At 44.4% G+C, this 72,089-nt stretch overlaps 1 non-coding gene across 1 annotated transcript; it reads left to right on the top strand.

The window, feature by feature from the left end:
• The first annotated feature begins 38,553 nt into the window (after nt 1-38,553).
• On the top strand, nt 38,554-38,639 carry LOC121000213. Its single transcript, XR_005778837.1, has one exon. It is a non-coding gene; the product is annotated as a small nucleolar RNA SNORD71 (small nucleolar RNA).
• The last annotated feature ends 33,450 nt before the right edge of the window (nt 38,640-72,089 follow it).

The following is a 72,089-nucleotide window of genomic DNA, read 5'->3' on the forward strand; positions in this document are numbered from 1 at the left end:
AGTATGCATCGGATGGTGACTCTTGGCATTTAGTATGGAATTACCTGCCACCTCTTTCCTAAAAGTGATGGTCTGCACTATCTCACCAGGGACCCCGCGGAGTGTCAAGTCTAGGAAGTTAATGTGGGATTCATGTGCCATACATGTAAACCTCAAATTGTAGTCATTTTGGTTTAAATATGCCTGGAGGTCTGGGACGGCAGATACACCGGCTGCCCACACCATGAGCACGTCATCGATGTACCTGCCGTACCAGACCAAACCAGGCATAAATGGATTATCCAGGTTGTAAATATATTTTTCCTCCCAAAATGACATGGTCAAATTTGCCAAGGATGGAGAGAATTTGGCTCCCATTGACACTCCGCGGGTCTGAAGATAATGCACACCATCAAATGCAAAATAATTGTGGGTCAATAAATATGCTGTAATTTCACACACAAAATCGATATAACCGGTACTTAGTCCGGTATAACGATGGAGGTGATATTCCATTGCCATCAGAGCAACCCCATGGGGAATAAACGGATAGAGGGAAACCACATCAGCTGTAATCCAAATAAAATTCTGCTCCCACTTGAAATCATACATGGCTCGCAGTACATCACCTGTGTCTTTTAAAAACCCAGGTATACGTCTAACCAGGGGCTGGAGAAGGTGATCCAGCCAACTACCCAAACGCTCTGTGAGTGAGCCTATGCCAGCAACTATAGGACGAAGGGGGGGGGGGGGGGGGGTGGACGCCTTTATGGACTTTAGGCAATGCATGAATGATGGGTGTGACAGGGACATCCACGCACAGATATTTGTGTTCACCGTCACTGAAAATACCCCTATCCCTTCCTTTCATAATCAATGACAGGTAACTATCCATGTATTCTCGTAATGGGTCCTTTGGTAATTTGCTGTACGTGGATGTGTCTGCCAACATATCCCGTAATTGCTTGCCATATGTCTCCTTGTCCATCACGACCACCGCCCCCCCCTTGTCTGCCATTTTGATGACTAGGGAGTCACACTCCTGTAATTCCTGGAGTGCTCGAGCCTGGGATGCACTGAGATTCATAGAATTATTTTGTTTTTTACTATCTAACTCTATGCTCCTAAGCTCCTTCTCCAAGACCTCCTGGAAGACATCCATACTACCCGTACGAGATATAACAGGGTAAAACTTGGTATTTTTTGTATGGAATCTTCCAGGAGGCCTGGGAAGCTCCCTAATTCCATGTTCCTCTTGAAGACCCACAAGAGAGCAAAGAGACACCTGTTCCTTAAATAGTAGATTTTTAAAAGAATTCTCTTCATAATCCGGTGTCTCATTTAGTGGGATTTCAAGGGAAGATGGAATGTCATGAAAATGTCGTCTGACCGTGATATTACGTACAAATTTGTTAATGTCTAGTAGGGTAGAAAACATATCAAAATGATTGGTGGGTGCAAAATTCAACCCCAAGGAAAGCACACATCTCTGTTCATCACTTAAAACAACACTGGACAGATTAACAACACTTAACTGGTCTAGTTTTACTTTTGTTTCATCTGCAGTCGAGTTGCTCTTGGATGCCGCTGACTGGTGTCTCCGTCCGCCCCTTGTTCTACGTTTTTTGAGACAATAGTGGTGTCTCTTTTATCTTTCTCTATTTTAGATTTTTTATAATAAGAGGCAATATTGCCCATCTCATCCTGTGAAAAGGGCTGGGCGGAGACCTCAGACCGGGACTCCAACTCGCCTGCAGCATATGAAAAATCAGATCCCTCAATTCTGAAAAACCGCAGGAAAAAACAAATATCTAAACGTGTGTCCAGAGTTAGTTTCTCTTCAGACACAGAGGGATCTGATTTTTCATATGCTGCAGGCGAGTTGGAGTCCCGGTCTGAGGTCTCCGCCCAGCCCTTTTCACAGGATGAGATGGGCAATATTGCCTCTTATTATAAAAAATAAAAAATAGAGAAAGATAAAAGAGACACCACTATTGTCTCAAAAAACGTAGAACAAGGGGCGGACGGAGACACCAGTCAGCGGCATCCAAGAGCAACTCGACTGCAGATGAAACAAAAGTAAAACTAGACCAGTTAAGTGTTGTTAATCTGTCCAGTGTTGTTTTAAGTGATGAACAGAGATGCGTGCTTTCCTTGGGGTTGAATTTTGCACCCACCAATCATTTTGATATGTTTTCTACCCTACTAGACATTAACAAATTTGTACGTAATATCACGGTCAGACGACATTTTCATGACATTCCATCTTCCCTTGAAATCCCACTAAATGAGACACCGGATTATGAAGAGAATTCTTTTAAAAATCTACTATTTAAGGAACAGGTGTCTCTTTGCTCTCTTGTGGGTCTTCAAGAGGAACATGGAATTAGGGAGCTTCCCAGGCCTCCTGGAAGATTCCATACAAAAAATACCAAGTTTTACCCTGTTATATCTCATACGGGTAGTATGGATGTCTTCCAGGAGGTCTTGGAGAAGGAGCTTAGGAGCATAGAGTTAGATAGTAAAAAACAAAATAATTCTATGAATCTCAGTGCATCCCAGGCTCGAGCACTCCAGGAATTACAGGAGTGTGACTCCCTAGTCATCAAAATGGCGGACGAGGGGGGGGCGGTGGTCGTGATGGACAAGGAGACATATGGCAAGCAATTACGGGATATGTTGGCAGACACATCCACGTACAGCAAATTACCAAAGGACCCATTACGAGAATACATGGATAGTTACCTGTCATTGATTATGAAAGGAAGGGATAGGGGTATTTTCAGTGACGGTGAATACAAATATCTGTGCGTGGATGTCCCTGTCACACCCATCATTCATGCATTGCCTAAAGTCCATAAAGGCGTCCACCCCCCCCCCCCCCCCCCCTTCGTCCTATAGTTGCTGGCATAGGCTCACTCACAGAGCGTTTGGGTAGTTGGCTGGATCACCTTCTCCAGCCCCTGGTTAGACGTATACCTGGGTTTTTAAAAGACACAGGTGATGTACTGCGAGCCATGTATGATTTCAAGTGGGAGCAGAATTTTATTTGGATTACAGCTGATGTGGTTTCCCTCTATCCGTCTATTCCCCATGGGGTTGCTCTGATGGCAATGGAATATCACCTCCATCGTTATACCGGACTAAGTACCGGTTATATCGATTTTGTGTGTGAAATTACAGCATATTTATTGACCCACAATTATTTTGCATTTGATGGTGTGCATTATCTTCAGACCCGCGGAGTGTCAATGGGAGCCAAATTCTCTCCATCCTTGGCAAATTTGACCATGTCATTTTGGGAGGAAAAATATATTTACAACCTGGATAATCCATTTATGCCTGGTTTGGTCTGGTACGGCAGGTACATCGATGACGTGCTCATGGTGTGGGCAGCCGGTGTATCTGCCGTCCCAGACCTCCAGGCATATTTAAACCAAAATGACTACAATTTGAGGTTTACATGTATGGCACATGAATCCCACATTAACTTCCTAGACTTGACACTCCGCGGGGTCCCTGGTGAGATAGTGCAAACCATCACTTTTAGGAAAGAGGTGGCAGGTAATTCCATACTGAATGCCAAGAGTCACCATCCGATGCATACTGTCAGAGCAATCCCCGTGGGTGAATTTATCCGTACTGTCAGAAATTGCAGTGGAGTAGAGAGACTAAAGGAAGAATGTGATAAAGTGGAAAGAAGATTGAGGGACAGAAATTATCCGGATTGGATGATTAACAGAGGAAGAGAGATAGCCTTGCAAAAAGAAAGAAAGGACATACTGTTTGGGAAACCAAAATATAAGTCAAATATGAAAACCCCTGCTGGCAGTGTGGAGACACGGGCAGACGGTGATCGGGACAGTGTTCCTACTCTTTCTTTGACATACAGCAGTGAATTTAGTACAATTAGTTCTGCAATAAAGAAGTGCTTACCTATTCTGTTTGATGACGATATTTTATATCAAGCACTCAAATCAGGTTGCAGAATTGTTTCTAGAAGGGCTCCTACCCTGTCCAGTTCACTGTCCCCGTCTCTCTACACTGCCAGCAGTAGTGGAACACACCCTAAGCCAAGTTGGCTTATCTATAAAGGATTCACGAGATGTGGAAACACTCGCTGTAAGACCTGCAACTATGTGCTCCTTACGAAATCATTTGACAATGCAGATCATTCATGCAATTTTCCAATCCGCACGTACATCAATTGTGACACGGAAGGTGTCATTTACGTCATCCGATGCACCCATTGTGACTTGATGTATGTGGGAAGTACAGCTCGCAGGTTCAAAAGCCGAGTACTAGAACATCTTAACTATATCAGTAACCCTAATATTCTAAATATTTCGAACATAGCTAGGCACTTCATACATGTACATGCCCGCCAGGTTTCATTTTTTCAGGTTTACGCTATTGAGCGAGTACTAGCTCCAAAAAGGGGCGGCGATCACCGGAAGAAAATTCTTCTTCGTGAGGCCTACTGGATCTTTAGACTGGGTACTAGGGTTCCAAGGGGTCTCAACCTCAAAAAAGAACTCATATACATCTATCAGTGATCCATTAGGTGCACATAGTAGGGCGTTATTATTGTACATCAACATTAATATATTATGTCCACTATATCTACATTTGGGTGGGCATGTTTTTCCGATGTATATCTCATTGATATTAAATGTGATAGGACAGTTTAGTATGATTTTGGTAATGGTATACAACATGTAGGAGTCCTTATTATTTGGATGTGTGCGCATCTCTGTTCATCTAACTTTTTATAACGCTGGTCAGAAAGGGTGGTTTCTTTCATTCACCCTGGTGGTGCAGGATATATATTTTTTAATAGAATGCAACCAGGATCACTGCAACTACTTGTTATTTCCATTTGATACTTTACTTAATCTGCAATATTTTGTAAGCGGTTTAAACTCTCAGCCTGTTATTAGGATGGTGGGGTCTTTGCATTTCTATCTTACCATTCATTATTATATGTCTAGACAGGTCCGTTCTGTGGTTGTTGGTACCAGATAATGGATCAGTTTATTCCGAAAGGCAAGAGGCCATAGTATTTGCTATTGTACAAATTTTGTAATAGGTTTTTATATATATTATATGTTTTCTTTTATGAATGAACAAATGGAGTATTCACACTGTGCGGCTTCTACTGAACGAAGACACGGGGCAACCCGGGGTTAACAAGTCAAATGAAGGTTTGCACAGTGTTTCATCAATTACTAATTGATTGATGTAAGCTGCGAAAAAAGGTGTGCCTGGGTGTGTTGCAACGGATGTTGCTTGAAACCAGTCCCTCCCTATCGGAGGAGGGGTGCTTTCAACACCTTTATATTGAGGGGCCACACTCAGCAATTTGTTACGACTAAGGGTACTTACCCGAAACGCGTCAATCTTGCCGTGTATCTGATGGTTATGTCTGTCTACTGCTTATAATTAATAAAGAAGAGCTGAAAGAGGACTTTATCTGTCTCCGGGATCCTTCCTTAACTTTTCATTGCCTGCCACGGGAACACTTCCCCAGGGCCTCTGGAGCCGGGACCATACAACAGACCAGATAGGTTAGCTGGAATATTTCTTTTCATATACAGGGATAGCACTTGGAAGAACCTCTATGTTTTTTTTTAAAAAACTGAAAAGGAAAGGATAGGGAGGAATCATTTCACAGCATCTTAGTGCAGGGAGAGACGTCAGAAGGCGCTAGGGACATTGATAGGAAAGTAATTTACAAGTGCAGGGAACGATTATTTGGGGATCCAAATAGTCATTAGACAGCTCTGTCATTCCAGCCTTTTGTTATTGGGCTGCTAGAGTTATATTGAAAAGCCTTTATTGGCTTATATCTTAGTATCTTATTCAGTATGACAAGAAAAATATATATGCACTGCACTGTTGCAGTTATTTCTGTTGGAAGCGTATAGGGGCGTATTTCAGTACAACAAGAAAAATATATATGCACTGCACTGTTGCAGTTATTTCTGGTGAAAGCGTTTAGGGTTGTATTTCAGATCTACAAGAAAATGATATACGCACTTCACTCATTAATTGTTTTCTGGTGAAAGCTTATAGGGACGTATTTCAGTACAACAACAAAAAAAGAAATATATATACGCACTGCACTGTTGCAGTTATTTCTGGTGAAAGCGTATAGGGTTGTATTTCAGAACTACAAGAAAATTATATACGCACTTCACTCATTAATTGTTTTCTGGTCAAAGCGTATAGTGGCCTATTTCAGTCCAACAAGAAAAATATATACGCACTGCACTGTTGCAGTTATTTCTGTTTAAAGCATATAGTGGTGTAATACAGTAAAAAAAGAAAACTATATACACACTGCACTGTTGCAGTTATTTCTGGTGAAAGCCTATAGGGGCGTATTTCAGTACAACAAGAAAAACATATACGCACTGCGCTGTTGCAGTTATTTCTGGTGAAATCGTATAGGGGCGTATTTCAGTCCAACAAGAAAAATATATACGCTTTTCACTTCTGCAGTTATTTCTGTTGAAAGCGTATAGGGGCGTATTACAGTAAAAAAAAAAAAATTACATAAGCACTGCACTGTTGCAGTTATTTCTGGTGAAAGGGTATAGAGGTAGATTTCAGAACCACAAGAAAAATATATGCGCACTTCACTCTTTGATTGTTTTCTGTTTAAAGCGTATAGTGGCCTTTTTCAGTCCAACAAGATAAATATATATGCACTGCACTGTTGCAGTTATTTCTGTTAAAAGCATATAGGGGCGTATTACAGTAAAAAAAGAAATATATACGCATTGCACTGTTGCAGCTATTTCTGGTGAAAGCGTATAGGGGCGTATTTCAATACAACAAGAAAAATATATGCGCACTGCACTGTTGCAGTTATTTCTGGGGAAAGCGTTTAGTTGCGTGTTATAGTAAAAAATGAAAAATATATACGCACTGCACTGTTGCAGTTATTTCTGTTTAAAGCGTATAGGGGCGTATTACATTAAAAAAAGAAAAATATATATATGCACTGCACTGTTGCAGTTATTTCTGGTGAAAGCATATAGAGGCGTATTTCAGTACAACAAGAAAAACATATACGCACTGCACTGTTGCAGTTATTTCTGGTGAAAGCGTATAGGAGCGTATTTCAGTCCAACAAGAAAAATATATACGCATTTCACTTCTGCAGTTATTTCTGTTGAAAGCGTATAGGGTCGTATTACAGTATAAAAAGAAAATTATATAAGCACTGCACTGTTTGTCACGGAACCATGAACCAGACGTACAACAAGAGATAAGAGAAAATAAGAAGGCTTTATTGAAAATAAAGCTGTAAAGCAAAAGTCCAAACGGATGGTGAAACCGAGCAGAGTCTTTGCGAAGCCAGAGGTCAGGAACCAGAAGGGTAGTCAGACGAAGCCAGGATCAGGAACCAGCAGGGTAGTCAGACGAAGCCAGGATCAGGAACCAGCAGGGTAGTCAGACGAAGCCAGGATCAGGAACCAGCAGGGTAGTCAGACGAAGCCAGGATCAGGAACCAGAAGCAGCAGCAGTCTTAGAAGCATGTGTACACAAGAGGACCAAGCAAGGAACTGAAGCCACAGACCTCCTATATATATGAGCTAGGCATCCAGCTCCTCCCAGTGGGAAGGAGGAGCCGCAGGGTGGAAGGCTACAAGAAACCCAGAAACCAAGATGGCCGCCAGCACATGTCAAACGAAGGAGAACAGCAAGAAGGTAAGACCATGACAGTACCTCCCCCTCAAGGGCCCCTCCTCCGCGGAGCACAAAACGGTTTCTGAGGGAAGCGTGCGTGGAAGGCTCGGAGCAAGGCAGGAGCATGGACATCTGCGGAGGGAACCCAGGAACGCTCCTCTGGACCATAACCACGCCAATGGACCAAAAACTGCAACCGACCGCGGACCAGGCGTGAGTCCAGGATATTGCTCACCTCATATTCCTCACGATTGCCCACTTGGACCGGACGAGGCCGAGGAACCGAGGAAGTGAAACGATTACACACCAGTGGCTTCAACAGGGAGACATGAAACAAGTTGGAGATCCGCATGCCAGGAGGAAGCGCAAGGGCATAGGCTACCGGGTTTACCCTGCGAAGCACTCGGAAGGGACCAACAAAGCGAGGCGCCAGCTTGGGAGTGGGCACTCGAAGGTTGAGGTTGCGAGTGGACAACCATACACGGTCTCCGACCTGGTAGGAAGGAGCAGGCGCTCGTCTGCGATCAGCCTGGAGTCTCTGGCGCTGCGCAGAGACCTCAAGGGACTTCTGGATCTGTACCCAAGAAGCACGTAGGACGGAAAGGTGATCCTCCACAGCCGGAATATCCTGGGGAGAGAATACCTCCGGTAACACGGCAGGTTGGAACCCATAATTGGCCATGAAGGGAGACGTCCCAGAGGAAGAGTTCACCGCCGTGTTCCTGGCAAACTCAGCCCAAGGCAGGAGGTCAACCCAATTGTCTTGGTGGTCGGAGACATAGCAACGAAGGAATTGCTCCAAGGCCTGATTGGATCGTTCTGCGGCCCCATTGGACTGAGGGTGGTAGGCCGAGGAGAAGGAGAGATGAATCCCCAACTGGGAGCAAAAGGCGCGCCAGAACCTGGACACAAACTGACTCCCCCGATCCGACACAATCTCCTTGGGCAAACCGTGCAACCGGAAGACCTCCCTGGCAAAAATCGTGGCCAACTCTTGTGCAGAGGGTAACTTCTTGAGAGGAACACAGTGGCACATTTTGGAAAACCGATCCACAATCATGAGAATGACCGTATGGCCTCGGGATGCAGGGAGGTCCACAATGAAATCCATCCCCAGGTGTGACCATGGGCGCTCCCCGGTGGCTATGGGTTGCAGAAGGCCCAACGGAAGGTGCCGAGGGGACTTACTCTGGGCACAAACGGAGCATGCCGCTACATATGCGGCGATGTCGGAACGTAGGGAAGGCCACCAGAACAGACGTGAAACAGCCCAGGACAGCTGATTCTTTCCAGGATGCCCCGCGGTCTTGGAGTTATGGTAGGTACGCAACAACCGAGTGCGCAACTCCTCAGGCACAAAACATCTGCCGTTGGGTCTCCCAGAGGGAGCACCAGATTGAGCCGCCAAAATCTGATCACCCAGGGGAGAGGTCAGGCTGGTGCGAATGGCGGCCAGGATCTGATTCGGAGGTATGACCGAAGTCGGAATCGACTCCTCCCTGGACAGCTCGGAGTACTGCCGTGATAAGGCATCCACCCTGATGTTCTTGGAACCGGGTAGGTAGGAGACCACGTAATTAAAACGTGACAAGAACAGAGCCCATCTGGCCTGACGTGGTGTCAATCTCTTGGCCTCAGAAAGGTAGGTCAGATTCTTGTGGTCCGTCAGGATGAGAACCGGAACCACCGAACCCTCGAGCAAGTGCCTCCATTCTTTAAGGGCCTGCACGATGGCCAATAACTCCCTGTCACCAATCTGATAGTTGCACTCCGCGGAAGACAGTTTCCGGGAGTAAAACCCACAAGGAAGCAGAGGACCCTCTGGTGTTCTACGCTGAGACAGAAGGGCGCCTACTCCCGTCTCAGACGCGTCCACCTCGAGGACAAAGGGCAACCCAGGGTTGGGATGCGACAGAATCGGAGCCGACACAAAGGCGGACTTTAGGGCCTCAAAAGCTCGGATGGCCTCGAGCGGCCAGACCTGGGAATTACTGCCCCTCCTGGTCAGATCCGTGAGAGGCTTGGCCAGCATGGAAAAGTCCCTGATGAACTTCCGATAATAATTGGCGAAGCCCAAAAAGCGCTGCAGGGAACGAAGACCACTGGGCTGGGGCCACTGTAAGACAGCCGAAACCTTCTCAGGATCCATGGAGAACCCCTCAGCGGAAATGATGTAACCTAAGAAGGTTACCTGGGATCGGTGAAATTCGCATTTCTCAAGCTTACCGAACAGCTTGTTCTCTCGTAACCGTTGCAACACTCGTCTGACATCCAGAATGTGGACCTCCATGGATTCAGAATATACCAAGATGTCATCCAAATAGACCACCACACACTGCTGCAACAGGTCACGGAAAACATCGTTGATGAATTCCTGAAAGACTGCGGGCGCATTGCACAACCCAAAGGGCATAACCAAGGATTCATAATGACCGGTCCTGGTGTTAAACGCGGTCTTCCACTCATCGCCCGCCTTGATCCTTACCAGGTTATATGCCGCCCTCAGGTCGAGTTTGGTAAAGACCGTGGCCCCTTTAAGGCGATCGAACAGCTCGGAAATCAAGGGTATCGGGTAAGCGTTCTTGATCGTGATGCGATTGAGACCCCTGTAATCGATGCAAGGCCTCAACTCACCGCCCTTCTTTTTCACAAAGAAAAATCCAGCCCCTGCCGGGGACGAAGATTTGCGAATGTGTCCGCGTGAAAGCGCCTCCCTCACGTACTCCTCCATGGCCTCATTCTCCGCTACCGACAGTGGATAGACTTTGCCACGAGGAGGAACGGCACCAGATTGTAACTCTATGGCACAATCGTATGGGCGGTGCGGAGGTAGGGCAACCGCGCGCACCTTATCGAATACATCCCGGTACTCCTCGTATTCAGGAGGCAACAGAGAGTCCGAGGAAGTACACAGCAACTTGACAGGCCCATGGATGCAACTAGCCCCACACTGCGGTGACCACGAGAGGATCTCGACCGATCTCCAATCGAAAGTCGGATTATGCTTCTGGAGCCAGGGGTACCCCAAGACCACCGAGTAGTGTGGAGACGAAATAACCTGGAGACAGACCGACTCTCTGTGAACGGCACCAATGGCTATCCCCACTGGAAGGGTCTCATGAGTCACGTGTGGCGGCAGAAGGGGTCTGCCGTCTATCGCCTCAAGAGCCAGTGGGGAACCTAGAGCCTGCAGAGGAATGGAATTGGCGGCAGCGAACACACTATCAATGAACAAACCACCAGCACCAGAGTCCACCAACGCCTGGGTCGTCACCGAGCCCCCGACCCAGGAGAGGACAACAGTGATCAGTGGTTTGTCAACACGGGAAACCGGGGACGAGGAGACTCCACCCAAGATCTGCCCCCGACAGGATCTCAGGTACGAGCGTTTTCCCGGACGGTTCGGACATGCCAACCGAAAATGCCCACCGAGACCACAGTACATGCATCGGCCCTCGCGTCTCCGGAGTGCCCTCTCCCCCTCGGACAGGCGAGCAAACCCCAGCTGCATGGGTTCACCCCCAGACAAGTCATCCCCAGGAGGCGTGGGAGGAGAGGGAGGCACGGGTGGGACAGCAAACGTAGGCACCAATCTGTTAGAAGACCTCCGCAGGTTCTCCTTAAAGGAAGGTCTCTCCCTGAGTCTGGTGTCAATCAAAATCAGGAATGAAATAAGAGACTCGAGCTCAACTGGTAGGTCCTTAGCTGCAACCTCATCCTTCAAGGCATCCGAGAGACCATGAGAGAAAGCAGCGACCAGAGCCTCATTATTCCAGCCCACCTCTGCTGCCAGGGTACGAAACTCAATGGCGTATTCAGCTATGGATCGTGAACCCTGTCTGATGGACATAAGGAGCTTCGCAGCAGAGGCAGCACGAGCCGGCACATCGAATACCTTCCGAAGAGAAGCAACAAAACCGGAAAACTCGGCAACCACCGGATTGTTGTTCTCCCATAAAGGGCTGGCCCAGGCCAAGGCCTTGTCCGAGAGCAGCGAGATCAAGAAGCCCACCTTTGATCTCTCAGTAGGAAAGGCATGTGGCAGCAACTCGAAATAAATGCCCACCTGGTTAAGGAAACCTCGGCACTGAGTTGGCTCTCCCCCAAAGCGCTGTGGAAGAGGGGCAGAACCGGTCATACCCCGAAACACCGCAGGCGCAACAACAGGTGTCGGGGTAGACTCTGGCGCAACAACCGGAGCGGCAGTAGGAGCGAGCCCAGGAGCGACAACCGACCCATCGGCAACGGGAGCGAAATGAGCCGTGCGTTCAAGCAGGGTTTGCAACGCCACAGCGAACCGACCCAACAGGTGATCCTGCTGATCAAGTCTGGCAACCAGCGTGGGTAGCGAGGATGGCCCTGTACCGTCAGAATTCATGGCTTGGTCCTAATGTCACGGAACCATGAACCAGACGTACAACAAGAGATAAGAGAAAATAAGAAGGCTTTATTGAAAATAAAGCTGTAAAGCAAAAGTCCAAACGGATGGTGAAACCGAGCAGAGTCTTTGCGAAGCCAGAGGTCAGGAACCAGAAGGGTAGTCAGACGAAGCCAGGATCAGGAACCAGCAGGGTAGTCAGACGAAGCCAGGATCAGGAACCAGCAGGGTAGTCAGACGAAGCCAGGATCAGGAACCAGCAGGGTAGTCAGACGAAGCCAGGATCAGGAACCAGAAGCAGCAGCAGTCTTAGAAGCATGTGTACACAAGAGGACCAAGCAAGGAACTGAAGCCACAGACCTCCTATATATATGAGCTAGGCATCCAGCTCCTCCCAGTGGGAAGGAGGAGCCGCAGGGTGGAAAGCTACAAGAAACCCAGAAACCAAGATGGCCGCCAGCACATGTCAAACGAAGGAGAACAGCAAGAAGGTAAGACCATGACACTGTTGCAGTTATTTCGGGTGAAAGCGTATAGCGGTAGATTTCAGAGCTACAAGAAAAATATATGCGCACTTCACTCTTTGATTGTTTTCTGTTTAAAGCGTATAGTGGCCTATTTCAGTCCAAGAAGATAAAATATATGCACTGCACTGTTGCAGTTATTTCTGTTAAAAGCGTATAGGGGCATATTACAGTAAAAAAAAGAAAAATATTTTCCCACTGCACTGTTGCAATTATTTCTGGTGAAAGCGTATAGAGGCGTATTTCAATATAACAAGAAAAATATATACGCACTACACTGTTGCAGTTATTTCTGGTGAAAGTGTTTAGTTGCGTATTATAGCAAAAAAATAAAAATATATAAGCACTGCACTGTTGCAGTTATTTCTGGTGAAAGCGTATAGGGGCGTATTTCAGTCCAACAAGAAAAATATATACGCACTGCACTGTTGCAGTTATTTCTTCTTAAAGCGTATAGGGGCGTATTATAGTAAAAAAGAAAAATATATGCACTACACTGTTGCAGTTAATTCTGGTGAAAATGTATAGGGGCGTATTTCAGTCCAACAAGAAAAATATATACCCATTTCACTTCTGCAGTTACTTGTTTTGAAAGCATATAGGGGTGCATTACAGTAAAAAAAGGAAAATATATACTGCACTGTTGTAGTTATTTCTGGTGAAAGCTTATAGGGGCGTAGTTCAGTACAACAAGAAAAATATATACGCACTGCACTGTTGCAGTTATTTCTGTTGAAAGCATATAGGGGTGTATTATAGTAAAAAAGAAAAACATATACGCACTGCACTGTTGCAGTTATTTCGGGTGAAAGCGTATAGGGGTGTATTTCAGTCCAACAAGAAAAATATATACGCAATTCACTTCCGCAGTTATTTCTGTCGAAAGCGTATAGGGGCATATTTCAGAACTGCAAGAAAAATATATGCGCACTTCATTGATTGTTTTCTAGTCAAAGCGTATAATGGCCTATTTCAGTTTAACAAGAAAAATATATACGCACTGCACTGTTGCAGTTGTTTCTGGTGAAAGCATATAGGGGCGTATTTCAGTCCAACAAGAAAAATATATACGCATTTCACTTCTGCAGTTATTTCTGTTGAAAGCGTATAGGGTCGTATTACAGTATAAAAAGAAAATTATATAAGCACTGCACTGTTGCAGTTATTTCTGGTGAAAGGGTATAGGGGTAGATTTCAGAACTACAAGAAAAATATATGCGCACTTCACTCTTTGATTGTTTTCTGTTTAAAGCGCATAGTGGCCTATTTCAGTCAAACAAAAAAAATATATATGCACTGCACAGTTATTTCTGTTAAAAGCGTATAGAAGCAGTAAAAAAAGAAAAATATTTTCGCACTGCACTGTTGCAATTATTTCTGGTGAAAGCATATAGGGGCTTATTTCAGTCCGACAAGAAAAATATATACGCATTTCACTTCTGCAGTTATTTCTGTTGAAAGCGTATAGGGGCGTATTACAGTAAAAAAAAGAAAAATATATACGCTTTGCACTGTTGAAGTTATTTCTGGTGAAAGCGTATAGAGGCGTATTTCAATATAACAAGAAAAATATATACGCACTGCACTGTTGCAGTTACTTCTTGTGAAAGCGTATAGGGGTACACTTCTTTAAGAAGTGAAAAATATATACGCACTGTACTGTTGCAGTTATTTCTGTTTAAAGCGTATAGGGACGTATTTCAGAACTACAAGAAAATGTATACGCACTTCACTCTTTGATTGTTTTCTAGTCTAGTGGACTATTTCAGTCCAACAAGAAAAATATATACGCACTGCACTGTTGCAGTTATTTCTGGTGAAAACATATAGGGACGTATTGCAGTAATAAAATAAAAATATATACGCACTGCACTGTTGCAGTTATTTCTGTTTAAAGCATATAGGGGCGTATTACAGTAAAAAAAAGAAAAATATATACACACTGCACTGTTGCAGTTATTTCTGGTGAAAACATATAGGGTCATATTTCAGTAAAAAAATTAAAAAATATACGCACTGCACTGTTGCAGTTATTTCTGTTTAAAGCGTATAGTGGCGTATTACAGTAAAAAAAGAAATATATATATGCACTGCACTGTTGCAGTTATTTCTGTTGAAAGTGTATAGGGGCGTACTTCATTAAAAAAAGAAAAATAGGAGGCGCATGCGCGTAGCCTGAAGAGGAGGACATGCCTCTCTGAGCTCCGTGCCACAAGCCGTTACAATCCCTTTACTAGCGCCGACACACCGGCTCCACAAGCCTCCACACTTGGTGTCCAGCTATCTAAGAATGTCCCGAAACAGAGGGAAGGCGAGAACGTCGAGTACGCCGGCGCCTTCACAGACTTTTCCTGATCTCTTTAGAAGTTCTGGGCGTGCAGCAATGGCGGACCCTTCTCCTGCTCCAACTATCCCCGCCTCCTCCTCTGCCAGCGGCTGTATGCCGGAGCCACGAGACCAACAACCAGGTCAGACAGAGCTCTTTACAAATATCGCAGCGCTGTTCCGTACGGAACTTTCTCAAGCAGTGGCGGAGTTTTCTCGTCAGATCCAAGATTTAGGGCAACGGGTCTCAGAGCTGGAATCCCGCACTGACGATATTGCGGACGTGCTGGGCTCCGACAGAGCAGACATTGACTCGCACACTGCGCAATTGGAGGCGCTCCAGTCCAAGATAGAGGTCCTTGGAAACCGGTCCCGCAGAGGAAACCTCCGGGTAAGGGGTCTGCCCGAATTGTATTTGGACTTACCATCCACAATGACAGCGCTGTTCACCGCCCTCCTACCACAGGAGGAACAAAGCCGCCTGAAAATGGACAGAGTCCACAGGGCCTTGGGTAAACCCCGCTCAAATGATCTACCCCGGGATGTTATCTTAAAATTTCACCACCCTGAGGTCAGGGACCTGATCTTGGCGGCAGCCAGAAACATCTCAGAGCTGCCGGGCCTACCATCGTCTGTGCACTTATATGCGGATCTTGCGCCATCGACCCTTCGTCGTCGCCGAGATATGAGGCCGGTTACCCAAGCATTACAGAAGGCGCAAGTGAAATACAGATGGGGCTTCCCCTTTGCACTCTCCTTCCAGCTTAACTCTCGGACCCATGTAGTCCGTTCACTATCAGAAGGTTTGGAGACCTTACAACGTGCAGGAATACCGCATGATCATCGAGACGGGCAAGAGGCTGCCCCCAAACCTCAAAGACCAGCTAGGGTCTGGACCACAGTGGCACCCACATCGGGCCCTGCGAGCCATTCACCCAGAAACTGAATTGCCGTGATCAGGGTGACCTGACTTCTTGAAGGACCAAGCCTAAAATTTCATCACCATAGTGAGACGCAAGTGTTTTTCATTCTTCCCATAACCTTGTTTTTTACCAACAGTTTTCTTTTTTTGTCTCTGTAATGGCCTATCCACAATGTGACTCTCCCTTTTGTTTTATTTTTTTCTTCTTCCTCTGGAGTCCTATACCAGGGATTTGGCTTAGTGGACTTCCATGCTACCTCAACTAAGAGGGTTGATGGAGACGGAGGTTCGAGCCACTTTCGGGCGAGACCTCCTCTCACCCAACCTGTCATTGTTTGCTGACCAGAGTCAGTCATTGTTATACTATGCAATTTATGCACTAGTTCTATTGTTAACTGTTTTGTTCTTTGACTTATGTTTTAGAGATCAACCATTTCACAGTAAAGATATAGTACTGCATGTAAGCGCAGGGGGAACGGTGGGGGCTCCTGGGACAGAGGACGTCCCTTCCGGTTGCGCACTTCTGAATCTCTCAAGTTATATAGATTATGTATGAAGTTCTCTCTCATAATGTGCGGGGCTTGAACTCGCCTAGAAAACGGAAGACAGCATTCGCTGTATATTTAAAACATAAACCTGACGTCCTCTGTCTACAGGAGTCACACTATACACCCGGGTCTCATCCGAAGTTTTTCCACTCACAGTACTCTAGGTTTTTTTCATCCACCTTTCAATCGAAAAGCAGGGGTGTAATAACGTTACTTAAGAATTCTTTCCCGATATCAGTAACACAGTCGATCCTAGATCCAAATGGGAGATTTGTTATATTGCTGGGAACATATCGGGAGGAAACCTTATGTCTTGTTAATGTGTATGCACCTAATGAGGATCCAGTTTCATTCCTTAGTGAAATGGGATCCATTATTGAATCCCTCACATATCATAAGATTATCTGGTGTGGGGACTTTAATCTTACTATTAACTCTTTTCTGGACCGCTCATCCCCCCCCCCTGTTCAACCACGTCCTCGCTCACACGATATCAGAATCCAAAAGGTTTTAGAGTCACTAAGCTTAGCAGACACGTGGAGGGAACATAATGGGCCACAAAGGAGTTATACTTATTACTCACCCATACATCAGTTATATACGCGCATTGACGACATGATCTTCACCTCCACGACTCTTCTCCCTTTTGTCTCATACTCCAGACATGTTCCCTCTTCCTGGTCTGATCATGATATAGTGTTGACCGAGATTGCTATTGCTGAACGTACTTCTTTGGCTTACACATGGAGACTAAATGAGTCCTTACTGACGCGCCCTGGACTAGTTGACCAGCTACAATCGGACATCCGAGATTTTTTTAGGGATAATGTTACAGCCGATTCCGATCCAATTATAGTGTGGTTATCCCACAAAGATTTTATGAGGGGGAAATTTATTAGTATGGCCTCATGTATGAAACGAGAATGCACTGAAGCCCAGAGAGCTTTAGAAGCTAAACTTGAGAGACTTGTAAGAGCCCACCAAAGGTCACCCTCTTTATACCTGCTGAAAGCTATAAAAGACACTAAGCTGCAACTAAACGCCATCCTTTCTAACAATACAGAGAAGGCCCTACGTTGGACAGCTTCATATTATTACAGATATGCAAACAAGCCTGATAAAATGCTAGCATCCCATCTCCACTGACTCCGATTTTTGGTAACCCACTGTTTCGCCCAGGTTTGCATTACCCAGCTTTCCAGTGGTGGATTAATAAGAACCTATGCTCCCTGCATAAATTCCTACTGAGGGGAAAATTGGAATCTATGGGCGACTTTGTAGAAAAACATTCCCCACCTGCAGGAGAACACTTTAATGTTAACAGGATTTTCTCCTTCCTACGCTCATTGATTGGAACTACCCAGAAATTGGATTTTACCCCTTTTGAAAGAACAATGACTTACTCCCTATATAAGCAGGGGCTATTGTCCAGAATATATGTTTAATCATATTTTATAAAAAATTTTAAAGAATAAAATGTACAAAACATCAAGGAGACACCTACACACTAGGCGCTCCTTATCAAGTTATAATATTTCTGAATCGTGAAAGAACGACAAGAGTTCACAGAAAAAATATATGATAAATCAGTTTTCATATATCAAGGATTAATCCATAAACCATCTGACATTAGGTTCACGGCTTATAAAGAAAAATAAAGGAGAACGAAAGAGAAGAAGAGGAAAGGAAAAAACAGAAGGAAATAAAAGGGGGGGGGGAGGAAAGGAGGGAAGGAGAGAGGTAAAGGAAGGTGAAACGAGCACATTGTGAGTCACTAACATATGGAAAGAGTCTCGCTGTGATGGTTTCCGCGGACTTAGTAATGTTTTATACAGCCATCAGAGAAAGGAAGTCAGGAGATTCTAATGCATTTATCCAACACGCCCAAACCTTGCAGTATTTAGTAGATAAATCAGTTGCGTCAGCTGAGATTTCCTCCATCCTAGCTATCTGTTGCATTTCTTGGAACTATTCCCTCATAGTGGGGACAGGTGTCGAACGCCAATATCTAGGAATCACTGTTCTAGCAGCGGTAATAAAAAATCTTAGGAGGGACCCTTTTTGGGATGATATGGAGCCAGGTAGGATGGAGAGGAGCGCTATTTGAGGAGACTTGTCCACCTGTCTTGGTGAGATTTTATTAAAAGCTTTAAAAACTGAGTCCCAGAAGGGTTGGATTAAGTCGCAGCCCCACCAAACATGAAGCATTGTGCCTCTTTCCTTACAACAGCGCCAGCAAAGCTCCGTCACTGACGGGAAAATTCTATGAAGTCTCACTGGGTATCTATACCATCGAGATAGAATCTTATAACTCTTTTCTTGAGCGGCACATGCCATGGAGAGCTTGTGAGAATACAAGAATGCTTTTTGACAGTCATCTTCTCCTCAGACAATACCTAAATCTGATTCCCAACCGCTAATGAAATTAGGGCGGTCCTTGTGCGAGCTTGTTAGAAGAATCTGATATATATGTGAAAGGAGATGTGTCGGTGGAGAAGACATTGTGAACAGTTTTTCAAACTCAGTTAGTGTAGCTCCAAAAGAACACTGAGCACCCCTGGACAAGACGAAGGATTTGATTTGTTCATATTCTAGCCAGGTGTATCCGGGAATTTAGAAGAAATGGAATAAAGAGATGGGAATGTATCCCCTGACATCAAGTGGTAAAAACAAGGATCATCTATGGCTTTCAAGCCTAAGAATGAGTCTTTTCCCAATCCGGCAAGAAATGCTGGATTACGGAAAATGGGGGTAAGCGGACTAAGTCTTCTGATATCCACCCCCCTGCGGGTTAAGGAAACCTAAATTTTGAGTGTATGTTGCAATAATAAGTGATGACTAAGCGTCCGAGGACGGTCTACAGGCGAGAGCCAAGGGATATGCTTAAGAGGGAGAGAGCACAAGGTCTGCTCCAAACCTACCCATTGTTTTGTGCCTTCGTTGTACTTCCAGTCTAGTACTCTGGTGAGTATTGCGGCCGTATGATATAGTTTTAGGTCAGGAAGGCCCACACCCCCAAGAAGTTTCGATCTAATCAGAATGGAATGACCTATTCGCGGACTACACCGTCCCCAAATGAAGCACGAAAATGCAGTTTTAGCTTTCCGAAAAAAGGAAGATGGTGGTGAGAGTGGGACCATCTGAAATATATATAATAATTTGGGAAGAGTGTCCATTTTTAATGCATTAATTCGCCCAAACCACGACAACTCCTTTTTATTGAAAGCTTCAAGGTCCTTCAACAACCTCTCTAGTAAAGGAAAATAGTTTTGTTTCAGTAACTGTTTATTATCAGCTGGTATATAGACACCTAGATATTTAATGGCAGATGGTTGATGCTTGAATTTGAAGGAGGACAATAGTCTAGCGAATTCTCTGTGGGGTACCGTTACATTGAGAATTTCAGATTTGGTGTAATTGACTTTAAAATTTACTTAAGTGACCGAACCGTTCAAATTCCTTTAGGACCGAAGGAATGGAAATATGGGGCTGAGTGATATACAGTAGAAGATCGTCGGCATATAAAGCCGTCTTGTACTGTTTACCATCAACTGCAAGACCATGGCAGGATGTGTTCTTACGAAGGGCTGTGGCCAAATGTTCCATTACTAACACATATAGCAGTGGGGAGAGAGGACAACCCTGCCTAGTTCCATTCCGAATTGGTATGGATGAAGACAAGAGTCCATTGATTCGTACCTTAGCAGTGGGGTCTGAATATAAAGCACGAATACCATTCAAGAATTTGGGGCCAATCCCAATTTGTTGTAAAGTGTGATCGAGAAAAGACCAATGGACCCTATCGAAGGCCTTCTCCGCATCAATTGAGAGCAGGCAGAGTGGGGAGGCACTATTTCTCGCTATGTCTGTGAGGAGTAAGGTTTTGATCGTGTTGTCTCGTGCCTCTCTCCCACGGACAAACCCAACCTGATCTGTATGCACAATGTTGGGAATTAAAGGGGCTAATCTATCCGCAAGTATTTTTTGTCCAGAATATATGGACTTCTTGATGTTCATCCTGAAGGGGTAAAACTACCATATATGTTAGCATGGGAAAGCGACCTGGGTACAGAATCTTCTATATCTATATGGCACCAACGCTCCCAAACGCTCACGAAGGGATCTTGGGAGGTCACATTGGCGGAGACCTCTATAAAAATATTGCATAGAACTTACATGGTACCTTCTAAGCTACATCATATGTACCCAGAAGTATCCCCGAAATGCTTCAGAGGGTGTGACGCGGAAGGTACGATGCTACACATATGGTGGAACTGTACAGTGGTGAGGCGTTTTTGGGATCAGAATTGTTCCTTAATTGCAACAACCCTAGGCTGTAATTACCCTGCTCAAATCCCACACTGTTTATTAGGCGACAAGCCTTCAGGGTTATCTACACCCAAATTTAAGCTGTCACAATTTATATTACTAGCAGCAAGAATTCATGTTGCCTTCAAATGGCGCACATCCTCACTTAGCCTTCAAGCTGTCATAGATAGAGTTAACAAATTGCTTCTATGTCAAAGATTGACGGCAATAAGATCTGACTCGATAGTCAATTTTGAAAATGTTTGGGAACCTTGGCTATCATCACCAAACTCGGTGGACCTTAGATACACCTTCACGCTTTAACCTGATAAATGTATACTGTGCAGTCCTACTTTAGGCTTATATTTATTTGTTGCTGGATTGATCTCAGTTGTACTTGTTATTTTGTTCCTTTTTTGCAAAAACAATTGATTTTGTCTATTTTTGCAATATTGACACATTTTGTAATAATCCATTGAACCATTTCTGAATACGACAATCTCAAATAAATGATTTTTGAAACTAAAAAAAGAAAAATATATACGCACTAAACTGTTGCAGTTATTGCTGGTGAAACCTTATTGGGGCGTTTACATTGAGAGAATACTATAAAACACAAAGGATTCCACGAGATATGAGGTCACACCTACGCCCTAATTTATTTCTGAAAAATGATGAATTTTGTAAGAAGTTTGAATTGGTGAATAATAAATACTCATTTGAACTGATGTTATTGAACATTGAGTATTTATACAAAGAAGTGGAAATAATAAAAAAAAATTGGTATCCTTAGACACTCGAATACAAGGTCTATTCGGGGCGCAGGATTTTGCTGCACATAAGGATAAGACGGCACTACATATACAATGTCATAGAGCGGAAGTGGAGAGAACCAAACGTGATAAATGGCGCAGAGATCTAGAATATTACCAATCCGGGAGTGTATACAGTTGACAAAACCAACAAACCCAAAATAGACTTAGAAGAAGAAAAGGCAGAAAATTTGAACAGGAACATTTTGGATTCAGCACTTGTGATTCTGAATCTACTGACGAGTCTGGAAAATCAGTTTTTTTAGGACAGTCAAAGCACACAAAAGAAGGAAGTGTCGATGGGGCGGAATGACGCACCACGGGTCCCAGAAGGAATGTACCTCTACCTGCATATCAGGGACGTAACAAGGAGACTCAGGGGCGATCAACAAGACGCAATCAGAAGAAATGAGTCAATTGGTTGTGAACATTTCTTCGATTGAATTGACCATTGATCAGATTAGGGTATTAAGTCGCAGACTAACCTTCTGCCCTACAGTTGATAATGATTGGTTTGAGACAGAATTAGATCTACAACGTTTCTTTAGGAGATTACGGTTAAGAAGTTTGTTTTGCCACAGATGGGGTAATTAATGCTATATCTAATAAAACTGCTGTTGAATTATCCTTGAAAGATTTATATTTAAAGAAAGAGTAATTTTGTACCTCCTCAGAATAACCACATCATAGAATCATACATAGAAATAGTGACCAAACAGATAAAAAATCTGAGAGAACATGATAGTGAGGTAGGTAGACATAATTTGTCAAGACAAGAAAGATACGCTTTAAGAGCATTGGAACAGAAGGAGAATTACAATTAAGCCCGCTGATAAGGGTGGAACAGTTGTCGTAATGGACACGGTGAAATACATTGGAGAAATACAGAGACAGTTGGGTGATGAGGAGGTGTATGTCATGTTGGGGGAGCGACCCAAAATGGGACATAATGAAGACCTTGAATGGGATCATTGACACAGCCCTAGATGATGGACTTATTGATAGTGATTTAAGTGAATATCTGAGTATACAACACCCCATCACCCCACTACTGTATATTCTCCCTAAAAACCATAAGAGGCTTGTAGACCCTCCTGGCAGACCGATTGTGTCTGGCAGGGGGTCTGTTTTTAGCACAATTGCCATTTTTCTTGATAGATTGCTCCGTGTCCATGCTGTAAATTTCCCCTCCTACATTAGGGACACTAATCATTTCCTTAAAGTAAAGGACATCAATTTACCTACCCATTTTCTCATTGTAAATTTTGATGTAGTATCATTATACACATCTATTCATCATGAGTATTGTTTGAGGGTCGTTGATGTGGTGCTTACCAGCACGGGACTCTCTCCGGGTGCTGTTCAGTTTGTTCTCCAACTTCTGGAAGTGGTCCTCCTCAGGAGGAATTATTTCCTATTTGGGGACACTTTTTACCAACAGAAGCGAGGTGTGCCAATGGGGTCGAATGGTGGCCACAACTTATGCCAACATCTTCTTGGCAGAGGTGGAGGACAGGCTTGTATATCTATCTGCATTTATGGAGAGAGTCCTGTGCTGGTGGTGCTACATTGATAACAATGATTTGGAGTGGGAATATGGAGGATTTGGACAATTTTAACCAGCCTTTGAATATGGGTGTCCCCGGGTTACAATTCACAATAACAACTTCTCAAAGTGAACTACAGTTCCTTGATGTATAGGTATATGTGGAAAATGGAGACATTAAAACTGATTTGTACCAAAAACCTACAGATAGAAACAACCCTTTGAGGTATGATAGCAATCACCCCCGAAGCATGATGGAGTCACTTCCATGGAGCCAACTCCTGAGGGTCAGGAGGGTGGTATCGGATGATGTGAAATTTCAAGATAGGGTGAATGAGATGTGCAATAAATTCTCTAAAAGAGGCTATCCCCATAGATTATTGCATAAGACTAGTAGGAGAATCTTTGCGGTTGATAGATATACCACATTGCACAGGACCCAGGTTGTGAAGGAAACCCACAGAATTCCATTTGTATCCACATATGGCAGACACATTGGAAAGATTGCTGATATTCTTAGGAAGGAGTGGCATATCCTCCATCAAGGGTTACCAACTGTATGAGAATTTGATAATCCCCCACTTATGGCATATAAGAAGAACGCCAATTTGCGAGATAGATTGGTAAAAATGATATATGGAGCACACAGAAAGATAAACAGAGGTATCTAGCTTCCCGCAAAATGGGCAATTTCCCCTGTTTTGGATGCTGTAACTGTGGGACTATGATCAAGGGACATACATTTGTACATCCATATACAGGACAAACATATAACATCAGAGAGTTCTACACATGTAGATCTAGAGATGTTATATACATGATACAATGCCCTTGTAGTTTAATTTATGTGGGTGAGACGACCATTGAAATTAGGGAAAGAATAAACAAGCATAAAAGTACAATCAGGAAAAAGATGTTGGACAAACCGGCGGCCAAACATTTTGTGCAGTTGTGCATTCTGTCAATCAGTTGAGATTCCGTGTTATTGATTCAGTTGGTATATTAAGAAGAGGTGGTGATAAAGAGAAAATTCTTAGGAAGAAGGAACTAAAATGGATCTTCACCTTAAGGGCATTACAACCGTATGGACTCAACATTGAGTTCAATGTGTGTGGCCTAGACTAGGTCCTATAGGTGAGTTGATGACGTTAGACCTTATATGTCCTCATTAGTAGTGAGCATTTGTTGATCATGTTTTTAATTATTCATTTTACCATGTCACTATTTTTCACAGATGGAAGGCGGAGCAGATTGGGGTAATCCAAGCACCTGGTTTCAGCTATCGATACATCATTGGGTATTATTATATATTTATTTATTTATTTCATTTTTGATCACTTGTCTGCAGAAGCATGATATTAATAAATTAAATAATAATTTGAAAATACATCTTTTTGATTGTGGAGGCCCCAAGATTATGGGTTGCTCTGTTTACTGGTTGAGCCACTCTGATTAATTTTATTTGCAATGACATGGATATATTACGCTCTGTATTTATAACAGAGCTGGTCTCCATAGCAATGGAGACGCTTATTCGATCTGATAGACACTGTGAGGTTGGACTTGGATGACGTGATGGTCAGGTGACCATCACGTGATTCAATAGTTAATGAGTCACGTGCTGATGCGCACTATGCGATACATGTGGCATCCCTTAATGATATTTTAAGCATGCGCAATTGTACTAGATGCACGCCAATGGTGAACTGAGGCACTTGGTGGATATGCTCCCTTGGCTCCTGCCCTCCGTGAGGTAATTCACATGCTTTTAATTGAACACAATTGTAAGTAATATATATTTGATTAAGATCACTATGGTATTGGAGGTTTTTAACTATGGGGCGTTGTGCAATTTATTTGATTGGCCTCTTCGAGGTATTGGGAGGTGTTACATGCACTATATATGTCTGTGATCTATCACTTGTTGTTATGCTTGACAAAGGCTACTTTGTAGATGAAACATAGCATTTTTGCTCTGTTTGTACACATTCCTGCAAGTACAAAGAATAAAGAGGAACATCTGGAGATGCTGTCATCATCTGTTGTTTGATTACTAATCTATGGACTGCTGTGGATCTGCGGTCGTGGTTTGGCTGTTGCCTGTCCACCTAGCCTGTCCTTATATTATTACTTATCTTAGGATAGGCATGTGTTATCCCAGACAGGTTTAGATTCACTTACTGTGGATTTCCCAACCACATCTGCTGGTAGTTTGTTCCAAGCTAGTCTTCTGGTGTAATAATATTCCCTGACATTGGTTCTGATTTTCTCCCTCAACTAAATTTAGATTGTGCCCCCTTATAGAAACACAAACCCTGTTTTCCCTTATAAGACCTTTATAACCATTGGACCAGATACCTATTGTGAGACTGTGCAACCCCCAATCTTGGTGTCCCACGTGAATTCTGTAAAAGCACTGTTTCCAATTTACAAATGTCTCCTGTTTTTTCCCACCATTCTTGAGTCGGGATACCACTCATGGGCTAAAACGTGCCTATGTAAAACCTGACCCCCTTACACACTGATGGCCTAATTTTACTGCCTGTTGCATGGTCCTGGAAGTCAGGGCCGTCTTTACTATTGATTGGACCCTGGGCAAAAATTTACTTGGGCCCCCTGGTTCCCGCCTTCCCACACCTTAGTAGGCAATCACGCCCTCCACCACAACACACACACAAAAAATCCACACATCTGGTAGAGTACAGTGAATGACTGTAAATACTTCCAGTTCTGAAAACTCCAGCAGCTCAGGATCAGTGCTCTGGGCAGCTGGGCTCAGGCTGGAAGTGGGCACCGCTCTGCAGAAAGGAGACCAGGGCTCGGCTCACCCTAGCGTTACAGTGCACCCCAGCACCCCACAGTATGCAGTATAGCACCCTATAGTATACAGCAACCCACAGTATGCAGTATAGCACCCTATAGTATACAGCACCACACAGTATGCAGTATAGCACCCCACACTATACAGTACCCCACAGTATATAGTAGAGCAGTATAGCACCTCACCGTATACAGCACCCCAAACTATACACGATACAGCACCCACACTATACAGCCCCCCACACTATACAGTACAGCAGTATAGCACTCCACAATATATAGCACCCACAGTATACAGTATACAGCCCCCCACAGTATACAGCCTCCCACAGTATACAGTACAGCAGTATAGCACTCCACACTATACAGCACCCACAGTATACAGTATACAGCCCCCCACACTATACAGTACAGTAGTATAGCACTCCACAAAATACAGCACCCACAGTATACAGTATACAGCCCCCACACTATACAGCCCCCCACAGTATACAGCCCCCCACAGTATATAGCCCCCCACAGTATACAGTAGAGCAGTATAGCATTTCACAATATACAGCACCCAGAGTATACAGTATACAGCCCCCCACACTATACAGTACAGCAGTACAGCAGTATAGTACTCCACAATATACAGCCCCCACAGTATACAGCCCCCCACAGTATACAGGCCCCCACACTAAACAGCACCCCACTATACAGTAGTTTACAGTATATTAGCATTACAGCCCCTGTCACCTTTTTCTGATGTAATCTTCACAAAAAAAGCTCCACAGTTAAGGCAAACTTCTCCTTCAAAACTCCTGGTAGAAAGGACCGTCATAGCCATGTGACCAGTAATATTGCTAGGTTACTGGTCACATGGTGATGATGTCATCTAAGGTCCTAGAGAATCACAGCTCTCACAGTACGCTGCCCTGAGTGCCGGCAGGCATGGCATGGCAGCACCCCCTGTGTAGCTGACAGCCTGACACCCGGGGCAGTGGCTAGCAGTGCTCAAGAGGCAGCTGCCTTGGGCCCCCCAGGAGCAACTGGGCCTGGAGCAGCTGCCCCTTTTGCCCCTTGTTAAAGATGGCCCTGCTGGAAGTGGAGCTTCTCCTGTGTAGGTTATGACATTCCAACACAGGCAGATGGCTTCCTCCCCTTACTGTGTGTTGGTGATGTGACGGTACTTTGACTTTATTTTTAGATAAACCATTCCACTTCTCGGTCTCAGCCTCAAGTGTCAACACATTATTGTTTATGCAGCAAAAGCTCCACTCCCAGGACCCTGTGATAGGCAGTGAAATCGTGCCATCGGTGCAATTAAGTGAGTTTATTTGATAAACATTTAAAAAAGCTCTTGTTTTCCTGGCATCAGACAGTCCCCTTAAATACATTAGCATACACTTAACCCCTTAAGGACTCGGCCCTATTTCACCTTAAGGACTTGGCCATTTTTTGCAAATCTGACCAGTGTCACTTTAAGTGCTGATAACTTTAAAACGCTTTGACTTATCCAGGCCATTCTGAGATAGTTTTTTCATCACATATTGTACTTTATGACACTGGTAAAATGAAGTAAAAAAATTTTTTTTTTATAAAAAATAATTTATTTTTACCAAAAATCTGTAAAAAATTGCAAATTTCCAAGTTTCAATTTCTCTACTTCTATACTACATAGTAATACCTCCAAAACTAGTTATTAATTTACATTCCCCATATGTCTACTTCATGTTTGGATCATTTTGGGAATGATATTTTATTTTTTGGGGATGTTACAAGGCTTAGAAGTTTAGAAGCAAATCTTGAAATTTTTCCGAAATTTTCAAAAACCCAATTTTTAGGGACCAGTTCAGGTCTGAAGTCACTTTGCGAGGCTTACATAATAGAAACCACCCAAAAATGACCCCATTCTATAAACTACACCCCTCAAGGTATTCAATTTCCAGTTACAAAGCAAGGGTTAACAGCCAAACCAAACTCAATATTTATGGCCCTGATTCTGTAGTTTACAGAAACACCCCATATGTGGTCGTAAACTACTGTACGGGCACACGGCAGGGCGCAGAAGGAAAGGAATGTTTTTGGAAGGCAGATTTTGCTGGACTGGTTTTTTTGACACCATGTCCCATTTGAAGCCCCCTGATGCATCCCTAGAGTAGAAACTGCAAAAAAGTGGCCCCATTTTAGAAACTACGGAATAGGGTGGCAGTATTGTTGGTACTAGTTTAGGGTACAAATGATTTTTGGTTGCTCTATATTACACTTTTTGTGAGGCAAGATAACAAGAAATAGCTGTTTTGGCATCGTTTTTATTTTTTGTTATTTACAACATTCATTTGACAGGTTAGATCATGTGATATTTTTATAGATCAGGTTGTCACGGATGCGGCGATACCTAATATGTATACTTATTATTTATTTATGTAAGTTTTACACAATGATTTCTTTTTTGAAGCAAAAAAAATCATGTTTTAGTGTTTCCATAGCCTGAGAGCCATATTTTTTTAAGTTTTTGGGCGATTACCTTGGATAGGGTAAGATTTTTGTGGGATGAGATGATGGTTTTATTGGCACTATTTTGGGGTGCGTGTGACTTTTTGTGATGTAAGGCGACAAAAAATAGTTTATTTAGCACAGTTTTTATTTACATTTTTTTACGGTGTTCATCTGAGGGGTTAGGTCATGTGATATTTTTATAGAGCCGGTAGATACGGACATGCCGATACCTAATATGTATACATTTTTTTTATTTATGTAAGTTTTACACAATGATTTCATTTTTGAAGCAAAAAAAATCATGTTTTAGTGTTTCCATACTCTGAGAGCCATAAATTTTTCTGTTTTTGGGCGATTACCTTGGGTAGGGTATGATTTTTGTGGGATGAGATGATGGTTTTATTGGCACTATTTTGGGGTGCGTGTGACTTTTTGATAGCTTGCTATTACACTTTTTGTGATGTAAGGTTTATTAAGCACAATTTTTATTTAAAATTTTTTACGGTGTTCATCTGAGGGGTTAGGTCATGTGATATTTTTATAGAGCCGGTCGATACGGACGCGGCAATACCAAATATGTATACTTTTTTATTTATTTATGTAGGTTTTACACAATAACAGCTTTTTTAAAACCCCAAAAAATTATGTTTTAGTGTCTCCATATTCTGAGCCATAGTTTTTTTTATTTTTTGGGCGATTGTCTCAGGTAGGGGCTTATTTTTTGAGGGATGAGGTGACGGTTAGATTGGTACTATTTTGGTGGGAAAAACGCCTTTTTGATTGCTTGCTGTTGTACTTTTTGTGATGTAAGGTGACAAAAAATGGTTTATTTAGCACAGTTTTTATTTTTTACGGTGTTCATCTGAGGGGTTAGGTCATGTGATATGTTTATAGAGCCGGTCGATACGGATGCCTAATGTGTATACTTTTTTTCCCCCCTATTTTTTATTAATTTTTTTTTACTTTATTTGAGGAAAATTAAACTTTTGTTTATTTTTACTTGAAACTTTAACTTTTTGGGGGGGAAAACTTTATTTTTTCCACTTTTTTTTTCACTTTATTTTTTGTCCCACTTTGGGACTTGAACTTTTGGGGGTCTAATCCTTTACAATGCATTCCAATACTTCTGTATTGGAATGCATTGGCTGTATGAGTAATACTGTGTGTATTACTCATACAGCTTCCGGCCTGTGAGAACCAGGGGGCTGGATCTCACAGGCTCGTCACCAAAAGGCAGCGCGATGCCTCAGGAAGGCATCGCGCTGCCTTCCATGCCATCGGGTCCCCCCCACAGCCCCATGGGGACCCGATGGCACCACTCCCGCCGCACAAGGTAAAAGCCGCAAACCGCAGACATGGGGGGTTCACTGGACACCCCTGCGCATTTAGCAGAGGTGCCTGCTCAATGATTTGAGCAGGCACCGGGTTCCCATCACCGCCCCCCCGGGCGGCGGTAATCGAACTATACATGACGTACCGGTACGTCATGGGTCCTTAAGGACTCGGGAACCATGCTGTACCGGTACGTCATGGGTCCTTTAGGGGTTAAAGGGGTTTTCTGAAATTCTGATATTGATGACCTCTGACACCTGGGACCCCCGCCAATCAGCTGTTTGAGGAAGCTGCGTTGCTCGGGTGCATCTGCATTTAGCTAATGTAGTACAGTCGTGGCCAAAAGTTTTGAGAATGACAAAATATTGGAAATTGGAAAAGTTGCTGCTTAAGTTTTTATAATAGCAATTTGCATATACTCCAGAATGTTATGAAGAGTGATCAGATGAATTGCATAGTCCTTTGCCATGAAAATTAACTTAATCCCCAAAAAACCTTTCCACTGCATTTCATTGCTGTCATTAAAGGACCTGCTGAGATCATTTCAGTAATCGTCTTTTTAACTCAGGTGAGAATGTTGACGAGCACAAGGCTGGAGATCATTACGTCAGGCTGATTGGGTTAAAATGGCAGACTTGACATGTTAAAAGGAGGGTGATGCTTGAAATCATTGTTCTTCCATTGTTAACCATGGTGACCTGCAAAGAGACGCGTGCAGCCATCATTGCGTTGCATTAAAATTGCTTCACAGGCAAGGATATTGTGGCTACTAAGATTGCACCTCAATCAACAATTTATAGGATCATCAAGAACTTCAAGGAAAGAGGTTCAATTCTTGTTAACCACCTCAGCTCCCCTAGCTTAAACACCCTTAATGACCAGGACACTTTTTACACTGCACTACACTACTTTCACCGTTTATTGCTCGGTCATGCAACTTACCGCCCAAATGAATTTTACCTCCTTTTCTTCTCACTAATAGAGATTTCATTTGGTGGTATTTCATTGCTGCTGACATTTTTACTTTTTTTGTTATTAATCAAAATTTATTGATTTTTTTGCAAAAAAATGACATTTTTCACTTTCAGTTGTAAAATGTTTTTTAAAAAACGACATCCATATATAATTTTTTCTCTAAATGTATTTTTTCTACATGTCTTTGATAAAAAATAAATGTTTGGGTAAAAAAATAAAATGGTTTGGGTAAAAGCTATAGCGTTTACAAACTATGGTACAAAAATTTGAATTTCCGCTTTTTGAAGCAGCTCTGACTTTCTGAGCACCTGTCATGTTTCCTGAGGTTCTACAATGCCCAGACAGTAGAAAAACCCCACAAATGACCCCATTTCGGAAAATAGACACCCTAAGGTATTCGCTGATGGGCATAGTGAGTTCATAGAACTTTTTATTTTTTGTCACAAGTTAGCGGAAAATGATGATTTTTTATTTTTTTTCCTTACAAAGTCTCATATTCCACTAACTTGTGACAAAAAATAAAAACTTCCATGAACTCACTATGCCCATCACGAAATACCTTGGGGTGTCTTCTTTCCAAAATGGGGTCACTTGTGGGGTAGTTATACTGCCCTGGAAATTTAGGGGCCCTAATGTGTGGGAAGTAGTTTGAAATCAAAATGTGTAAAAAATGACCTGTGAAATCCTATAGGTGCTCTTTGGAATGTGGGCCCCTTTGCCCACCTAGGCTGCAAAAAAGTGTCACACATCTGGTATCGCCGTACTCAGAAGAAGTTGGGCAATGTGTTTTGGGGTGTCATTTTACATATACCCATGCTGGGTGAGAGAAATATCTCGGTCAAATGCCAACTTTGTATAAAAAAATGGGAAAAGTTGTCTTTTGCCGAGATATTTATCTCACCCAGCATGGGTATATGTAAAATGACACCCCAAAACACATTGCCCAACTTCTCCTGAGTACCGCGATACCAGATGTGTGACACTTTTTTGCAGCCTAGGTAGGCAAATGGGCCCACATTCCAAAGAGCACCTTTAGGATTTCACAGGTCATTTTTTACACATTTTGATTTCAAACTACTTCCCACACATTAGGGCCCCTAAATTGCCAGGGCAGTATAACTACCCCACAAGTGACCCCATTTTGGAAAGAAGACACCCCAAGGTATTTCGTGATGGGCATAGTGAGTTCATGGAAGTTTTTATTTTTTGTCACAAGTTAGTGGAATATGAGACTTTGTAAGAAGAAAAAATAAAATCATCATTTTCCGCTAACATGTGACAAAAAAAAAAAATTCTAGGAACTCGCCATGCCCCTCACGGAATACCTTGGGGTGTCTTCTTTCCAAAATGGGGTCACTTGTGGGGTAGTTATACTGCCCTGGCAATTTAGGGGCCCTAATGTGTGGGAAGTAGTTTGAAATCAAAATGTGTAAAAAATGACCTGTGAAATCCTAAAGGTGCTCTTTGGAATGTGGGCCCCTTTGCCCACCTAGGCTGCAAAAAAGTGTCACACATCTGGTATCGCCGTACTCAGGAGAAGTTGGGCAATGTGTTTTGGGGTGTCATTTTACATATACCCATGCTGGGTGAGAGAAATATCTCGGCAAAAGACAACTTTTCCCATTTTTTTTTATACAAAGTTGGCATTTGACCAAGATATTTATCTCACCCAGCATGGGTATATGTAAAATGACACCCCAAAACACATTGCCCAACTTCTCCTGAGTACGGAGATACCACATGTGTGACAATTTTTTGCAGCCTAGATGCGCAAAGGGGCCCAAATTCCTTTTATGAGGGCATTTTTTGACATTTGGATCCCAGACTTCTTCTCACGCTTTAGGGCCCCTAAAATATATATGTATAAATACCCCACATGTGACCCCATTTTGGAAAGAAGACACCCCAAGGTATTCAATGAGGGGCATGGCGCGTTCATAGAAATTTTTTTTTTTTGGCTCTCTTTCCGCTAATTTGGGGCAAAAATTTCAATCTTTCATGGACTCAATATGCCCCTCACGGAATACCTTGGGGTGTCTTCTTTCCGAAATGGGGTCACATGTGGGGTATTTATACTGCCCTGGCATTTTAGGGGCCCTAAAGCGTGAGAAGAAGTCTGGAATATAAATGTCTACAAATTTTTACGCATTTGGATTCCGTGAGGGGTATCGTGAGTTCATGTGAGATTTTATTTTTTGACACAAGTTAGTGGAATATGAGACTTTGTAAGAAAAAAACAAAAAAAAAAAAAAACAATTTCCGCTAACTTGGGCCAAAAAAATGTCTGAATGGAGCCTTACAGGGGGGTGATCAATGACAGGGGGGTGATCAGGGAGTGTATATGGGGTGATCACCCCCCTGTAAGGCTCCATTCAGACGTCAGTATGTGTTTTGCGGATCCGATCCATGTATCCGTGGATCCGTAAAAAACATACGGACGTCTGAATGGAGCCTTACAGGGGGGTGATCAATGACAGGGGGGTGATCAGGGAGTCTATATGGGGTGATCAGGGGTTAATAAGGGGTTAATAAGTGACAGGAGGGGGTGTAGTGTAGTGGTGTTTGGTGCTACTTATTACTGAGCTGCCTGTGTCCTCTGGTGGTCGATCCAAGCAAAAGGGACCACCAGAGGACCAGGTAGCAGGTATATTAGATGCTGTTATCAAAACAGCATCTAATATACCTGTTAGGGGTTAAAAAAATTGCATCTACAGCCTGCCAGCGAACGATCGCCGCTGGCAGGCTGTAGATCCACTCGCTCACCTTCCGATCCTGTGAACGCGCGCGCCTGTGTGCATGCGTTCACAGGAAATCTCGCGTCTCGCGAGATGACGCATAGATGCGTGACTCTGCCTGCAGCTGCCGCCTCCGGAACGCGATCCTGCGTTAGGCGGTCCGGAGGCGGTTAAGAAGGCTTCAGGGCGTCCAAGAAAGTCCAGCAAGCGCCAGGATCGTCTCCTAAAGAGGATTCAGCTGCGGGATCGGAGTGTAACCAGTGCAGAGCTTGCTCAGGAATGGCAGCAGGCAGGTGTGAGCGCATCTGCACACACAGTGAGGCGAAGACTTTTGGAAGATGGCCTGGTGTCAAGAAGGGCAGCAAAGAAGCCACTTCTCTCCAAAAAAAAAATCAGGGACTGATTGATCTTCTGCAGAAAGTATGGTGAATGGACTGCTGAGGACTGGGGCAATGTCCTATTCTCCGATGAAGCCTCTTTCCGATTGTTTGGGGCATCTGGAAAAAGGCTTGTCTGGAGAAGAAAAGGGGAGCGCTACCATCAGTCCTGTGTCATGCCAACAGTAAAGCATCCTGAGACCATTCATGTGTGGGGTTGCTTCTCATCCAAGGGAGTGGGCTCACTCACAATTTTGCCCAAAAACACAGCCATGAATAAAGAATGGTACCAAAACACCCTCCAACAGCAACTTCTTCCAACAATCCAACAACAGTTTGGTGAAGAACAATGCATTTTCCATCACGATGGAGCACCGTGCCATAAGGCAAAAGTGATAACTAAGTGGCTCGGGGACCAAAACGTTGACATTTTGGGTCCATGGCCTGGAAACTCCTCCCCAGATCTTAATCCCATTGAGAACTTGAGGTCAATCCTCAAGAGGCGGGTGGACAAACAAAAACCCACTAATTCTGACAAACTCCAAGAAGTGATTGATTGAGAGCATGCCCAGTCGAATTGCAGAGGTCCTGAAAAAAAAGGCCAACACTGCAAATACTGACTCTTTGCATAAATGTCATGTAATTGTCGATAAAAGACTTTGAAACATATGAAGTGCGTGTAATTATATTTCACTACATCACAGAAACAACTGAAACAAAGATCTAAAAGCAGTTTAGCAGCAAACTTTGTGAAAACTAATATTTGTGTCATTCTCAAAACTTTTGGCCACGACTGTATACTAGGATGCATTAAGGCCCCTTTCACACGGGCGAGTATTCCGCGCGGGTGCAATGCGTGAGTTGAACGCATTGCACCCGCACTGAATCAGGACCCATTAATTTCTATGGGGCTGTTCACATGAGCAGTGATTTTCACGCATCACTTGCGTCGCAGCAAGCTCTATTTTGTGCATTTTTTACGCAACGCAGGCCCCATAGAAGTGAATGGGGCTGCGTGAAAATCCGTCGGGGGAACAGACTGCCGGAAATCACTGTATTCGGCGTACATGCCGACAAAAAATTATACATGCAATATTTTTCGTCCGGCTGAAAGTCGGCACATACGCCGGTAAGTGGCCGCATCGCCAGCAGATCCTATTACAGTGAAAGGGGATCCGGCAGTGCGAGGTGGTATCCAGCTGTGCCAGATACGGTAAACTCCTGCAGTCTGTTCCTCCGCCAGACAAAAACGCAGATGTGAACCCAACCTTATATACAAATTCATCAATTGTTTTTATCTAATCTTGTTTTTTTTGTAATCACTGGCTCACAAGAGGCTGGGTTGTACAGAGACTGGCATGGGATCAGGCAAGGGAGTTAGGAAGTGCCAGGAGAGGTATAGTGTTTTTTTCATTTTCACCACCAACTACAGTAACAGTGTTTTACATTGGGACAAAGCTATTGGTGAGTTGCTTCCGCAAAAGCCTAGCGTTGTATATAGAAAAGCAAGAAATTTTGTGTCTCTCAGCCCCCACTGTGCAAAACAGTAGTGGAAAGAAAGCATAGTAACTTTTAACAAGTACCTGGAATTTTACCGTGCAAAAAGTGCATGACTTGCAAGGAGAAAAGTACACTCCATATGGACAATATACAGTAGAAGTATCTGATGGAAATACAGTACTAAGTATAAAATTAAAGAACATTAATTGTAGAAGCAAAAGGGTAATATATTACATCAAATGTCTTTTGATAAAATATATGTGGGACGATCTGGTGGTCAGTTTTTGGGGACAAAGGTATGCAGCGTCGAAAAAATAAAACCAGATTGGCAGGTGGGGGGAGGGGGCGATTTTATTGCAAAAATGTCTAGAGCAGAGACCCACTAGATATTTAACCTGAATACAATCATTCCAAATGGATTAGAGATTGAGCTGATTGCTTTATCTGGGACGTGACTATAGTAGATAACCACTTTATTAAGTTGATTTATATGCATTTTGGTGACACTATTGGGAGAACTAGTAGTTTCACTTTTGTACTCGAAGCATATCACCGGCCATGGAATATCCTACAGACAGAAGCCTAGCATGTGTCAGTGTGCATCAAGTATACGAGGAGGATCATGGAGCATACATCAGCCACCAGTTGTGAGCATTACAACTCTAATAGATTACAAGGTAACAGCCTAATATTAGTATCCAGTGGGCATTGCCATGGCATCTATGGTTTCCTGAAAGGCAGAGGGTGTCGTTTAGGGTGGGTTCACACTAGTGTTAGGGATTCCGCAATGGCTTTCCGTTATAACATGGTTATAACGGAAAATAACGGAATCCATAAGACGGAAGGATGGATCCGTTCTTCTGCCCTTAGACTTGTATTATGACAGAATGCAAAACGAAAGCCTTGAAAAGGCACTCCGTTTGCTTACCGTCCTAATAGAAGTCTATAGGAATCAAAACGGATCTGTCTGGGTCCCGTTACGCAAGACGGAAAACAAAGTCTTGTCGACAGGACTTTGTTTTCCGTCTTGCATAATGGGACCCAGACGGATCTGTTATGCTTTCCCATAGACTTCTATTAGGACTAAAAGCAAACGGACTGCCTTTTAAAGGCTTCCGTTTTACATTCTGTCTGGGCATTCCGTTATTTTCCGTTATAACCATGTTATAAAGGAATCCCTAACGCTAGTGTGAACCCACCCTTAGTCTGTAACCCTTTGTTTGAGCCATTCTGGGGAGACTGTTAGTGAACCCCTTCTGAGCTATTGGTGGTTGGTGGTTTACCACAGTGTAGTGGTTAATATATATACGTAGTTGGGAGTGCAATCTATACTTATATCATTATTGTGGTGGAACATTTATTAGTAGAGTTGAGTGGACACCTGGATGTTCGAGTTCGACGGGTTCAGCCGAACTTCACAAAAAAGTTTGAGTTCGGGAGCCGAACTTGACTCCGAACCCCATTGAAGTCAATGGGGACCCAAACTTTTGAGCACTAAAATGGCTCTAAAAATGTAATGGAAAGGGCTAAAGGGCTGCAAATGGCAGTAAAATGTGGTTAAGAGCATGGCAAGTGCTCTGCAAACAAATGTGGATAGGGAAATGACTTTAAATAACATAAAATACTTAAAAATAAAAAATAAAAATCTTGATCTAGGAGGACGATGTCCATGTGGAGTAGGAGGTTGAGGAGGCAGTGGATGTGGCGGTGTAGGTGTAAGCGGCGGTGGAGGAGGAGGAGGTAGCCTACACTGTTTTTTGGTTTTAATTTTTAATTTTTTTTGTTTAAATTAGGGTACACCCCAAAACATTGGGAAATATAACCTGTGATAACCCCCTCCAGTCGTGCTAAACACACGTTCAGACAATACACTGGCTGCAGGGCAGGCCAGCACCTCCAAGGCGTAAAGGGCAAGCTCAGGCCATGTGCCCAATTTGGAGACCCAGAAGTTGAAGGGGGCAGACCCATCAGTCAGTACGTGTAAGCATGTGCACACATACTGCCCCACCATGTCGCACATCCCCGTGATGTTCACGATCCAATTGGATATCTGCTTTATCAACTTTCAACGTTCTTTTCTGCGCCTACCATGTTGATCACGGTTAGCGGCGAATCAGGGTTCAATGCCGGAGAGGGAGCGTGAGAAAGGGATACTACATCCAAGGTAGGTCAATGGAGGAAATTCAATGTGATCGAGCGGAAATGTGGGACAAAGTATAGAAGCAGAAGCTTCTAAGTTAAGGAGGGGGCGCGCTGCAATTACTCACTCCCGACTCGGGGAGGTAGTGACGATAAATGACAATACAGGACTCTTAAGATGCCCTGTTATTGGAATTATTATTAAAAAATTATAGCGAATGTCACTGGGGTATTTTGGATTTTGAAACGTTAGACAGGAGAGGCCCTGCTGCCGCTTTGTTGACTCTAGATAACTTCTGCCTGATCGCACGTCCCCAATACACTGGCTGCAGGGCAGGCCAGCACCTCCAAGGTGTAAAGGGCAAGCTCAGGCCATGTGCCCAATTTGGAGACCCAGAAGTTGAAGGAGGCAGACCCATCAGTCAATACGTGTAGGCGTGTGCACACATACTGCCCCACCATGTCGCACGTCCCCATGATGTTTACGATCCAATTGGATATCTTCTCTATCAACTTTCGATGTTCTTTTCTGCGCCTACCATGTTGATCACGGTTATCGGCGAATCAGGGTTCCACGCCGGAGAGGGAGCGTGAGAAAGAGATACCACATCCAAGGGAGGTCAATGGATAAAATTTATTGTTGATTGAGCGGAAAAGTCGGACAAATTATTGAAGCCGAAGCTTACAAGTAAAGGAGGTGGCGCGCGTCAATTAACCCCTTCCCGACTGCAATCCGCTTATATACGTGATATTTGCACATGCCCCGTGCAGCTACCACGTGTATAAACGTCAATCAGAGTGGCCCCTTGCCGGCAATCGATCCGATTGGTTAGTCTATGCAGACTAACCAATCGGATCGCGGCAGTGAAAAAATGCCGGTTTCAGGCTCTGATCTGCGCTTTGCAGATCAGAGCCTGAAATCAGGTAGTGTTCCTCGTGCCCCCGATCTGTGCCCCTCCAAGCACCCCCTTGTGTCCGCCTGCCCCTGAAGTTCATCTCCATATTCATGCAGCGCCTACCCTGATGCAGTCCGCCCCCTCCCCGCCCCATACATTCCTCCTGCCCCCATTTGTGCTGCCTCAGCCTCCCTCAATGTTGGCCGTACCCCCCTCCTTTCCAGCGCTGCCCCCTGCCCCCGATTGGTCCCCCTTCTGTGTGTGATGGCGGCGGCTCCATTCCTGAGCCGCCGCCATCAGCAGAGAGTGTCAGCTCTATGCTGACACTCTGCTGTAACCCCATAGATGCCGCAGCATCCATGGGGTTAATAGAGGGAGGGGGCTCCCTCTCTCCACCATCGGGGCTACCGCGGTGCGATGGCAGCGCCCGATGGTTGCCATGGCAACCGGACGCTTTGTAAAAGCGTCCAGTGTTGCCACCTACAGGGCATCTGATAGTATTATACTTTGCAATGCAAGAGCATTGCAAAGTATAGTACAGCCATCAGCCCCACTGGATCTTCAAGATCCAAGAGGGACTTGATAAAAAAAAAATTGAAGATAATAAAAGTAAAAAAAAAAAAATAAATAAAAATGTAAAATGAAAAAAATAAATTGCCTTTTCCTATAAAAAATGAAAAAAATAAAATAAAAATACACATATTAGGTATCACCGCGTCCGTAACGACCGTCTCTATAAATATATCACATGATAGACCCCGTCCGATAAACACCATAAAAAATAAAAAAAACTGTGTAAATAAAGCCATTTTTGTCACCTTACATCACAAAAAGTGCAACACCAAGCGATCAAAAAGGTGTATATCAAACAAAATGGTACCAATGAAACCGTCACCTCATCCTGCAAAAAATGAGACCCTACATAAGAAAATCGATCAAAAAATTTAACTATAGTTCTTAGAACATTGAGACACTAAAACATTTTTTTATTTCAAATATGCTATTATTGTGTTAAAGTGAAATAAATAAAAAAAAGTGTACATATTAGGTATTGCCGCATCCGTAATAACCTGCTTGATAAAAATATCACATGACCTAACCACTCAGGTGAACACCGTAAAAGAAAAAAAAGGGCCAAAAAAGCCATTTTTGTCACCTTACATAACAAAAAGTGCAACAGCAAGCGATTAAAAAGGCTTATGACCCCTCAAAATAGTACCAATCAAACCGTCACCTCATCCCGCAAAAAATTATACCCTATTTAAGACAATCGCCCAAAAAATAAAAAAGCTATTGCTCTCAGACTATGGAGACACTAAAACATCATTTTTTTGCTTTCAGAAATGCTATTATTGTGTAAAACTTAAATAAATAAGAAAAAGTATACATATTAGGTATTGCCACGTCCGTAACGATCTGCTCTATAAAACTGTCACATGACCTAACCCCTCAGATAAATGCTGTAAAAATAAATAAATAAAAACTGTTCCAAAACAGCCAATTTTTTGGTCACCTTGCCCCATAAAGTGTAATAATGAATGATCAAAAAATCCTATGTACCCAAAAATGGTACCAATAAAAACCTCAACTCTTTCTGCAAAAAACGAGCCCCTGCACAAGACGATCGGCAGAAAAATAAAAAACATATGGCGTTCAGAAAATGGACACACAAAAACATAATTTATTTTTCAAAAATGCTTTATTATGTAAAATTGAAACAAACAAGCAAAGAAAGTAGACATATTTGATATCATTGCGTCCGTAACAACCTGCTGTATAAAAATAGCACACGATCTACCCTGTCAGATGAATCTTGTAAAAAAAAAAAAACGGTGCCAAAACAGCCATTTTTCAGTTACCTTGCCTCACAAAAAACGTAATATAGAGCAATTAAAAATCATATGTACCCCAAAATAGTACCAATAAAACTGGCAACTTATCCCCTAGTTTCCAAAATAGGGTCACTTTTTGGGAGTTTCTACTGTATGGGTGCATCAGGGGGGCTTTAAATGGGACATGGCATCTAAAACCAGTCCAGCAAAATCTGCCTTCCAAAAACCATACGGGGTTCCTTTCCTTCTGCGCCCTGCCGTGCGCCCTTACATCAGTTTACGACCACATGTGGGGTGTTTCTGTAAACCTCAGAATCAGGGTAATAAATATTGAGTTCTGTTTGGCTGTTAACCCTCAATGTGTTAAAGAAAAAAATTTAATAAAATGGAAAATCTGCCAAAAAAGTGAAATTTTGAAATTTCATCTCCATTTTCCTTTAATTCTTGTGGAACACCTAAAGGGTTAACAAAGTTTGTAAAATCAGTTTTGAGTAACTTGAGGGGTGTAGTTTCTACAATGGGGTCATTTATGGGGGGTTTCCACTTTGTAATCCCCATAAAGTGACTTTAGACCTGAACTGGTCCGTAAAAAGTGGGTTTTGGAAATTTTCTTAAAAATTTTAAGAATTGCTTCTAAACTTCTTTTTTAAACCTAGAAAATTATTGCAGTATTTCAATCTTGGATTTGAATGTCACAAATGCACATATGCTGTGCTGGTGCACTGAGCATGTATAAAATGGCCGCCGCCACCCACCTAACTAACAGACGTATAAAAGTTCTTTTTCTGTGTCACTGGGCTCAGGGCAGGGCAAAAAGATTGTGCACTGCACCCACAAAACTAAATCGATGTAGATCACTGAGTTAACAAGCACTTCAGATTAAAGGGACACTGACAGGCCCAATAAGTAGAGATGAGCGAACTTCTGTTTTAAGTTCGGCGTCTAAAGTTCGGCTTCCGGTTAGCGGAGGATCCCGATATGGATTCCGAATTCCGTTGTGGTCCGTGGTAGCGGAATCAATAATGGCCATTATTGATTCCGCTACCACGGACCACAACGGAATTCGGAATCCATATCGGGATCCTCCGCTAACCGGAAGCCGAACTTTAGACGCCGAACTTAAAACAGAAGTTCGCTCATCTCTACCAATAAGCATATTTAGGTATATACACTGCTCAAAAAAATAAAGGGAACACTTAAACAACACAATGTAACTCCAAGTCAATCACACTTCTGTGAAATCAAACTGTCCACTTAGGAAGCAACACTGAGTGACAATCAATTTCACATGCTGTTGTGCAAATGGGATAGACAACAGGTGGAAATTATAGGCAATTAGCAAGACACCCCCAATAAAGGAGTGGTTCTGCAGGTGGTGACCACAGACCACTTCTCAGTTCCTATGCTTCCTGGCTGATGTTTTGGTCACTTTTGAATGCTGGCGGTGCTTTCACTCTAGTGGTAGCATGAGACAGAGTCTACAACCCACACAAGTGGCTCAGGTAGTGCAGCTTATCCAGGATGGCACATCAATGCGACCTGTGGCAAGAAGGTTTGCTGTGTCTGTCAGCGTAGTGTCCAGAGCATTGAGGCGCTACCAGGAGACAGGCCAGTACATCAGGAGACGTGGAGGAGGCCGTAGGAGGGCAACAACCCAGCAGCAGGACCGCTACCGCCGCCTTTGTGCAAGGAAGAACAGGAGGGGCACTGCCAGAGCCCTGCAAAATGACCTCCAGCAGGCCACAAATGTGCATGTGTCTGCTCAAACGGTCAGAAACAGACTCCATGAGGGTGATATGAGGGCCCGACGTCCACAGGTGGGGGTTGTGCTTACAGCCCAACACCGTGCAGGACGTTTGGCATTTGCCAGAGAACACCAAGATTGGCAAATTCACCACTGGAGCCCTGTGCTCTTCACAGATAAAAGCAGGTTCACACTGAGCACATGTGACAGACGTGACAGAGTCTTGAGACGCCGTGGAGAACATTCTGCTGCCTGCAACATCCTCCAGCATGACCGGTTTGGCATTGGGTCAGTAATGGTGTGGGGTGGCATTTCTTTGGAGGGCCGCACAGCCCTCCATGTGCTCGCTAGAGGTAGCCTGACTGCCATTAGGTACCGAGATGAGATCCTCAGACCCCTTGTGAGACCATATGCTGGTGCGGTTGGCCCTGGGTTCCTCCTAATGCAAGACAATGCTAGACCTCATGTGGCTGGAGTGTGTCAGCAGTTCCTGCAAGACGAAGGCATTGATGCTATCGACTGGCCCGCCCATTCCCCAGACCTGAATCCAATTGAGCACATCTGGGACATCATGTCTCGCTCTATCCACCAACGTCACGTTGCACCACAGACTGTCCAGGAGTTGGCAGATGCTTTAGTCCAGGTCTGGGAGGAGATCCCTCAGGAGACCGTCCGCCACCTCATCAGGAGCATGCACAGGCATTGTAGGGAGGTCATACAGGCACGTGGAGGCCACACACACTACTGAGCCTCATTTTGACTTGTTTTAAGGACATTACATCAAAGTTGGATCAGCCTGTAGTGTGTTTTTCCACTTTAATTTTGAGTGTGACTCCAAATCCAGACCTCCATGGGTTGAAAAATTTGATTTCCATTTTTAAATTTTTGTGTGATTTTGTTGTCAGCACATTCAACTATGTAAAGAACAAAGTGTTTCAGAAGAATATTTAATTAATTCAGATCTAGGATGTGTTATTTTTGTGTTCCCTTTATTTTTTTGAGCAGTGTATATGACAGTACAGGTCTTCTAAAGTGTATTAAAAACATATAATTATACCCCCTGTCCACCTTATAAATACAGTAAACTGAAGTTTTATAACCTGGTTGAATCGTCTTCATTCTGCCCAAGGAGCGGCGTTTCATCTCCACTTCTGCCGAGCCAGCCTCCCACAACTGCCGTTTTGAAGCGCCGCCCAGCTCATCAATATTCACTTCGCTGGGCGGCTACTACTGTCCCCGACTTCACAAGATCCGGCGCATGCCCAATACAATCCTATGGGTATCGGCCTCCGTCTCATCTTCAGCGCATGCGCCCGGGACCTTCACTGGCCGGGATCACATTGCGCCTGCGTTCAGTCTGCATCTTAGAGGCCGCTACAGCCTCTGCATTATTCGCATGCGCCGGGCACTGTTCAGAGCAGCGCTTCAGAGCGCTGCACTCTTACACCTCAGAAGGAGTTAATACTAGTGCTGAAGATGAGACGGAGGCCGATGCCCATAGGATTGTATTGGGCATGCGCCGGATCTTGTGAAGTCGCGGACAGTAGTAGCCGCCCAGCGAAGTGAATATTGATGAGCTGGGCGGCGCTTCAAAACGGCAGTTGGGGGCGGCTGGCTGGGCAGAAGTGGAGATGAAACGCCGCCCCTTGGGCAGAATGAAGACGATTCAACCAGGTTATAAAACATGAGTTTACTGTATTTATAAGGTGGACAGGGGGTATACTTATATGCTTTAATACACTTTAGAAGACCTGTACTGTCATATATATACCTAAATATGCTTATTGGGCCTGTCAGTGTCCCTTTAAAGATTCTTTCCTAATCTTTCCCTCACAGCAGCAGCATCCTATCCCTACACTAATCAGAGCAGAGTGACGTGCAGTGCTACGTGACTCCAGCTTATATAGAGGCTGGGTCACATGCTGCACTGGCCAATCACAGCCATACCATTAGTAGGCATGGCTGTGATGGCTTCTAAGGGCACAAGAGTAAAACGCTTGTTGATTGGCTGCTCTGCAGCCTTTGAAAAAGTGCCAATAAATCTACGAACACCGAACTCGAACCCAAACTTTTACTGAAAAGTTGAGGTTCGGGTCCGGGGTCCAAAAATCCTAAAGTTCGGGTTCACTCAACCCTATTTATTAGCAGTGCAGACAGGTAGCACTAGGATCAGAGCACTCACATTTAGTTGGATATATTTATTGGTAATAGCATCAGTCTATTTGTTATCTAGATGAATAACAAACTTTATTTACTGTATATAACGACACCATATTCCACAGCACTTTACAATTCGGGAGGTACATGTACAAATCAAAATAGACATCACAGGATTACAATCTATGATAAAAAATGGGTGACACAAAAAGTAAAACTGATTATTTTCTACACTGGTCCAGTCTTCTTTTTTTTTTTACTAAATAAAAAGTGCAGATGGAGCTGCATGAGCCAGTGCATTGGGTGTTGGGGTTACTGTCAGAAGTTGGTGTTTGGTTCTGAAAAATGAGGGGAGGGGGGCTGAATGTAGAGCAGTCAGTTTAGGCAACATGATAAGACTGACTAAAAAGTGTTTTTAAGGCACATTTAAAGCTAAGGACGTTAACCTGATTGTCTGGGGTAGTGCATTCCAGAGAGAAATGTAACAGCTCGAGAAAAGTCTTGAAGATGGGAGTGAGAGGATCGAATTATGGGGAGGTTAATCTTAGATAATTAGATTGAAGAGTGCGAGTTAGGTGGTAGACAGAAATGAGGGAGGGAATGTAGGGAGGTACAGCATGGTAGAGAGACTTGTGGGTGATGGTGAGAAGTTTGAACTATATTCTGTGGTTGATGGGCATGCAGTAAAGTGACTGAGACAGACTAGAGGCATCGGTGTAGCAGGTGGACAGATAGATGAGCCTGTGCTGCATTTAGGAGAGTTTGAAGGGGGGAGAGTTTATTATGTGTGCGTGCGTGTGTGTGTGTGTGTGTGTGGGGGGGGGGGGGGGTTGATTAGCAATGAGTTACAGTAGTCAAGCAAAAATTAGAATAAGAATTTTGTCTGTTCTTGAGGTGCAGACAACATGAGCATGCCAATGGTTGAATATGGGAAGCAAATGAAAGATCTGAGTCAAACATAATTCCAAGAAAGCAGTCATGCTTAAAGATAGTATCACAGACCAAAATTAAAATATCAGGTTTAGGTAGGTTAGTAGAAGGGGACATGATGTTAGAGGCAGCGGACAGGCAGTCACTGGTGTTCCTGAGTAGTGCAGGGGTGATTTCCAGGGATGAGGCATATAGAGGGAAAAGAGGAGAGTACCTAGGACTGAACCACGAGGAACACCTACAGCAAGAGGAAAAGGAGAGGAAGTAGAGACAGCAAATGATACATTAAACTAGCAGCCAGAAAGATAGGAAGAGAACCAAGTGAGAGCAGTGTCCTAAGGCCAATATAGTAGAGCATACTGAGGAGGAGCTGGTGGTCTGCAGTGTCAAATGAATTATAGAGATCCAGAAGAATCAGCAGAGAATAGTTACCCTTCCTTTAAACTGTAAGGAGATAGTTGGACACTTTGGTAATGGCAGTTTCTGTACAGTGTAGAGTGTGAAAGCCAGATTGTAAGGGGTTGGCAATAGAGTTAGCAGATAAGTAACTTACAAGGTGAGAGTAGACTAGAAGTTTAGAGATGATGAGGAGGTTAGAGACAGGTCGGTAGTCAGCAGCACAGGTGGGTTCAAGTAATGTTTTAGTTTTTTTTAGCAACAGGGTTATGACAAAAATTTTAAAACAGGAGGAAAAGGTGCCAGAAGAGAGAGAGGTGTTAAATATTGTAGTTAGATGACTAATGACAGCCAGGGAGAGGGACTGGATGAGGTGTGAAGGAAAAGGATCACTACTGCAGGTCGTGGGTTGAGAAGAAGAGAGAAGCCTGGAGACTTTTTCTGTTGTAGGGTCATATGAGGAGAGAGAATATAAGTGTTGGAGGGAGGGGACCAAACCTGGTTGGTGTCTGGGAGATTATTTCCTGCCGGATGTTATCAATCCTATCTTTGAAGCAACTGGCCACATTTTAAGCACAGAGGTCAGTGGTGGCAGTGTGCACTTTATTTGAATGTAAGGAGATGAGAGAAGTGAAGTAGGCTTGTTGACAAGGTGAAGGGAAGTGTTGTTGGTTTTAATGATATTCGATTAACCTTGGTATAGTAGACAATCCATCATTGTAATTAATGTTTTTTTTATTTTTATTATCTATGTATAAGTACTGATAACAGAAGACTATAATAATGTGATATAACAGCAGGAAAATGATTCAAACAGGTTCCCTACTTAGTGGGGTACGGCAGATGTATGGGGTCATCATACATATTTACAAAGACACAACACATAAATACACATAAATACACTTTCATCATATATATACTATACACACATAAATAACCATTAAAAGTAAGAGAAGTATACAACACTCACCATTAATAACAACAGAAATCCTTATTTTTAGTGCTTCACTGCAGGTAATACAAGGGAGATAAACACATGGAGCTTGGCCTGCAGAAACCGCCAGAGGATACAAAACAGTTACTGATTGATCTCTATGTGTCTGCCTCCCGCGTATTACCTGTAATAGAACATGACAAAATTAAGTTTTCCACTATTGTTAATGGTGAGCGCAGTGGATTTTTTTTATATTGAACTGATGACAATGATTACTTACTGGCTGTGTGAAACTACTGGTCTTAGCAAAAAAAAAACTGTGCATGATTACTGGCATTTCTGTAATGCTGATATATCTGTTATATGACCCTGACACAATAGTTATGTCCCCTTTGTGCCCCCAGTGATGTCTCCTCTGATTATACACATTTTTCTTCCGCATGTTCTCCATTTAGACCAGGCTGTCATGATGACTTCTCTCAGGCACGTCTCGTCTCTGCCGATTGTGACTTACAGACATCTTAGTTTCTTGACTTTTCCATCACCTTCCCGCTCCTAGTGCCCCTATCCTCCTTCTATCCCCAATATTCTGCACACTGTGCTGCCCCATGAAGTAATAGTCCTATACAGATAGTACCCCTCATAGTAATAGCATAGTAATAGTTATAATTCTCTCTCAGAATGCCCTCATTATTAACAGTGCCCCCTACAGCGCCCCTTATAGTGATAATGCTCCCCTAGATTGCCTCTATTAGTAGTAGTGCCTCCATATTGTGCTTATAGTACCTACTACTGTAGTAATAATGCCCCCATAGTAGAAATTATTTTCCCCAAAGTGCCCACGGTATTTATTATGCCCTATACTGTAGTGCCCCCGGTAGTTATAATTCCTCCTATAGTGACCCCAATGTTATCATGCTTCCCTATAGTGACCCAGTAGTTATAATGCCCCCTTATCCCCACAATAGTTATAATCACCTTCTTTGGTGGTCCCAATATTTATTATGCCCCCCCATAGTGCCTCTAGTAGTTTTTGTACCTCTATAGTGTCCCTAAAAGTTATAATACCCCCATAATGACCCCAGTACTTATGATGTCCCCTATAGTTGCTCAGTCCTTATAATCCCCCATAGTGCTCCTAATGGTTAGAATACCACCATTGTGCCCCCAGTACTTATAATGCCCCCAGTACTTATAATGTTCCTTGTAGTGGCCCAGTACTTATAACCCCCCATAGAGCCCGTAGTACTTATAATGTCCCTTTTAGTAGCTCAGTGCTTATAATTCTCCCTCATAGTGCTCCTAATAGTTATAAATGCCCCCACAGTGCCACCAGTACTTATAATGTCCTCACAGTAGTCCTAAGGGGTATAATGCCCCTAAAGTGGCCAAGTACCTACAATCCCCAATCAACATTGATCCTAATGGTTAAAATGTCCCTCCCTCTACGACAAAAAATGTATAAATCAAATACTCACCTGACCTCCACCACAAACTTCCTACAGCCTTCCTCGTTGTTGTCTGCATCCTGATGCAGGTGGTGCTTCATTGTGCCATCTGTGTCCTGGCGCAGGCAGTCAGAAAAAATTTCATCCCGTGAGCCTGGAACCTTGTGCAGGAGGTCACAATGACGTAACCGCTTTGCGACCCGCTGTGTCATTTTACTGCCTCATAGGCTTCAGGTCTAGTGGTCTGAATCCTATGAGGGTACCTGCTGCAGTCTTCAACTGTATCACCATCCTCAGGATGGTTATACATCTGTCTTATGACTGGCATGTTGCTCTGTACTGCAGTCAGCAACTGATTGGGATTCAGCCAGCACACTGTTCTTCAATCTGGTTGAAATTTGAACAATTGGAAAGTGAGAACTGGACAGAATCAACTGAATCCCATGCCATATAACAATGTACCATAATCATTTTTAGAGGCTGCAATGCCTGAAAGTGTTAAACATGCTGTTATAAGCAGTGGGTGTGGAATTGCTGTGCCATCTAACTCATTTGGCTTTTAGGTATCCCTAAGGGAACACCTGCTGTTATAATGCAGTCCCCTAGTTTTCACCCTTTAACCTCTATACAGGGATCTGGTCTTCGCAGCAGTGGAGCCACCAGGCCGCTGCCACTTGGGATAGTCCTGGTGTACTTGGTAGCAGACCCCGGGGGGTCACAGATACCGGTGTGAAGCACTGAGAGGTCAGACCGTCAGGCAATATTCTTAGGTAACTGGCCGATGTAATGGCAGGTAGACTTTGTATTATCCGAGTCTCTTGTTCCGAAGTCAAGGCAAACGGCAATGGATCAATACAGAATGCTGCAGAGGCTCAAAGTTGGTAATACAGTCAGAGATGATGAGGAGAGTGTGATCTGCCCGGATAGTGGAACAGTGGCGGGTATGGATGCCAGCATAGCACATACAGTTTTTTTTTTATACAAAGCTGATTATAACTAGAGTTGAGCGGACACCTGGATGTTCGGGCTCGGCAGGTTCGGCCGAACTTGAAAAAAAAGTTCGGGTTTGGGACCCGAACTTGACCCCGAACCCCATTGAAGTCAATGGGGACCCGAACTTTTGGGCACTAAAATGGCTCTAAAATAGTCCTGGAAAGGGCTAGAGGGCTGCAAAAGGCATCAAAATGTGCTTAAGAGCATGGCAACTGTTCTGCAAACAAAGGTGGATAGGGAAATGACTTAAAATAACATAAAATACAGAAAAATTCAAAATAACAATCTGGATCTAGAAGTAGGAGGTTGAGGAGGCGGTGGATGGGTGGATGTGGCGGTGTAGGTTGACGTGGCGGTGTATGTGGAAGCGGCGGTGAAGGAGGAATAGGTAGCCAACACTGATTTGTGTTATTTTTTATTTTTAAATATTGGGACATATAACAAAATAAAACTAAGAATAAGTGCACTTGAGTAGAAGAATGGATGGTTGAGGCTGGTATAAATGTCTATTCTGCACAAGGTACGGACAAGTCCTGTGGGATCCATGCCTGGTTCATTTTAATAAACGTAAGCTTGTCCACATAGGCTGCGGCCTGTGATAATGCTCTCTGCCGTGCTAAACACACGTTCACACTATGCACTGGCTGCAGGGCAGGTCAGCACCTCCAAGACTGACAAAGCTTTTCCACATTTTGGCCATGCTAACCCTGCCTTCTCAGGTGCTGGCGGTGCCCCAGCTGCATTGGCGACCTCTTCCTCCTCCTCTGCCTTCGCCTTGTGCTTCCACTGTGCCCCCGCTGTCAGGTGGGAATGCCATCATCAGCGTGCGCTTGTAGTCGCGCATCTTCCGATCAGTTACAGATGTTTTCAAAAAATTTAGTTCCCTGTCAGCAATGCAGAGCAGGGGATTATCCATGGCAAAAGGGGGTTCATGTCACCCAGCAATAGAACAGAGGATTTTGAGAGATTTAGGCCCATGTCACCCAGGCACAGCAGGGGTTCATTCACGGCAAAAGGGGGTTCATGTCACCCAGCAATACAACAGAGGATTTTGAGAGATTTAGGCCCCTGTCTCCCAGGCACAGCAGGGGTTCATTCACGGCAAAAGGGGGTTCATGTCACCCAGCAATACAACAGACGATTTTGAGAGATTTAGGCCCCTGTCACCCAGGCACAGCAGGGGTTTATTCACGGCAAAAGGAGGTTCTTGTCACCCAGCAATAGAACAGAGGTTTTTGAGAGATTTAGGCCCCTGTCACCCAGGCACAGCAGGGGTTCATTCACGGCAAAAGGTGGTTCTTGTCACCCAGCAATACAACAGAGGATTTTGAGAGATTTAGGCCCCTGTCACCCAGGCTCAGCAGCGGTTTGTATACGCCAAAAATGGTAAAATATCACCCGACACTTGAAAATAAGAATGTTTTCAATTTAGGGCACTAAAATTGCCACTTTTTTTAAAATAAAATGGCTCTAAAATAGTCCTTGAAAAGTCTAGAGGGGTGTAAAAGGCAGTAAAATGTTCTTAAGAGCATGACAACAGCTCTGCAAACAAATGTGGATAGGGAAATAACTTAAAATGAAATAAAATAACTAAAAATTATAAATTATTAACCTGCAACTCAGAGAAGGAGGTGGCTATGGAGTTGGAGGTTGAGGAGGCGGTGAATGTGATGTTGTAGGTGGAGGCAGCAATGGAGGAGGAGGAGGTAGCCAACAATGTTTTTTTTTATATTTTTTTATTGGGGTATGTAGCCCCCAAAATATTGGGACAAATAAAAAAAACAAGGTGGCTACCTCCTCCTCCTCCATTGCTGCCTCCACCTACAACATCACATTCACCGCCTCCTCAACCTCCGACTCCATATCCACCTCCTTCTCTGAGTTGCAGGTTAATAATTTATAATTTTTAGTTATTTTATTTCATTTTAAGTTATTTCCCTATCCACATTTGTTTGCAGAGCTGTTGTCATGCTCTTAAGAACATTTTACTTCCTTTTACACCCCTCTAGACTGAGGTGGTGTTGTTGGTGGCACATCCTCTGTTTGCTGGGCGGCAGGTGCCAACATTCCTCCAGTGGCGGAGGAAGAGGCCGAGGCAGCAGCAGAAAATGGAGCAGGAGGGGCCTGAGCCCTTTCTTGGTTTTAAATGTGCTTACTCCTCTGCAGCCCGTGTCTCGCATGTAGATGCCTGGTCATGCAGGTTGTGCTAAGGTTCAGAACGTTAAAGCCTCGCTTCAGGCTCTGATGGCACAGCGTGCAAACCACTTGGGTCTTGTCGTCAGCACATTGTGTGAAGAAGTGCCATGCCAGGGAACTCCTTGAAGCTGCCTTTGGTGTGCTCGGTCCCTGGTGATGGTGGTCAGTAGCAGGCGAACTGTTTTGGCGATGGCTGCTCTGCTTTTGCACCCTGCTCCCGCTTTTGCTACGCTGTTGGCTCGGTCTCACCACTGCCTCTTCCTCCGCACTCTGAAAGTCAGTGGCACGACCTTCATTTCATGTGGGGTCTAGGACCTCATCGTCCCCTGCATCGTCTTCCACCCAGTCTTCCTCCCTGACCTCCTTTTCGGTCTGCACACTGCAGAAAGACGCAGCAGTTGGCACCTGTGTTTCATCATCATCAGAGACGTGCTGAGGTGGTATTCCCATGTCCTCATCAGGAAACATAAGTGGTTGTGCGTCAGTGCATTCTATGTCTTCCACCCCTGGGGAAGGGCTAGGTGGATGCCCTTGGGTAACCCTGCCAGCAGAGTCTTCAAACAGCATAAGAGACTGCTGCATGACTGGAGGCTCAGACAGGTTCCCCGATATGCGTGGGGGTGATGTGACAGACTGATGGGCATGGGTTTCAGGTGCCACCTGTGCGCTTTCTGCAGAAGACTGGGAGGGAGATAATGTGAACGTGCTGGATCCACTGTCGGCCTCCCAATTGACTAGCGCCTGTACTTGCTCAGGCCTTACCATCCTTAGAACGGCATTAGGCCCGACCAAATATCGCTGTAGATTCTGGCGGCTACTGGGACCTGAGGTAGTAGGTTCAGTAGGACGTGTAGCTGTGGCAGAACGGCCACGTCCTCTCCCTGCACCAGAGGCTCCACCAACACCACCACCACGACCATGACCGCGTCCCTTATTAGATGTTTGCCTCATAGTTAGCATTCACAAAGCAAAGTAAAAAGTGGCTAAGTATGTTAAAAATAATTAAACGCCAATATAAACCCTGATGTAGGGTATTGCACTCTATATTTTTTTTAAAACTCTATATGACAGCGGTATTTGTGGCCTAAATGTGACACTCACTTATGCACGTCTTATCCCAGATGTGCAGTATATCAGAGGGTTTTTTCACCCCAGTAACCAAAAAGCCATATTTCTGGCCTAAATGTGACAGTCACTGATGCTTGTCTAATCCCAGATGTGCAGTATATCAGAGGCTTTTTTCACCCCAGTATGCCAAAGCCGTATTTATGGCCTAAATGTGACAGTCACTTATGCACGTGTAATTCCAGATGTGCAATATATTAGAGACTTTTTTCACCCTAGTAACCAAAAAGCTGTATTTATAGCCTAAATGTGACAGTCACTTATGCTTGTCTCATCCCAGATGTGCAGTATATTAGAGTTTTTTTTTTACCCTAACCAAAAAGCTGTATTTCTTTCCTAAATGTGACAGTGACTTATGCACGTGTAATCCCAGATGTGCAGTATATTAGAGGGTTTTTTCACCCTAACCAAAAAGCTGTATTTCTGTCCTAAATGTGACAGTCACTTATGCACGTGTAATCCCAGATGTGCAGTATATCAGAGGCTTTTTTCACCCATGCCAAAGCCGTATTTATGGCCTAAATGTGACAGTCACTTATGCACGTGTAATCCCAGATGTGCAGTATATTAGAGGTTTTTTTTCACCCTAACCAAAAAGCTGTATTTCTGTCCTAAATGTGACAGTGACTTATGCACGTGTAATCCCAGATGTGCAGTATATTAGAGGGTTTTTTCACCCTAACCAAAAAGCTGTATTTCTGTCCTAAATGTGACAGTCACTTATGCACGTGTAATCCCAGATGTGCAGCATATGAGAGGCTTTTTTAACCCCAGTATGCCAAAGCCGTATTTATGGCCTAAATGTGACAGTCACTTATGCACGTCTTATCCCAGATGTGCAGTATATTTGAGGGTTTTTTCACCCTAACCAAAAAGCTGTATTTCTGTCCTAAATGTGACAGTCACTTATGCACGTGTAATCCCAGATGTGCAGTATATGAGAGGCTTTTTTTACCCCAGTATGACAAAGCCGTATTTCTGTCCTAAATGTGACAGTCACTTATGCACGTGTAATCCCAGATGTGCAGTATATTAGAGGGTTTTTTCACCCTAACCAAAAAGCTGTATTTCTGTCCTAAATGTGACAGTCACCTATGCACGTGTAATCACAGATGTGCAGTATATTAGAGGGTTTTTTCACCCTAACCAAAAAGCTGCATTTCTGTCCTAAATGTGACAGTCACTTATGCACGTGTAATCCCATATGTGCAGTATATTAGAGGGTTTTTTCACCCTAACCAAAAAGCTGTATTTCTGTCCTAAATGTGACAGTCACTTATGCTTGTCTAATCCCAGATGTGCAGTATATTAGAGAGTTTTTTCACCCTAACCAAAAAGCTGTATTTCTGTCCTAAATGTGACAGTCACTTATGCTTCTCTAATCCCGGATGTTCAGTATATCAGAGGCTTTTTTAACCCCAGTAAGTAAAAAGCTGTATTTCTGGACTTGCTGACATGCAGATAGCCTGTGCTGGTGCACTATCGTTGCATAAAATGGCTGCCGATCATGTATTGATATTGACTAACTGAAGAAAAAAAAGTTTGTTTTCTGCAGTAGTTTGCTCAGGGCAGGCTTAAAAAAATTGTGCGCTGCACCCACAAAACACTTTTGCTGTAGATCGCTGAGTACAAAAAACAGTTCTTGATAAGATTTCTCCCTGATCTCTCCCTCACAGCAGCTGCAGCCTCTCCCTACACTAATCCGAGCAGAGTGACGGGTGGCTCTACGTGACTCCAACTTAAATAGAGGCTGGGTCACATGCTGCAGTTGGCCAATCACAGCCATGCCAATAGTAGGCATGGCTGTGATGGCCTTTTGGGGCAAGTAGTATGACGCTTGTTGATTGGCTGCTGTGCAGCCTTTCAAAAAGCGCCATAAAAATCGCCGAACACCGAACCCGAACTTTTACGTAAATGTTCGGGTTCGGGTCCGGGTGCCGAAAAACCTAAAGTTCGGTACGAACCCGAACTTTACAGTTCGGGTTCGCTCAACTCTAATTATAACCTTATGTTTTATGTTATTTTCTGGAAGTAACTTGAATAATGTATGGCTACAAAGAAGAGTTTGTGTTAAATGCATACATATACAGTATTGAAAACCTGTATAATCAAATGAACTTAAATGAAGTCAGAATTATCTGAAGACAGCCTTTTGCCCTCTCCAAGAATGATATGAATGAAATCATGTACTTGTATTGTTAACGTGCATGGACCTTTGCCAAAATAAAGATTTGTATATTTTTTTCTTTAATTCAAGGTAAATGCTAGATAAACACAACTCTTATTCAGGGATTAACAGGGGTCTAGTGGAGCCAGGGTGTGCCAGGATGCAACTTTGGCACTTTTTTGGAGCAGTGCACTCTAAAATGAGGCCCCCTCTGTCCTGTATATTTTTCTGAATAACTGTTTGGATATCCTCAAGCCTTTAGAGATCTGTGAACACATGTGTATGGCGATCCAAGCATCACATGACCACAACTCTAGTGATGCTTTGCTAGCTATCCGGTCATGTAAATGCCCATTTGTCATGCTTTTTTTTTTTTGCAGGACAAGCAGTAGTTTTCAGTGCTACCATTTTGGGGTTACATATTTTTTTGCAGAATGAATAAACAAGAAACTCAATTCAGAATTTCTTTTTTTATGGTGTTCTGCATGCAGTATACCGTAATTGATAGCATAACTCACTAGTGTTACCGTATGTTTCACTACTTTTACACACACACAAACAAAAATCACTTTAAACAAAAAAAAAAAAACTTTTTTGCCTCTATATTCTGGGAGCTATCCATTTTTGTAATTTTTTTCATTGACAGAGCTGTGTGAAGGCTAGTTTTTTGAAAGAAGCATTGCAGTTTTCAATGGTACCTCTTTAGGCTACATACAGTACGTACTTTTTGATCAATTTTTAGGATGAACAAAAACTACAATCCTGGCTCTGATGTTTTTTTTACAGTGCTCATTATGCACAATAAATAATTGCATTTGTTTTATAATATGGGTCGTTGTGGACTTGGCAATGCCAAATATGTGTTGGTTTTTACAAGGGACAAACAAGGCAGTTTAAACAGGAGGGTAATTGCTTGGCATAGTTTGGTCTACAAGCCTCGCTTGGTGAAACATAGCGTTCCTATCATCAGTTTGTCTTCAGTTGCTCGGTTTCTTTTCCTGTTTGGTTTGCTTGCCTCCCAGCCACATATGACGAGCCAAGACCCCTCAACAAAGTCCAAAGCAGAATTTAGTTTTATTTATTTTAACAAACCTCCTTTGCTCCACAGAGTATTCTAGACATAATGCAGATTTCCACATCTGCAGCAAGCCCTATCTGTTGTGGAAATGCCATGGGTGTTCACAAATGATTTTTATTCATTGCGATTCAATGAACGAAATACTTTTTGTGGATTTTGTTGCATAATTAGGTATGGGTTTCTAGGAAGGATCAACATCCTGTATTGGAACCTGGCCTAATGTACAAGACCATACCTTCCAGCATTTGAAAAGCTAAGGCTACTTTCACACTAGCGTTCGGGGCTCCGCTTGTGAGTTCCGTTTGAAGGCTCTCACAAGCGGCCCCGAACGGATCCGTCCAGCCCTAATGCATTCTGAGTGGACGCGGATCCGCACAGAATGCATCAGTCTGGCACCGTTTGTCCTCCGCTCCGCTCAGCAGACGGACACCTGAACGCAGCTTGCAGCGTTCGGGTGTCCGCCTGGCCGTGCGGAGGCAAACGGATCCGTCCAGACTTACAATGTAAGTTAATGGGGACGGATCCGTTTGAAGTTGACACAGTATGGCTCAATTTTCAAACGGATCCGTCCCCCATTGACTTTCAATGTAAAGTCAAAACGGATCCGTTTGCATTATCATGAACAAAAAAAATAAAAATAAAAAATTTTTTGGTAATGCAAACGGATCCGTTCTGAACGGATCTAAGCGTTTGCATTATAGGTGCGGATCCGTCTGTGCAGATACCAGACGGATCCGCACCTAACGCAGGTGTGAAAGTAGCCTAAGGCTACTTTCACACTAGCGTTCGGGTGTCCGCTCGAGCGCTCCGTTTGAAGGGGCTCACGAGCGGCCCCGAACGCATCCGTCTGGCCCCAATGCATTCTCAGTGGAGGCGGATCCACTGAGAATGCATCCGCCTGCCAGCGCTCAGCCTCCGCTCCGCTCAGTGAGCGGACACCTGAACGCTGCTTGCAGCGTTCGGGTGTCCGCCTGGCCGTGCGGAGGCGAGCGGATCCGTCCAGACTTACAATGTAAGTCAATGGGGACGGATCCGCTTGAAGATGACACCATATGGCTCAATCTTCAAACGGATCTGTCCCCCATTGACTTACAATGTAAAGTCTGAACGGATCCGCTCAGACAACTTTCACACTTAGAAAATTTTCTAAGTTTTAATGCAGACGCATCCGTTCTGAACGGATGCGAACGTCTGCATTATCGGAGCGGATCCGTCTGATGAAACATCAGACGGATCCGCTCCGAACGCTAGTGTGAAAGTAGCCTAACAGGGACAAGATCAGAGGCAAATTTCAATACTAAGTTTACGCCTCGAACTCCACCCAATCCCTATATATTCCTGCCCAATTCTGCCTCGTCCCCTTGGTGCCCCCATACAGTAGAATGCCCCTTTAAAGCCAAACACAGTAGAATGCTCCCATTCACAGCATAATGTCCCATTCACAGCATAATTTCTCCTTAGTGCCCCCTCACAATAAGAATGTCCTGTTAGTGCCCCCTCTACGCTCCCATACAGTAGAACATCCCATTTGTGCCCCAATACAGTAGTTATGCTCCCTTAGCGCCCAAACACAGTAAGAATGCCCTGTTAGTGTCCCCTAGTTATGCCTCCTCAGGGCCCCTACACAATAGTAATGCTCTCTTAGTGCCCCTACACAGTAGGTATGCCTCTTTAGTGCCCCCACACAGTACAATGCCCTCTTATTGTCCTCATGCAGTGGTTGGCTCCCTTAGTGCCCCTAAACAGTAGAATTCCTCCTTAGTGCCCCCACACAGTAGTTATGTCCCTCTAGTGTCCCTGCACAGTAGAATGCCCCTTAGTTCCCCCACACATTAGAATGTTCCCTTATTGTCCACACACAGTAGTTATGCCCCCATAGTGCCCCTACACAGTAATTATGACCCCGCACAGTAGAATGCTCCCTTGGTGCCTTCTCACACTAGTGTTGCTCCCTTAGTGGTGCCTTACAATAGTATTGCCCGCCTAGCGCCCCTTCACAATAGTGTTGTCCCCTTAGTGCCCCCCTCACAATAATGCTGCCTCCTCAAAATAATGCTGCCCCTTAGAAATGTGCTGCACCCTTAGTGACTCCTCACAGTAGTGTACTTTTAATAAAATAAAAAGTGATACTCACCTAGCCACCTTCAACCGATTAACGGAGAACATCATTCCCTGCCTTGTGTACTCTCCCGCTCAGTAGGTGTGGTGATGTCACTACATAGTGCCTGTCTGCACAGGTCTGTGAATGGTGGAGCAAGGAGTTGATGGCTGCCTGCTTCATTGTATTCAACTGTATCTATATCCTTAGGACACAGATATAGTTGAAACTGGCAGATGCCAGGCTCGGGGACAGCCACCAAAATCCAGAACTGTTCTGCCGAATCCAGGACAGTGGGTGGTATGATAAGACTAAGTCCAATTTTATAGGAAGTCAATCAACCTTATTATGGTTTAGGGAAGTGAGAGGAAACTGGCGTACCTAAGGGAAACCTACATAAGGACCAGTGCTGCAGCAAATGGTGCTGGAGACAATGGTGAGTATAATGTGATTTATTTTTATTTTAGGCTGTTGCTTGTCCGAGATTTATAATGATCCCCCTTTAAGGCCTCATGCCCCTGACCATATTTTGCATCTGCATCTGATCTGCAATTTTTGTAAATTCAACACGGATCCATTCATTTCTATGGTTCTTTAAAAAAATTGACAGCTCACAGATATCACCCATATGCTGTGCGCATCTGTGTATCTGCTCTGCAAATTATAAAACGTCCTATACTATACTGATGGGAGTGAGAAAAATGCAGATTGCACACTGAAGGTATCTGCATTTTGCAGATTTGTGGTTTGCAGACTGCTATATGGACACGTTTGCGTGCATGAGGCCTTGGGTTAACAGTATTCTTCGTGGAAGAAAACTTAAACACAGAAGAGCAATATGTTTCTTGGAGAGATAGTGACACCTAGTGGTCCCTTTGTATAGGTGCATTATGTTAAAAACTAATCAAAAAAGCATTTAACATTATGGGGGAGATTTATTAAGACCAGTGTTTTGTCTAAAAGTGTTTTGTCTGTTGTGCACTGGCCTGAGATGGGCCACAATTATTTAGAGGCGCATGTAACTTGGGTGGATCCTACACCAGAACTTAAATCTACTTAAGCTAGGAGCTGGAGTAGATTTCATGTATAATGTGTGCCAGTTTTCTGGTTCTATGTTGTTAAATGTGTCAGACCACAGAGGTCCTGGTCTCTTCCCACGCCTTTAGTATAACGTGGCAAGCGAGTCTGTCGGAAAGGGACAAAAGTTGAAAATTTTGGGACAAACCTGGGACCTAAACCAACATTTGTAACTTTTCTATTCCAGAAAATTGGCATACAAGTTGTATGAATCTCCTCCATGACTATTAAAGGCTATGAACACCGTCAGGGGCAATTTTTTTTTAAAATTATTGCATTGTACACATTTTGGGCTACAAATAATTTTTAAACTAGTCTTTATTAAAAATGCCCTTTTCTCTGTACAGATGTCAGTCTTTGTATATTTACAGAGTGGCAGACTTTCTGTTCACAGTGAGTCCCATGAGACAGAAGACCTGACGGCTCATGTGTAGACCTTGTCACTGAATCACTGACGGCTCAAAAACACTCATTTTAGGCTACTTTCACACTAGCGGCAGCCTTCCTTAGCAGGCTCTTCCGGCATGTTTGCTGTGCTGCGGCCGGACCTCAGGCCCGCCCCATTATAGTGACAGGGGCCAGAGCAAACTTCCGGCGGCATGGTGCACTAGCGGTAGCACAGATCCGGCAGGCTGTTTCCCCACCGGAGAAGGCTGCCGCTAGTGTGAAACTAGCCTAAGCCACATTCATATTGTGTTAATGAGCTGTCAGTTCAGAGATACGTGTAAGTGCTACACATAAGTCATCAGGGTTTCTGTCTCACGGGACTCACTGTGAACAGAAAGTCTGCTATTGTGCAAATCTGTTAGCACAAACTACAAAAAATTTGTAATAACGACTAATTAAAACAATGAATTTTTTTAGCCCAAAATGAGCTGCTGACTATCTTCTAGTAGCGCGTCCTCACTGTATAGTGGAGCTGAGCCAACAGCATACAATACTTCTCTGGCTCTGCGAACAGAAAAGGACAGAAGCAGGTGGAGGACAGGTGAGGGCACAGGGCCTGCTCCCGGGCCATGCCAACTAAGGGTTGTGTCTGACAAACCCACTGACTCTTGGCTGGGGGTGTCTGATGTCACTTGCGACGAAGTCAAAGATCGAGTCAACCACTCAAGAACCGCTGGGTTGCTGGTCACGACATGACCGATAGCTGACACTGGGAGAAATTGGTCTGTAGGAGCTAGGAAGAGTCGGGTCTCTACCCTGTTTGGGGATAACTTTTATATGGGCCATGTTTCCCGTGGGCATAATATCTCCTCCTTGCATACAGGAGTTAAACAGCGATGTTCGGGTCAGAGCAATCTTAGCTACCAAAGCTTTATAAAATTCACCTGTGTACCCATCCGGACCTGGTGCCCTTCCATTCTTTAGGGATTTGATGGTTTGCTTAACCTCCTCCTCCGTGATTTGTTACTTTTGTGGGTTAGCAGTTCTTCTGCTGTATGTGGCAATTTTATTTTAGACAATAGCTCTTTCGCTTTGGAGGTTTCGGAGAGATCTTGGTGGTATAATTTAGCATAGAATCTCCCAAAGAAATTTGTGATATCTTTCAGGTCTTGTAATTTTACTCCCTCCTCATCAACTATATTACTGATACCTAAACTTCCCCTTTGTGTTTTTGCTAAGTTAGCGAGCAATTTCCCCGCCATATTGCCGAACCTAAAAAGTTCAGCTGGTTTTTGGTCTAAGTACATTTTAGTCTTCAACTCGGCATAATGGTCATATGTATGTTTTGCCGTTACCCATCTTATTTTGTTCGAATCGGACGGGTCTACCAGGAATGTTGTATATGCATGTCGTACTTCGTCAGTGGCTCTTTTATATTGGGCTTGTAATTTTTTCTTTTTAGCTGACATGAACGAAATTATGTTTCCTCTAATTACTGACTTCGCAGTTTCCCAAAATAAGATATGTTCATCTTTGTGATTTTTATTATTATCTGTGTATTCCCACCACCACCCTCGCAGTCTCTCTATAAACTCATCATTTGCTAGATAACAAGGGATACGCCAGATGTAGTCAGTCCCTCTGGGAGTAATTTCTGTAATGTATAGTACTAAAGGGGCATGATCAGATATAACCATATCCATTATTTCCGCTCTTTCTACTCTCCGCATGAGTGATTGCGAGGCCAGGACATAATCCAGTCTCGACCAAGATTGTTGAGCGTGGGAATAGTGGGTAAACTCCCTTTCAGTCGGGTTAAAGAATCTCCAGACATCAGTCATATCTGTGGATTCCAGGAAAGTTTCGAGCAAAGAGTTCCCCTGAACCCTTGAGTACGTGGTCTGTCTATGGTGTCTGCGTTCCTCCGTTCTATCCCTTACTACAGGTCTCCTGCCATCAGTATTTGTCCCTTTCCTTCTTGAAGCACCTCAGGCTCCAGGTTCTTGAAAAAGGTAGTCTATGTCACGGGGTTCCGAAGGTGCACTTGGTCCCCCATTTCCCGCAGACCTGTTGCTTAGCTTTGGGAATGAGGATCTGTGCTTGACCTCATTCCCAGGGCAGCTTTGCTGGCTGGGTGGCTCCCTGCTCCTAGTCTGCCTTGAGCGCCGAGCTGATCACTCGGTGCTCTACTGGTTGGTCTGTCGGTCATGTGACGCTGGCCACGTCACATGACCCTCACTCCCCGTTTTCATTCTGGGTCGTCCGTCTCCTCCTCTAACCCTGAAGCAGGACAAGACAACACACACCAGGAGAGCTGACACAGAACTGAGGAAACCTCAGCCTTATATACAGGTTCCATGGGTGCAGCAGAGAGGCCACACCCATGGAGCAGACAAAGAGGATTAACTCCTAATAGACACACAGGGGAGTTAACCCATACAGAACCACAAATAACACAGAAACAAAACTTCAGCGAGGAGTGCCGAACGAGCAAGGACGGAAGGTCACAGCCAGAGATAGTGGCTGTGACAGTCTGGGCTGAATTGGGCCCATATACATTGAATATAGTGAACTTCCCAGCATCCATTTCAAGTTTGACTGTCATCCACCGGCCTTTGTCATCCCTATGAGTTGAGATAACCCTATGTCTTAACCTTCTGTATATTAGAATCAGTACCCCTGCTCTTCTACCTTCTGATGAGGACCCAAAAACTTGGCCTACCCAAAGGCGTTTCATTCGCCAAAAGTCCGCCTCCTCCAGGTGAGTCTCCTGCAGGAGCGCAATATCCGCCCCCCAATTTCCTAAGATGTCTGAGAATCGAAACTCTCTTCTGTGGGGCTCTCAGGCCCTTGACATTCCATGTCACAATTTTCATGTTTCTGTATTACTATGAATCACGCAGGGGAGACCCCAGAGGAGGCGTACATACCTTCATCCTAGGCACCAGTAGTTTATTTTTTACAGAACTTATATAACCTGTGATCATGGAGCAGAACAAAACAAGTAAACGCTTCACCCCCTCCCAACTCATAACAACTTGTCTCTTAAGATAGGACATATAGAACCAGCATATCATCGTTATAGACTTCACTTTTTTCGCACTTTTCTGGTTAGACTTGCTGATATCTTTAAAACCAGAATAATAAAACATTCTTATAGCACTCTTTCTTTTTCTAGCTTAAACGTGCTCAGATTTTTCTACTGTATTCCACTCCCCCCCAAACTCTTAAGCACAAAACACAGAGCCATTTAGCAAGATTCCAGGGAAAATCATAAATATAAAAAAAAATTCCGCTTCTTTCTCCCTGTTTGATCATAAACCTTCCCACTCACGTCTCTGGGTAACGCCGTTCTTCGTCTCTCGGATCATATTCATCCTCTCCTGAGGGTGAGAAAAAGTTCATACTAGTGTTCTCAGTCCCACTCTGGGCTTGATGTCCGGGTTGGTCCTCTTCTTGGAGTGCTTGGGGCAGACCCATGAGGGTTTTTGTGCGAAGTCCCCTGGTGATGATGTCCTCTCAGGGTCGCTTGTTGTCCTCTAGGGCTGGTCTTTGGCTTCCATCGGCGTGAGGTATGTGACTATAGTCCCGTCCTGCTTGAAAATTCGCAGTATCGCTGGGTAGACCAGCGCAAACTTCGTTTTTTCTTTGACCAATTGCGTGCAAATAGTAGAAAAGACCCTTCTTTTTCTGGCCACTTCGGCAGAGTAGTCACCAAAAAGCAAGATTTTATGTCCTTGCACTTGAAGTGGGCTGGTCCCCTTTCTGTATCTAGTCAGGAGGGTTTCCTTCTTAGCGTAGTTGAGGTACTTTACTATAGTGGCCCTCAGTCTTTGTTTAGAGCCATCTTTAAAACAGTCTCTCATAGGGCCGATCCGGTGGGCTCTTTTAACAGTCAAGGGTCCCTGTATTCCAAGAGCCTGGGGAAGTTCCACCGCACAAATTTGCGCTAGCTGATTTGGGGGAATCGATTCAGGTAATCCCACAATGCGAAGATTGCTCCGTTTGGAGCGATTTTATAAATCGTTGATTTTGTCTCTCAGGGCTTGGTTTGTCTGAACGGACTCTTTTGCTAGAGAATATGCTCTCCCTAACTCATCCTCCATTGTTCCAACCCTCTGCTCCAGCTCTTTAATTTGGAGTGAATGCTGAGCGACATCGCCCTGGATCTGCTTAAAAAAGGATGCCACAGTGGCTTCTAATGAGGCTTTAATGTCGGGCGCCAATAAGTTTGCCACCTCTATTGCCAGCTCCTTACATGGGTTCTCAATCCCCTGTGACTGCGGTAAGGTGTTTGCTTTGAGAGGCTGCGTCTCACTCACCTCAGGCTGTGTAGGAGGTTGTGATGAGGTGCGCGTGGGTCTCTATCTCTTATCGGCCATTTTATTTTTCTGTAGCGTGACCGCTTTGTCTCGTTGAGGGAGCGGAGCTTTTGTGACCAGGGTGCCGCTTCGCACCACAAACTTGTCGATTCCCTACTGCCGGGTAGCGGGGTAAGTTTCCGAGGGTATATCACCTCGATCTGCAGCGTTTTTCCCGGGTTAAATGACTGAGAGCACGGAGCTTCTTCTATCTCCGTCCTCACATGTGCACGCCGGAATCGGAAGTCTGGATAACAATTTTACTGTAGGCCACTGGAGTAGAGGCCCCAAAAATTATGCATTCACCTGACAGAAAAGGCCTTTTATGCCACTGTATATACATAAGACAAGGACCATTCTTTGTTCTGGGTTGTGGCGGATATGTGTGGGCTGGCATGAGGAAATTCAATTACATGTGGTCCTCACAGGTGTTGAATTCCTCCGAGATCCATGCCTCATTAATTTTTTGAAATGTGAGGTAGTCCACACTGTTGTGAACTAGGCGAGTGCTCTTATCGGTCACGATCCCCCTGCTGCGCTGAACGTCCTTTCGGACAGGACACTCAACGAGGGGCAAGCCAAGCGTTCCATGGCAAATTGTGCCAGCTTTGGCCACAGGTCAAGCCTGCACACCCAGTAGTCCAGGGGTTCCTCACTTCTCAGAGCGTCCACATCGGCAGTTAACCCAATGTAGTCGGACAACTGTTGGTATAGGTGTTCACTGAGGCTGGATCCGGAGGGCAGCTGTCGATGTATTGGCTGCAAGAATGATCTCATATCAGAAGTGACCAACAGATCTTCAAACAGCCCTCTTCTTGCAGGCGCGGTAGGATTGGTACCCCCACCTGTTTCGCTGTGGGTGGAAATTCCTCTGCCTAGCGCCTGCAACAGCAGAATGCAGCATCTCTCGCACCAAGGCCTGGAAATCCTGCATTCTGACAGCCCTCTGTGATGCTGGTAACATGTCCGCCATTTTGTGTTTGTACCGGGGGTCTAAGTACGTTGTCACACAGTTCTGGTCCTTGCACTTTATGCTTTTTATATGGGGGTCCCTCTTCAAACACTGGAGCATGAAGGCCCCCATTTGCATTAAATGGGAAGCGGTGGAAAGCCCTGGCTCCTGCTCTTCGCCCAGGAGAATGTCGTCCTCGGTCTCCTCCCCCCAGCTATGGACAACACCAGGGATCCCCGAAAAGTTTCAAGTCCCCCTTAAAGCCTGCTCTTCTTGCTCCTCCTCCTTCTCCCCCCAGCCACCATCCTTCTCTGACTCCTCTTCAGTCTCCTGCTCACTTGTCTCAGATGGAGTAGCCCACCCTGGGAATTCATTCAGCATTGCGACTTTCTCATCTTCCAGCTCCAGAAAGGCGAGCCATGGCCGTGTAAGATCTTCTAAAATGGCCAGAGATTTTCCTGGCCTGCCGCAAGACGTCCTGGACCTGGGGTATTTGGCAACGAATCGCTGCTCGACTAAATTCAGGATGTGTGCCATGCACAGCATGTGTGTCACTTTGCCCTGTTTCAGCTCACTCAGCAGATTGGCATCATTGTCACACACCACTTTACCAACTGTCAAATTGAGCGGGGTTAGCCACTGATCGGCCTGTGATGCAGAGCTGAAAGCAGTGCAGGACCGGTGTCGCTCTTGGCTTCCAGGCACAACAACCGCAGCACAACTTGACAACGTCTAACCTGGCATGTCGAATAGGTTCTGGGGAGCTTGGGGGGTGCAGCGGAAGAGCCGGTAGCAGTGGAAAAGGAGTAGTCAGCCGAGGAGGAGACGGAGGATGGAGTAGGAGGAGGAGAAAAAGAGGCAGGCCTGCATGCAATCCGTGGCGGTAACACCAAATCTACACGGGTGCCACGGGTTGCATGCTTGACGGCTGTCATAAGGTTCACCCAGTGGGCAGTAAAAGTTATGTACCTTCCCTGCCCATGTTTGCTAGACTACGTGTCTGTGGTCAGATGTATCTTGGCACCGACACTGTGTGCCAGAGGTACATTCATTTGCCGCTGAACGTGGCCATATAGCTCTGGGATGCCCTCTGGGAGAAATTTTTCCTTCCGGGGACCTTCCATTGCGGTGTGCCAATGGCCACAAATTTTCTAAAGGCCTCCGAGTCCACCAGTTTATATGGCAGTAGTTGGCGGGCTAGCAGTTCCGACAGGCCAGCGGTCAGCCGTTGGGCAAGAGGGTCATCCAGCGTCATCAACTTTTTACGCTCAAACATTTGGGCCACAGAAGCCTGCCTTGTGCCAGATGAACGCGACGACGGCACGGTAGAAGGTGGAGTGGAGTACAAATGGGAGGAGAGAGGAGAAGGAGAAGGAAAAGAGGCAGGATGTGGCTCGCTGGGAGTGTGGCTTTGTGGGTTCTGATGGCGTTCACTGGGCTCAGTGATGGGAGGCCAGGTGCCTTCTTAAGGCGGTCATCCCTAGGTGAGTGTTGGGCTTACCGCTACTTATGCGTTGACAGCACAGGCTGCAGATGGCAACACTATTGTCAGCAGCTGAGACGTTAAAAATAGCCCACACTGCGGAGCCATGTGCCGGCGTCCTGGGAGCGCTAGATGTGACCGTGCATGGTGGATTGCTCGTTCCAGATACATTTGCAGTCTGCTTTTTGCCTCCTGTGCACGGCGAGTTCTGCCTGCTTCTCCTCCCTGTCTGCTGCTCCGTCTGTTCCTCTGAACTCTCCTCCTCTTCCTCTCTAGTGGGCACCCACGTGACGTCCATCGACACGTCATCATCGTCACCTTCACCACCACTGACATTAGAGATTTCGGAGTAGGCAGCAACAGCAGGGACCACCCTCCTTGGGCTGATCTGGGTACTGTTGTCAGACCACTGGGTGGCGGCTGTTGCTACCTCCTCTTCCTCATCCGATGCCAAAAATGGCTGCGCTTCGGTAAGGTCTGGGAATGGATGGGAAAATAATTCCTCTGACTCGAGTGGAAGGGCTATGGTGGTGGTAGTGTCTTGGGGGTGCACACAGCAGAGAGTGAGGAGGGTGCAGATTCAGAGGATGAGGAGTTTGCAGAAGCGAAAGGCTAAGTGAGCCACTCAACCAACTCTGGTGCGTCCTTTGATGTAATCGCATGCACCTTCTCCAACTTCCCACTTAGGCTTCGGCCTGGAGCACCTGCCCGACTCCTACCACCCCTGCGGAACGGCCTACCTCTTCTTCTGCCTGTGCTTTAAAAATGACCCTGTGCCAAAATCCCCAGAGAATAGCAGTATTTGTGGAAGCAGGTATATAGCAGGCCTCAATCAGTATTTGGTGGAAGGTGGTATATCAAACCCCTTATTCAGTATTTTGTGGAAGCAGGTATATCAAACCCCTTAATCAGTAATTTGTGAAAGCAGGTATATCGCACCCCTCAATCAGTATTTTGTGGAAGCAGGGATATAGAACCCCTTAATCAATATTTGGTAATAGCAGGTATATCACACTCCTCAATCTGTATTTTGTGGAAGCAGGTATATCAAACCCCTTAATCAGTATTTTTTGGAAGCAGGTATATCGCACCCCTCAATCAGTATTTTGTGGAAACAGGTATATAGAACTCCTTAATCAATATTTGGTGGTAGCAGGTATATCGCACCCCTCAATCAGTATTTTGTGGAAGCAGGTATATCATTCCCCTTAATCAGTATTTTGTGGAAGCAGGTGTATCGTAGGCCTCAATCAATATTTGGTGGAAGCAGGTATATCAATCTCCTTAATCAGTATTTTGTGGAAACAGGTGTTTTGTAGGCCTCAATCAATATTTGGTGGAGGCAGGTATATCAATCCCCTTAATCAGTATTTTGTGGAAGCAGCTATATAGAACCCCTTAATCAATATTTGGTGGTAGCAGGTATATCGCACCCCTCAATCAGTATTTTGTGGAAGCAGGTATATCATTCCCCTTAATCAGTATTTTGTGGAAGCAGGTGTATCGTAGGCCTCAATCAATATTTGGTGGAAGCAGGTATATCAATCTCCTTAATCAGTATTTTGTGGAAACAGCTGTTTTGTAGGCCTCAATCAATATTTGGTGGAGGCAGGTATATCAATCCCCTTAATCAGTATTTTGTGGAAGCAGCTATATAGAACCCCTTAATCAATATTTGGTGGAAGCAGGTATATTGCAACCCTCAATCTGTATTTTGTGGAAGCAGGTATATCAAACCCCTTATTCAGTATTTTGTGGAAGCAGGTATATCACACCCCTCAATCAGTATTTTGTGGAAGCAGGTATATCAAACCCCTTAATCAGTATTTTGTGGAAGCAGATATATCGCACCCCTCAATCAGTATTTTGTGGAAACAGCTATATAGAATCCCTTAATCAATATTTTGTGGAAGCAGGTATATCGCACCCCTCAATCTGTATTTTGTGGAAGCAGGTATATAGAACCCCTAATCAATATTTGGTGGAATAAGGTATATCGCACCCCTCAATCAATATTTTGTGGAAGCAGGTATATCGCACCCCTCAATTAGTATTTTGTGGAAGCAGGTATATAGAACCCCTTAATCAATATTTGGTGGAAGCAGGTATATTGCACCCCTCAATCAGTATTTTTTGGAAGCAGGTATATCGCAGGCCTCAATCAATATTTGGTGGAAGCAGATATATCGCACCCCTCAATCAGTATTTTGTGGAACCAGGTATATCAAATCCCTTAATCAGTATTTTGTGGAAGCAGGTAAATTGCACCCCTCAATCAGTTTTTTGGGGGCAACAGGTATATCAGACCCATTGCAAATAGTTGCTCCAATAGCGCTTGTTCCTCTATATACCTGCGGTATCGCAGCAGAGCCGCACACAACTGCTGCACAATACAAATGCACTATATACATCTATCTTAGAAAGTATATTATAGGTATATCACACCCCTCAATCAGTTTTTTGGGGGGCAACAGGTATATCACACCAGTTGCAATTAGTTATTCCAATAGAGTTTGTCCCTCTATATAGCTCCGGTATCGCAGCTGAACCACACACAACTGCTGCACAATACAAATGCACTATAATATACTTTCTATGTTAGAAAGTATATAAGTATATCACACCCCTCAGTATATCACACCTATCGATAGCACACCTATACCAGTCCTTAAAAGGACTTTTGTGGCCCTATTAGCTACCGTTTGGTGTCCTGTCCCACCTGATGGATGTGTCATGGGTCAAAGTTTGGCAAAATGCAAAAGAATATTGCGCATGCGAACATCGCCATATGTTCGCGTGTTCGGCGAATCGTGAACGCGCAAATTTCACAGCGAAACGACCGCCGGGTGAACCGCAAAGCCATCTCTACTCATCATATTGTGAAGATGAAAATTAAGGTTATCTCTGAGGTGCGAGCTTGTCTTAGACTTTGAATCCATCAAAGTCATAAAAGGAAAATGATATCAGCAGAATGGAAGATGTATTTGGATTCCAAAAAACCCTGCTGTTCTCTATCTGATGTCCACATCCAAAGAGCTTGAGGCTGTAGTAATCAGCAGTCAAGTTCAAGCTGTATCATCTGATAACAACTTGACTATGACTCTTGTCAGGTAAACATCACCATTATAGTCAAAATCTCAGATAAGCTACCTGGTCCATACCTTTTCATATCTGACACAAGAAGATCCCATGGAAATTGGGGTGTTTGAGGGATTCTTACATCGTTGTGTCACTATAGAAAGATGATTTGGTTGTATAAACAATGAGACACAAATATTTCATTTTATCTTTATTGGCATGAAAAACAATATTGTTTGTATATTTTATAAATGATCATTCCACAGTTTCTGTTCTTTCTATTCTTTATTTTCAGCAGATTAGCAGGAGTCGTTTTAACCACCGTATTTTTCGCCCTATAAGATGCACCGGCCCATATGCCGCACCTAGGTTTTTGAGGCGGAAAATAAGAAAAAAAATATTTGGGTTTTGAACTAATGGTGGTCTGTGCATGACACTACTATGGGGGATCTGTGGGTGGCACTTTTATGGGGGGATCTGTGGATGGCACTGTTATGGGGGGATCTGTGCATGGCACTGTTATGGGGGGATCTGTGTATGGCACTGTTATGGGGGGATCTGTGGATGGCACTGTTATGGGGGGATCTGTGCATGGCACTATTATGGGGGGATCTGTGCATGGCACTGTTATGGGGGGATCTGTGTATGACACTGTTATGGGGGGGATCTGAGGAGGGGACTGTTATGGGGGGATCTGTGGATGGCACTGTTATGGGGGTGATCTGTGGATGGCACTGTTATGGGGGGTGATCTGTGGATGGCACTGTTATGGGGGGGTGATCTGTGGATGGCACTGTTATGGGGGGTGATCTGTGGATGGCACTGTTATGGGGGGAGATCTGTGGATGGCACTGTTATGGGGGGGTGATCTGTGGATGGCACTGTTATGGGGGGGTGATCTGTGGATGGCACTGTTATGGGGGGGGTGATCTGTGGATGGCACTGTTATGGAGGGGGATCTGTGGATGGCGCTGTTATGGGGGTGGATCTGTGGATGGCACTGCTATATATGTGTCACGCACAGATCCCCCACCCCATAACAGTGCCATCCACATATCCCCCACCCCATAATAATGGCATCCACAGATGCCCTAATATACCAGAGCTAAACCTGTGGGAGGGGAAAATGCGGCGGGGCCGGTGCGGTCACTGTACTCCGGCCCCGCTGCTCACTCACTGCTTTATTGCCTAAACCTTTTATAATAATAACTTTAATTAAAGTTCCGATCCCCAACCCAACTGTACTACTTACTAAATGTCCTGTAGCAGGCAGAGCAGGGCAGGCGGCCGGCCGTAACTCATTGATGTCACGTGCCTGCGCCGCCTACTTTATGAATGAAGTAGGCGGCGCAGGCACGTGACATCAGTGAGTTACGACCGGCCGCATGCCCTGCTCTAACTTTTTTTCTAAAGTGAATAACCCTAATTTTGATAGTCTTTCAGGGTACTGTAGTTCCCTGATTCCAGTTATTACTTTAGTTGCCCTCCTCTGAACCCTCTCCAGCTCTCCTATTTCTGCCTTGTTTACAGGAGACCAGAACTGTACACAGTACTCCATGTGTGGTCTGACCAGTGATTTGTAAAGTGGTAGGACTATGTTCACATCACGGGCATCTATGCCCCTTTTGATGCAACCCATTATCTTATTGGCCTTGGCAGCAGCTGCCTGACACTGGTTTTTACAGCTTAGTTTGCTGTTCACTAAAATTCCTAGGTCCTTTTCCATGTCAGTGTTACTGTCACGGCTGTGTCAAGGTCTGGTGTAGTGGACCATGACACTTTTGCCATGCATGCTTGTTGCCGGTGGCAACATGTTGTTTTAGCATGTTTTGACACTTCCCCTTTAAGTTTTGTTTTCCTTCCCATCCTGGTGTGTTCGAGTTAAAGTGAACCTGTCACCAGGATTTTGTGCATAGAGCTGGGGACATGGGCTGCTAGATGGCTGCTAGCACATCTGCAATACCCAGTCCCCACAGCTCTCTGCGCTTTTATTGTGTTAAAAAACCTTTTTGATCAATATGCAAATGACCTGATATGAGTCCTGTGTCCGGAGATGAGTCAAGCGGAAAGGAGCCCAGCACCGCCCCGCGTCCTCCGAATCTCCTCCTTGCTGGCTGACGTCACAGAGCTGGAGCGCCGGAATCTCGCGATGCGCGAGCTAGCGCATGCGTAGTTCATTCCCTGTGCTGATGCCAGCACAGGGAATGAACATGATGCTGACACTGCGCATGCGCTAGCTCGCACATCGCAAGATTTTGGCGCTCCAGCTCTGTGACGTCAGCCAGCAAGGAGGAGATTCGGAAAACACGGGGCGGTGCTGGGCTCCTTTCCGCTTGACTCATCTCCGAACACAGGACTCATATCAGGTAATTTGCATATTGATCAAAAAGGTTTTTTAACACAATAAAAGCGCAGAGAGCTGTGGGGACTGGGTATTGCAGATGTGCTAGAGGCCATCTAGCAGCCCATGTCCCCAGCTCTATGCACAAAATCCTGGTGACAGGTTTCCTTTAAGGTGTGTGCTAGGTGGAGCTGGGTGTGGCCTCTTGGCTCTTATAGTCTTGATGTTGAGAGTTTGAGGTCAGATTCACTTCAGCCTTTATTGGGGCTGGATGCAATGCTCCTTTCTGGGCATTTCCAGCTGCCCTGTCCTTGAGGACCCCCTTGTGGGACAATAAGGTCCTTGCCTATGTCTACCCTTCCCCATTGTTTTTATGTGTGGTGCTGCACTTATGGGTTGATGTTTGTCTATTTATTTGTTCCATGTGTGGTTTGTCTATGGTGTGGTTGATCCCGCATGGTTGCTAGACATGTGTTTGTTGTACCCCCAGAAGGGGGTCCCTGGGGTTCCTCTGAGGGGGAACTACAAGACAGCAAGCAGTGGCTTCCGGTAAGTGATCTTGTCGTTCTGTTGTCTGTGGTCATCTGGCCACAGGACACTTACCTGCCGTTCTGTTGTTGCTTGCTGTCTCCTACTTGTCTCTAGGTCTGTGGGAGACTCCGATTTATCTGTGTCATGGATGAATCGGCCGTCTCTTATTCTTGACTTCCATATTGCAGGGACCGATAGGGTCAGTAGGGCCCAGGTTCGAAAGTATGAGCCCCCCTACCATTAAGGGCGGCTCATGCAGTCAAGAGGTCAGGGATAGGATGAGGGTGGTGATAGGAGGTGTCCTTCTCCCTTATCTTGGCTTCCAGGCCTAGTGGCTTTCCTTAATTTCAGACTTTGGGTGGTTGGACTCCCCACCGTGACAGTTAGCCAGTGTTTTACCATTTAGTATATACGGGTAACTTGCGTTATTCCTACCAATGTGCATAACCTTACATTTGTCAGTGTTAAACCTCATCTGCCTCCAAT

This window comes from Bufo bufo, chromosome 4 (assembly GCF_905171765.1).
Source record: "Bufo bufo chromosome 4, aBufBuf1.1, whole genome shotgun sequence".
Lineage (NCBI taxonomy): Eukaryota > Metazoa > Chordata > Amphibia > Anura > Bufonidae > Bufo > Bufo bufo.